The sequence below is a fragment of the Thunnus thynnus genome, chromosome 20, assembly GCF_963924715.1.
Source record: "Thunnus thynnus chromosome 20, fThuThy2.1, whole genome shotgun sequence".
Classification (NCBI taxonomy): Eukaryota; Metazoa; Chordata; class Actinopteri; order Scombriformes; family Scombridae; genus Thunnus; species Thunnus thynnus.
In genome coordinates this window covers 16,345,763-16,416,978 of record NC_089536.1, presented here as the reverse complement: position 1 = coordinate 16,416,978, position 71,216 = coordinate 16,345,763, and the positions used below count along the sequence as shown (strand labels likewise).

Sequence of the window (71,216 nt, the reverse complement as noted above, 5' to 3'; positions counted from 1 at the left end):
AACAGCCTCTGTGGAGTCAACACTTTCACGAGCAAATTCTCCCCCAAATTTTATGTCTATCTAATTATTGTCATGGGAACAAATAATACATGGTTCCCTAAAATGACATGTTGAAAAGAACAAGGTGCTTGATAGTGAGCAAAGTAAAATAAGAATCTATTAATGATAAATGCAGCCTTAAATATAACGTCATCCTTTTCACTCTCAATTTTTAAAGTGACTGCTTGAAGGAGAAAAAACTGAATAAGAGCATTAAATATGAACATCAACATAAGCACTTAAATTCCCTTGTTTGGAGGTGACCTATCAACATCATAGCAATAGGGGTGGGTCATGACTCAGTTGCCATGCGTGTTGTCATGGTGACCAGCCCCTGTACCCCTTCCCCCCTCCTCTGGTTGGTCCAGCTTTTGTTGTGGTTTCACAACCATGGACCTCAGCTGACAGAGGCAGCACCCCCCTGCCCCACCCCCTGTACCTGCTCCAATCAGGCGAGCCGTGTCATCTGTACAAGGAAGACTTTAGATGAAGTCCCAGACAGTATTTCAGAGAACACAAGATACCTCAATCTACAAGAGAACTCAATTCAGGTAAATATGGTTTAATCTAAAAACAGACCATACATTCAGATGAATGAATATACTTTGACAGCAGTAATTCTAATGTTGCTACAACATGCCTCCGTGTTTTTGTTTCCTCACCAGGTGATCAAGTCTGACACCTTTAAGCATCTGCGGCATTTGGAAATCCTCCAGCTCTCCAAGAACCACATCCGGCAGATTGAGGTGGGAGCTTTCAATGGCCTTCCTAACCTCAACACGCTGGAGCTTTTTGACAACCGTCTCACAGTGGTACCGTCACAAGCCTTTGAGTACCTCAGCAAGCTAAGGGAACTATGGCTACGAAACAACCCCATCGAGACGCTGCCGGCATTTGCCTTTCACCGTGTTCCCTCTTTACGCCGTCTCGATCTAGGGGAACTCAGGAAACTGGATTTCATCTCAGAGGCTGCCTTTGAAGGTCTGGTCAACTTGCGCTTCTTGAATCTTGGCATGTGTGGCTTGAAGGACATCCCTAACCTCACCCCACTTGTACGACTAGAGGAGTTGGAGCTGTCAGGGAACCAGCTGGGGATAGTCAGACCTGGATCCTTTCAGGGCCTAGTGTCGCTTCGCAAGCTGTGGCTAATGCACTCCAGAGTGTCAGTCATTGAACGCAATGCTTTTGATGACCTCAAAAACTTAGAGGAGCTCAACCTCTCCCACAATTCCCTGCATTCCCTGCCTCATGACCTCTTCACCCCTTTGCACCAGTTGGAGAGGGTACATCTCAACCACAACCCTTGGGTTTGCAACTGTGATGTTCTGTGGCTCAGCTGGTGGCTGAAAGAAACAGTTCCCAGCAACACCACATGTTGTGCTCGCTGCCATGCGCCCCCAGGTCTAAAGGGCAAGTACATTGGGGAACTAGATCAGAGCCACTTTACCTGCTATGCCCCAGTGATTGTTGAGCCACCCACTGACCTTAATGTCACTGAGGGCATGGCTGCTGAGCTGAAATGTCGTACTGGAACCTCGATGACCTCTGTGAATTGGTTCACTCCAAATGGCACTCTGATGACCCATGGATCATACCGAGTTAGGATCTCAGTGCTTCATGACGGAACACTGAACTTCACAAATGTGACCGTGCAAGACACTGGGCAGTATACTTGCATGGTAACCAACTCCGCCGGAAACACCACTGCAACCGCCGTGCTCAATGTGTCTGCTTCAGATCCCAGCAACAGCTACAGCTATTTCACCACTGTTACTGTGGAAACAGTAGATACAGTAGGAGGAGGAGGAGATGATAAGAACTCAGCAAGACAGTATATTAACGAGACCTTCATAGAGTTCCCTAATCCTACGGTTCAAAGAGGGGTGTCAGATGGTCAACCTGGCATCACTATATCTCCTTCTCTCTCTTCTCTTTCATCACTGTCCCCACGAGCTAACAAAGTGGCTGAAAATGCAGTGACTGTGTCCATAATTGATGTAACTAACATTCCAGGCCTAGATGATGTAATGAAAACAACTAAGATCATTATTGGTTGCTTTGTGGCCATTACTTTTATGGCAGCTGTAATGTTGGTGGTCTTCTATAAACTCCGGAAGCAGCACCAGCTACACAAGCACCACGGCCCTGCCAGAGCCATTGAAATTGTCAATGTAGAAGATGAGATTGGAGCCGGGGCCGGCAGTGGCATCTCAGGTGGTTCAACCATGAATTCTGGCGGTGGTGGAGAAGGAACCCTACGGATACATCATCCAGAAATAGTCAACCTACCCAACATTGGACGTTCAGATACTCTGAACCATTACTACAAGACCCATCATTTCAACAACAACGTGATGGGTCTTAGTATTGGCACCGAAGGGATGGGACCAGGAGGGATCCTCAATAACAAGCAAGGCCAGGATATTCCCATCTCCTGTACCTCAGCCCCAATCTCTACATCCAATTTGCTCACCACATCAGGCAATGGCATCAACACCAACCCCAGTTCTATGTCCCCACCTCTGCCAATGTCCCTCCCCATGCCTACAATGGGCTTACATGGATCGATCAAAGGTTTCATGGGCCAAAACCAGAATCCCCAAATGGAGCCTCTTCTCTTCAAGGGGAGCTCGAAGGAAAATGTCCAAGAGACTCAGATCTAAAAACAAAGCGAGAGTATAGAGAGAGAGTGAGCAAGAGTCGAAGACAGAGAGGGGATTGATGTTGGGTTTATGCGCGGAATGATTAGACACTAGAGTGCATTGACATTACACCAGGAGAGAGGATAGACTGACACGGCAATACACAAACACATAGACTTATCCGTGACAGTGTACTGAGCCAAGGATTACCACAATGGGCCACTTGTGTTTGTAGTAACGATCATGGCCATGGAGATCAAGGAATGGACATTGCTACAATGTAAATCTGTGCCAAAGCAAATGTTTTTTGCAGTTTCTACAAGCTGTGCTCTCATAGGGAAAAACTAGCCTTTCAGAGTAATCAGTCCCCAAATCGTTGTTGGCCAGCAGAGATGAAAGACATGCACAGCACTTACCACACTGAAGATCTGCGATATTACCGAACAAAATCCAAGAGACATTTTCTTCCACACAAAACACAAGCCACACTCTCTCTCAAGTGACTCAATTGACTCCCTCAAGGTGACAATTATGTAGGCATAAATAGATGGACAAAAAGGTACAGTGCAGTACAAACTACTGTGAAAAATCCACAAATTATATAAATATATTTTCATTTAAATATGTATCATTGCAGACTCCGATGCAGAGATATTTTGGGGTGGATGTATAAGCTGGTATAGTTTGTTTCTTTGTGAATAATCAGGGGCGGTGATAGGGGAGGTTGGTTATGATACATGTTTTAAGTTTGGCTACTTCTCAGAAACATAAGGGCTCAATTGCAACACTCATTGTGAATCTTTGAATTGGCTTTGTGACATGAAGTCCATTTAGGTTGTAGAACAGTAAATGCAGATCTCTGTTTGACAAACTTTTGTCTGTTGCTTCAGTAATAATCATTACAAACTTTTGTGTTCTGAGAGTGTATTATGTATTTTGTAAAAGCCAGCTACTTGGTATTTGAATTGACAATTCTGATACTTAAATGCCAGCATCAAATAATGGTAAAATGATGTTCCACAAACAAGGAAAGGTAATCCAATGCAAAGACCTGTATGGGTAAAATAAAGTGTTGACAATGTGTTATTTGAACCAGATCAGTAGCCAGATATTTGCTTTTAGACAGGAATTTGATATGACCTCCTTGTTCATGGTTACCATAATCATGCCATAAAATGCTGTCATAAGGATGATTAGACATCTATCTGCAGCAGCATTCAAGAAATGATTAAACATCCATCTTAAGATGATTGGAATGAATGGAAATGTACAGTATATTAATAATAACAATGTCTGGTTGTATGACAATTGTAAGATCCACATTTTTACAGTGTAACTTTCATATGTTAAATGCCATTTACGCTTCTTGCGTTTCAACTATGTATTTCTTTATTTTTGTTAGTTTGATATAATGTGTACAGTTGTCTAGCCATGTATCATTACGTGTGAAATAAATCAATCATATATTGGGCTGTGGCGGGTCAATATGGCAACCACATAAGTAAAGAGCGAGACATTATGCAGGCCTCTGTGCTAAACCGGGATGGAATGTATGGTTTGTGGTTTAGCCATTAGTCATTCTGGTAATGATAGGTGCCATCTGCTCTATTAACATGTTCAGACAGGCTTTTAGTCACTCCTATAGATGTTCTACAGACGCTACTGGTTTTGCAAAATGAGTGTTTTCAACCGAACTAGATGATCTTATTCTTAATGAAGGCACTTTTGTCTGAAATTAGCCGTCAGTATGCTTCTCCCATGGTGATGCTTTAAAGCTAGTTTGGAAATGTTTTCAAATGGGAAGATGGAAATTATACTTTTTAACAGACTGTATTTATAAAGCAGGAACTTAAATGTTTGTTGCAATTGAGCACACTGGACATGCGACCAGTTATTCCAGAGAAATGTACCTGAGATAGTGCTATCAACAAAATCATATCAACAAGGTTTTCGACTGTAATGCAGCTCTGTATGTGATTTTGCTTTTTTTTTTGTTGAACCCCTCCCTCAGACCTGCATATATATAGGAGCTGTTTTATGTGAGTGATGATGGTTTTTCTTATCAACAATGAGCCCACATTGATTTGGGGAAAAGGAACATAGAGGAATAGTAATAATAATGATGATAATTTGCTTGACAATATCAGACAAAACCAACCTAGATAGTACTGTCACAGAGGTTAATGTCGCTTCATTAAAGGAACATCTTCTACATCAATGCACACTATCTCATCCTGTGTAATGCTAAACATCTAAGACATCTTTTACGATACGTCTGGTTAAACCTACAGTACAATACCACATGTAAACTGATCAAGTAACTCAGGTTGTCTAAATTGCAGCCATGCATTTTCTCAGATTGGTGTCTCCTTCAAAGCCGTTATAGTATAGTAAATGTAAATGTGTTGCAACCCAACAGACATATCTAGTGGGCAGGGTTCCACTGTAGCCCCACAGAGACACAAATAGAATATAAATGAAGGCTAAAGACACAACATATGGCCGTTCCCTTGATGTGCTACATTTGGTGGCTCTGTCGTCAGATTTCAAAGAGCATACTAGATACCTCCTTGTGTGCTGTGTGTGAGGGTGCATTTCTGCATGTTAACCATGGAACGAATTTTCTTACCTGAATGCTACTGTAGCAGTGTTTTATGATGCTGGTGACTCATGTTATCTTCACAGATATGTTCCTTTCATACCTGTGGACATCTATTACATCCGCATTTATCATCATTATTATTAACATTTGGAGGAAATGCAGAAGGGCTTTGTTGCATCTTAGTATAGTGGCTGCCATTGTACATATAGAACTTGATGCTGTTTAAAAGGAGGCTCATTCTATTAATGTTATCAAACGTATGACCCCTTTTAATGAAGATCATATGCTTGAGACTGGAATTTGAATATGTGCATATTTGGCAACTGTACCTCACTGTATATTATGGTGGTGAATTGATGCAGTTTGGCTTCAGATGGAGTACTGGCATATGTGTATCCTCTGCACCACCCGTCGCTTACAATGGATGCTTCAGCCCAGATGACATTTCTTGGTTTGTCGGAAGCAAAACTCCTTAATGAAATGGATTATCGTACGAGACACCAAATTGCAAGACAAGAAAATGGACTGACCTTTTGGTCCTTTAAAGGTAAGCTGTTCAGTTTGATAAAACAATATGAAAAGAACCTGGGTGTGTTTTGACCGCTTTTTAAAAAGAAAGAGAACAGTGTTCAGCTCTAGAAAAATTTAGATTTCTTTAATATAAAACAATAATAAAAAAAATGTCATTTTGTGTTTTTTTTCCTTTTTTATTTTCCAGTTGTTGGTTGTATCTTGGTATGTGATATTATCAATTTGGGTCTTTATGTATTGTCATTAAATGTCATTTTTTCCACGCATTCATCCAGGTACACAGTGTGGCAGAAGAGTGTATTTCTTCAATTATAGCAAAATCAACATGTGCTGTACTTGCACTTCAATGACTGTCATACAATGACTGAGAGGTAAATTATTTCACTGTTTGCTATACTTCTGTGACTTCAATTTTTTGCCCGCTGTAAGGAGTTATTCTGCTATTAGAAACATATGCCATCTTCATTTTTTTTGTTGTGATTCCATCTTGCAGAGCACCGCAACTAACTAAAAGAGAAATGAGTTAACAAGTTCAAAATGATGATGTTTCAAATAAGTTATTGCGTGAAATTTTATAAAACAAAATGAAAAGAAGTCTGAACAATAATTGTGTTTACACTGTATTTTGTTTTTTGATTTTATTTATCCTCACACTTGTTTAGTTAATCAGAAAACAGGAAACACACTTTCAAAATAAGGTTATGGTTGGACACAATGGCCCCTTGTACTCCTGATATGTGCACAAATATATTGTAATAGCTGGTTGCTTGAGATATATAAATCCATGCAAATGTTATGGTATTACAGCAAATGTTGATATACAGAAGGTGCCAGCTGGTTAACAAACAGTGAAACAGTCAAATAATTATGCAGTTGTAAATACATTAAACTGATTTTCTCATTTTTTGACCTGTAAATATCTGTAATCATGAAAAATGATCAATTTATTGTATTGAAAAACAACACAAACTTGTAGCAAAAGTGTATTTTAACGCTAGATGTGAGTTAATAGTTTTCCAGGAATAAAAACAAGGTAATCTGGGTAGTCTTAGCTGATTGAAACCCTAATAACAAATTAGTCAACTAATTGATTAAGAGGGGCAGCTGTAGAAGTACAGTCATATTAATCTAACAAATTCAACACTATTATGTCCTGTAATCACTACAGCATGGCAACCGCCTTAATAAATCAAATAGTCTGTCATTTAACATTAGCGTAATTGTACATTAACCTGCACTGCCATGTTTTATTAGAAGCGTATGTTGTGTATTTGCAAATTTGACAAATAGATGAAAGGAAAACAAACAGTCAGTTCATTTTAATGAATAGTTAGGCATTTTTCTGATTGGCCACAAGAACTGACAACTTTTTATATACTGGATAAGAATGTACAAGACATTGGGGCCTCATAAATACTTCACCAGTTCTTATCTTGAAGGGTTGACAAAATAGAATTTGATCTATTTTGCCTTACTGTGTTGTATCCTGTTCTTCAGTTCATCTGCATGTTGCAGATTTGATATTTTTAAATGTATTTTTAACCCTGAGGTGAGGTGAAATCGTATAGACTATCCCAGATGTCCACTGAGCACTACAAGTCCAACCCACATTATGAAACAACAATCTCAAGGGATTCATGTAATAACAAACACATCAGCCGTGAGCCATAACGGTGAATTTCAATAATATGTTTAGATAAAATGTTTGGGCCTTACAGCAGGGAGATTGTATTTGAAATGTCTTATGGGGCACTATGTCGAATACTTTTCTTGAATGTAATTGTGCTTTGCTTGTACTTTGGTCTCCAGAGATCTCAGTCCCCCATGAGAGTTTTTAGATATAACATTAAAGGGGCTTGCATGCTGAAATAGCAATAGAGAAGACAGCTACAGAATTTTATGGCTACATCTTTGTATGTTCTGAAAACATCACCCAGAGCAAAAGAGAGAAATCAAACCTAGGTGACTTAATTTTCAAGCAGATTATTAATATCTGTGTTGTACAGCTTTTTTTTGCTGTTTCTCAGCTTGGGTTAATTATAAGCAAACATATAGTGAATGCTCAGAAAACCTTTGAATTTGCCCCCCCCCCCCCTTCTTTTCTTACAGAAGGCACAGAAAAGGGTAATGCTCATATGGAGGGGGGGGGGGGTGAAGTGAGCAAAGAGTGTGAATACAGCAGAAAAGAATAACATTAATATGCACTAAAGATGAAAGCGGAATGCTCAAACGCAAATACATTTAGAGCATTCTGTGATCTTGGCATGAATATAATGTTATGGAGTAGGGTAATTTTAAATTAGAAAAGGTGGGATTTAAAAAATGCCAGTTTCAATCCTTGCAGCAAGAAGCAGCCATATCCACAGGAGGCATGTTTATCGACATAAATTCCCCCGTGTAATTTCAAACTATGTTCAGCATTAAAAAGAAGAGGACACTCTGATTTCTGTTTGCCAAATGTAGCTTTTCCTCTCTACATTGCTTGCTTATGCTACAGTCATCTTCTAGAAATTCACTGTGCCTGCACTGTCCTCTCCCTTTCCCTATGCTGTCTTTTTCCTTCAAATTCAATAACCTCCTAGCTGTGTGTTTCTCCAGGGAATCCCCCAGTTCCCTTGGCCCACAGACAGACTGCAGAGTCTGTGGGGAACCTGACACAACATAAACTCCACTGTGAAGCAGAGGTGTCAGAGTCTGTGGGCTGCTTCTCCGCTGATCGAGGAACCATGAAAATGTGAAAGCTTTTTATTCCTTCACACTTTAGAAGTGGCAGAAGAAAAAAACACGTTTTTAACATGAGAGTAGTGTGTTCGCTATGGCCGTGTGGGCTGCAGTCATAGCAACATAAAAAAAAAAAAAAAACTAAAAAAAAAAAACTCCTGTGGCCTATTTAGGCATTGTTTATATGAGGGTAGACAACACAGCACAGTTAGCAGGCTTAGCTTGGACTCAGAATCCAAATTCTTATGGAAAGTATGAGGAAAAGATGATACTGACCTAGTTGGATTTAATTTGTGGATAAAAGAAAACCAGAAGCCTTTTGATTTAAAGTCTAGTCTTTGTTTAAAGATTCCTTTTTTGACTGTTATTACACAAAACTATGTTGGTGGATTCTGAGCTTACTACTGCTGCTCTCAGAGGGGTTTCTCATACTGTACTGAGCATACTTTGCTTTTGTTTCGGTCTATATTTAGATTCCCCCTCGCTTCCTAGTATCATTAAGAGCCACGCAGCAGATCTTTTGACTTGGGAATATTATTTCGTTCCTCGCCCCCCAAAGATCTCAATTAATAATCCAGAGAGAGTAGCTACACAAACATACTATAAGGGAAGTTATTCTGGTAGACATGCGTAGCATCCAGTGTACCTTGCAAGCACTCAGGAGACCTTGTAACCCCAGACAGTTTTTCACCTCTTCTGGGGATAAAACACTCAACCTGACCAACAAGGCATGTCACCCGGAAAAAAAAAAACTGTTTGTTTCTCTTTCCACTAAATGCCGCTGAAGTGGCTGTGGAGCAGAGTTGCTGTGTGTGTTGTAGGTTACATTTGTGATGCACTGAATCAGGTTTCTATGTGTTATTCTTTTGTTCTCATGTGCAAGAGTTAATAGCTTTATTTATTCATTTATGTGTTCACATTATGTGTCCATGCAGTATGTTAATATGACACAAAAGAATCACGTTTTCGCCCTTGAAGTTAATTCTAAATGTTAAAAGTGCTGCAAATTGAGTTGAAATGAGTCTAATGATCTCACACTCTAAGTTGACGTAATTTGTCCATGTCAAAAATATCCCTCCAAATGAAAATCAGAAATACCGGTAAAACCAAAGTTCACCAATGCGTAATGGGCTACTGTGCAATGCTTTCTAATCATATTACATGTTACCAGAAATAGCAAAAAAGAAAGGTGTTTGTCCATAAAAATGCTGGTTAATGTACTCTGTAGGCTTTTAGTGGAGGATGAGGTTTGAAGTGATTTTGTTTCCAGCATACATTACAAACAGACACCTTCTGTGTAATTACTGGAGGAAGGTATGTAGCAAATTGTTCCCCGGTGCATGCACACCCACACATAAACAACTTTTCAGGCTGATGTTATTATTAGATCATTACACTTACTTGATTATTGATTTACCATAATTGCTGATAGGGGAAATGCTTTTACTTGCGTGGTTAATTTTGTGGCTTTTACTTACCCTGTTGCTTCAGGAGTGTACGCATTTTCTGCTTAGGCACTAATAGCTGAAGGAATAGTTTGGCATTAAGGGAATTTTGCTTATTTAGTTTCTTGATTAGAGTTAGATGAGAAGATCAATACAACTTTTATGTCTGTACGGTAAATATGAAGCAGATCTTGTTACCTTTGGACTAGCTGTTCCCCTGTGTTTCCAATCTTTGTGCTAAGCTAAGCTAACCGGCTGCTGGCTGTAGCTTCATATTTAGTGTCAAACTATTCTTTTAAGTCGCTCTAGATACTGGATAAAAAATCAGCTTAATGCTTGAATTATAAATATCCGCTCTTGTGACACTAAAATACAATTCATTTGATATTAATCTAGTGTGAAATCAGCCATTCAGAGGACAAATTGAGGCCAAAAGCAAAAAGAGTCTGTCAGTCAACATCACAGGCAGGTATTTCAATGGAAAGACGTGGAGATTTCTTACGTGGATAACACAATGACATATAAGAGCAGTACTAAACTCATCTTTCTATTTTTCACATCCCTTTCCTCACATCTTGCTTATTCTCCTTTTGTCCTAAAAAGAAGGACATTTTTGTCCCATGGGGGATAACAATATTGACGTCAAGAGATGAGTTATTGATTGAGAGGACAGCGAGACAGTTGACATGCAGCAGACTACTTCAGGTACCAAACTGCAGAAGCATTCATACATGTATGCGGCATGTGTGAAGAAATATTCACTTCAGTGTGAGGTGATACATATCTATTGAGTTTTTAACACATGTCGAACAGACATACACATGTTTTGAGGAAAGAGGAAGGATGTTTGTGCTCATCTCGCCTCTGCAGGCCACAAGAGCTTTGCTGCTCACTACACATCTTTACATGTTGGGGAAATTGATGCAACACTGCTTTGTTCTAACGCCCTGCGATATATATGAAGAGATAATGAGAGTGCGTTCTGTCCTGATTGAATGGGATGATGACATCGATATGAAATAGCTCCGGCCTTCCCATGGCTTCTATGTGTGTGTATTCCACATAGATACATCTTCTTGTCTAGCGGGTCATTTGACCTGCTTTGTGCTGATTGAAACACTGGAAAATAAACACACAGCAGTTCAACCCCAAACTGCACCACTGATGTTCAAGAAACGACTGAAATTGGATGCAAGTTCTGCAGAGCTGGTCAATGTCACAGAGAAAGAGAGAGAGAGAGAGAAAAGAGTCAAATGGCTGAGCGGAGACAGTTCTCATGTATCATTTTGTGGAACATATCAATGACCATAGCAACATACAGAGCAAATAGATCCCCACTGGTAATTATGCAAATGTGGATGTGACATGTGAATCTGCGCCCAGCATGATGCGACGAGAGGGGAATTCACCAACATTTGGCTGCTCTGCCTCTGCTACCATTAGCTTCCACACCCCTCCACCACCCCCCCACCCCCCCCTTCTCTCTCTCTCTCTACCCCCCATCACCACGTTTCCATCCCCTCCTCCTCCTCCTCCTCCTCCTCCTCCCTGCCTGCCTGCCTGCGTCCATCTCTTTCCTGTTCTCGCTGCGGTGTTGCTATAGCAACGGAGAAATGTGGGAATACCTCCGTCCTTCAGAGAGAGGGGAGGGAGGGAGAGAGAGAGAGAGAGAGAGAGAGAGAGAGAGAGAGAGAGAGAGAGAGAGGCAGAAAGGAAGAGGATGGGAGACAGACAGAGAGGGAAGGGGTAGACAGAAGAAGAGACAAGAGAGGAGAGAAGAGAAGGGAAGGAAGTGTGGAAAAGACTGTTAATGAAAAGACAGAGAGCGAGTGACTGTGACTCACTGCCTGAATGGACACCATCGCCCTGTCACTTAGCCCCCTGACTCCAAGCGTTTGTCCCCCATCCTCGGCCAAAAGCTACCCTCCCATTGATATTCAGTCTCTGTGAAGAAGACGCCACTGTTATCTCAGTGGAGGGGTGGGTGCCAGTGGGGGTAGGTTCGACTTAGATGGCACGGTGTCGCACAGCCATGGCGTAGCTTCACGCTGGGCCCTACGCACGCCATTTGTTTGACGATCCATGTGTTCTGGATGTCTCCATTTGTAGTGAGGCTGCAGTTTCCATGACAACGTCCGGACTAAAATAGCACCGCGCTTTCCTCTCTCTCTCTCTCTCTCTCTCTTTCTCTCTTTCTTTCTCTCTTTCTCTCCTCCGCTCACAATACACTCATAACTGTTCATTCGGGCCTCGTTCTATCAGGCTGAGATGTCCCATACTGCTCATCTCCATTCATCATATGGATTGAAGCACATGTAACCCCCCCCTACATCCACCCACCCATCACAATTTCTCTTCATACACACATACACACACACACACACACACACACACACACATACACACACAAACACATACACAGGCATTCACACGCACAAGCATTCACACACGCACACGGACGCGCGCATCACATCTCCTCCCACCTCTTATCTCCCATTTTCAGTCTCTCGGTCGCCCTGCAACAGATTCTGTCAACATGCATCAACCTCTGCGTTGTCATGACGACGGTCTTGAAAATCACTGCAATTATTTCAACAAAGACAAAAACACTACAGCCACTTGGGGGAGAGGGAGGAAAAAGGATGGAGTGTGTGTGTGTGTGTGTGTGTGTGTGCGTGCGTGCGCGTCTGTTTATGTTTATGTTTATATTTATGTTTTCTGTTTATTTGAGTGACATAGAGAGAGAAAGAGATGCAGTGTTGTGAATCGGTGCATGCGGGTTTAGTGACCCTTCAGTGAACTGGTGTGTATCAATATGGCGTTTTCCACAGCAAATGTGCATATGTTAGTGTGTGTGAGCGTATTTCATGTGTATGTACAGTATGATGTGTGTGTGTGTGTGTGTCTCTCTCAGTCCCATATGGTGAAACTGCTTTCTTTTCCTTCACTTAGACCCTCGAGTAAGTATATGTTGTACTGTAAATCAGTGCAGGTGGACTCACTGACCCATTTGTACAGGTGTATGGTTTTTCAAAGCCAACCTGTATCAGCTACCACACGTGTGTATGTGTGTGTCTGTGATTACTGTACACTGCTGTGAGATAGAAAGAGTAAAACAGATGGGCAGAGACAAATCTGCTCAGTGGTGGTCTCAGAGTCTATTTTATGCTACTTTTTTCATCAAAGTACTTTTGATACTTACTGTAAGTACGACATTCTATATTATGAAAAAATCCTATGACCAAAATTAAAAAAAAAAAAAAAAATCCTTAAAATTGTTTTCATTGCTTTCATCAATTATTTTGAATGCTAGTGAGTATTTATCTCACCAGGACGTGTGTATGGGGTTGACTCAAAATAAACTAATATGCCTGTGTTCATGATAATAAAAGAAAATATCACTAAATGCAAAAAGTGTGGCTTATTTGTGTGTTTTTAATATTTTAAAAATCTGTGGAGATCTGTGGTAAAGAGTAATTCAGGCTTTGTTTTTGTTGACAATAAGAAACATGTAGAATATCACCAGACTTATCTGTTAATTAAATTAAATTTGTTCTCTTTTGTTCATTAAATTAAGGTCTGTAGAGTATTAATTTAATCTTGAGAACAGTTATGTTACACTGACAGGCCTCTTCTGTGAACACTGTATATTACTTAGTACAACAGATCATATCTTACACTTATCAAATATGATGTCAGCGCTGTATAGCTCTAAATCTTCACACTCACTAATCCCATTGTATCCCATAAAGCTGCTTTGATACTAACGGATACTTACATGTGTGCAGAGTCAGGGAAAACAACTCCAGGCCCTGTAATTTTGGGGCCAAACCCACAGCAGATGACAGCATGTTATAATGAGGCCCTGGGCCAGTGTGCATGTGTGTGTATGTGTGTGTTTATTCACGTAGGAGGACAGTCTGAGACGCCAGGTGGGTGCGTCAACACTTAACCTATTTTCTTTGTCAAGCTATGAGTGTCCTTAAGAATATATGACAGTGGCTTTAAAGTGGAGTTATCCACACTGAGGGGCCAAACGTACATCCTTAAGATCAAAGGTCAGGTAGTGGAGCTATAAAAGCATCGTCTTCTTTACTGGAACATACACTTAATGTCAGTCTGACCGAAGATTTGGGATGCTTCTGTCTGTAACTCATTTGACTAAAAGAGGATAATGTGTGAACAAGTACTAAGGTAATTGCATGTATTCATTTGATCTTTTATGTCTTTGAATCTTTTTGGATGTGACATTTAGTTGAGCATGTAATCTAATGTATATGACATTTCATTCACATGTTTTTCATGAATGATTAAATCAAGATGACATAAAATCTGGGCAGAGCGCTACAATATTTTGCAAATGATGACACAACATACATATTTAATATGTTGTTTAATTGATCTGAAAGACACATTTTTGCACAATCTTCACAAGCTCCACTAAAATTTAAAAGTATTCATAAAATTCAGTTCCTCATAGCCTTTAACAATTAAAATTTCTTGCCATTTTTTTCCCCTTCACGTCAGCAGGGGAACTCTTTAAAGGAGGAAGAGACTGACAAGTCAAAAAGATGTTGAAATTCCAGGAAAGTTTGGGCTGTGTGTTTCTTCTCTGTTGCATCTGCTTGACTGAGTGTCGGGAGCTGAAATTCGTCGTAGCTGTAAGTTTTTCCTTTTATTTTTTTTCTATGCTCATAATTAAAAAAGTTAACAATTGTACATAGTATTGCAGTTTCATATTAAGCTGTCTCGTGAAAGATACACACATGCAAGATGTTTGTATAATATTACTGACAACATTTATTTGTTGAATGCTAGATTTTTAATATCTGGAAGCCACTTCAGATCACATGAGAGTGATATCATTGCATGTCGCTGCTGATTACACTGTATTTTTCTGCTCAGTGAGTCTTATTATATTTACACACTGTATGTGGCAAAGGATTACTTTGAGCCTAAACTCCAACAGTGTCAAGCATATCTCTCCCAGACACTACAGCGTTGTTCATAAACCTCTTTGCATATCTTTCTCTTGCACTGTAGTTCAATATAGAGTGAACAAATGTTTATGGAACTTATTTATTTAGGTCGTCTTCTTTAAAGCACCTTATCTGGTATCTCAAATGTTATGCTTGTGTGTTTGTCACAGACTACAATTTAATCTGTAGCCTTACAGTAACCATTTATCAAGAGTTTGGGTTAGGTTTACTACTTGCTATAGTGGAATTTTACTCATTGCAGCCTTATCAGCATGTTTTTGTGTGTGTTTGTGTAATAAAATTATATTAAGTTGAAAAAAATACAGTTTTATTACATTTTATTACATTTTATCTGATCTTTTTTTATTTTAGTTGATTCAAGTTAAGTTTGCATCAGTTCAGTGATAAATCTTAGTTCTAGGCAGTCTCAGGAAAGTGTTTTGCATCAATTATCAATGACCTTTAAAGGCAAACCATGACTTTGTTGACTTGTATGTGTGGTCTGCTTTTATTTGAGGTTTTACACCCAAATGAGTTTAAATCAGTGCGGTGCTAACAGGAAAACAGTGAATCATGTGTCCATAAACCAGCCTAATCGACCTGTGTGTTACGTCACAACCCAGAACGTGAGTCCTCAAGTTAATAATAACGGAGCAGCTTCACAGTATTTGTGTCTTGGTGACGTCACCAAAATGACTCCTCTGTGTCTCAAATCCAGAGTGAACTGTCCAAGATCACAGGTTTCTATATCTGACTTCTGTCTCAGGGTGGATTACTTTTCCCTAAGTACACAGTGTAATGGCTGGCACAGCACGGTGGCATCTCAATCCATGTGACATAATCTGTTATGACTTTTAAGGTGTTCCGACATGGTGATCGATCGCCTATTGAGTCGTATCCCAGGGATCCTCATGGGGAAGGAGTGTGGGCTCAGGGCTTCGGACAGCTGACTGAGGTGCTGCCTGTTATTCTGTGTGTGTGTAGGGAAAGCAAACATGATAGAAATATATGTGTATTATTATTATTATAAATGTCTATATGATTTATACCTCTTTTGTATTTCTTCACAGGCCTATGTGTACAGTAGCTTTAGATGTGGTGTCATAAATTACAGTATATTTCACTTTCAGTCTCTAATAGACTTAAGTCTTAAGACGGAGGAAAAGCTTGCTTTATAGAGATTTAATTAAATTCCTTCCTACTGTGACATTGTTCTACTCTCAGGCAATTAGCCAGTTTACAATGTATAAACTTATTATTTCCGGCTTTTGTAGACCTTGTAGAAGGGCTGAAATTTGTTATGTTATGTAAATAAATTCCATCTGACCTTAAATCTGCCAAATTTTCAGCAGAAGGTCAGATTTTACAAAAAAATAACCATGCTGGCAATTTTCCTTTCAGCTGGGCATTAAACAACAGTTTGAGCTGGGTAGGTTTCTGAAGAAGCGTTACGGAAACTTTCTCAGTACAGACTACAACAACAAAGAAGTAAGTGTATTTCTGTGTGTGTTAAATTTAGCTTTCTTTCAGCTGAAGGCCCTTACATGTATGTCTTTCCATTCAGTGTCACCTAATCCTGCTGTCATGTGTTCTTCCACTCCAACATGGGAAATTAAGTTTGTGTCTTGCTAGCCACTGTCTGTAATGGATGTAACCATATACACTAAGTTAATGAGCATGACTCATGTTGGTGATATGACTTGTAATATGCTGTAACATGTGGGGAAATATTGCCCCTGGGCTCCATGTACAGTACAGTTGGCAGCACGCATGTTGGTTCAGGGTGCCCCCAGGGTTGCATGCTCAGCATACTGTCATTATGGAGACATGATTTCCGCTTTCTTTTCCTGTCCTTGTTTTTTTCACACTATGTGTCTTCCTTTATTTTCTCCTGCTTTCTCTTACCCTACCCTCTCCCCCTCTCCATCCTTGCATTCAGTCTTCTTGTCCCTCTCTTAAATAATATGCAATTACCACAAAAATAACAACTCTTCTCAGTATCATTAGTGTTTCGTTGCCCAAGTCTCAGTCAACTCATACCGTACCTTCCCCTGCGCTGCCATGTCTGTTTTAATTTGACAAAAGGGAGGGAAAAAAAGAAGCATTCTCAGCATCACAGGAACATCCAACCTTATCAGTGTGATTTACTGTGTGCAAAAACCTGACACAGGGTGACAGAGAGATATAGACGAGCGAAGGCTGATGTCAGAAAAGATCACAGAAAGACGGATCTTTCCCCCCCTCCCTTGCTCATCCATTTGGATCTCTTCTGACTCCCATCCTCTTTTAAGGGAATACCTCAGTTGACTTGGAATAAATACAGCTCACTCATGATACACTGCTGCTTAGCTGGGTGCATTTATTTTGCATCTTTATTAAATAAAAATAGAAAGTGAATTATGTGCGTTTCCACTTTGCAAATGCAAATGTAGTCCTTTTGAGTTTCAAAGTGCATTTCCACTTTCTATAAAAAGCAAACTAAGCCTGAGTGTCCCATTTGGAAGAACACAGTTGACAGTGGTATCTGTGACAAGTATAGTACCAACATATGCATGTATTTACCATGTTCCCCCCATGTCTCCAACAGTTATATGTGCGTAGCACTGACTACGACCGCACTCTCATGAGTGCCCAGGCCTGCCTCGCTGGGATGTTCCCCCCAACCAGACGCCCACCTCCAATCATGCCCCAGTTACTGTGGCGGCCTATTCCAGTGCACACTATCCCCAGGGCCCAGGACAAGGTGGGCTGCTGAGCCACATAAATATTTCCTTTCACACAGCAGCCATACACAGCTCAATAGAAACCTGCTCTAGATGGAGTTATTTGAGTCTCTCTCTGTAACTCCGTGTTACTGTCTGTGTTCACTTAAAGCTGTGAACCTGGCGCTCTGAAATTCCCAACTGTTTTAAAGTGTGAAATGAACATATAATTGTGCCCAGAAGACTTGCAATACCTGCAGTAATGTGCATTATTTCCACTGATGTTGTGCTGTTGTTTTCGATTTCTCAAGCTGTTGAAGTCTCCAGGCAAAGACTGTCCAAAGTTCAGAGCGCTGATGACGGAGACGTTTGAGAGTGAGACCTACCAGAGGTTCCTCAGGGCTCACCAGGTGATACAAACAGTCCTCACTGTACTGTAACTCATCCTCAGCATCTGTTCAATGACGTGAACGTTCTACTCGCAGCATCACTTTACAATGAGTCATGTGCCTGCATGTCGACCACGGAAAACTTGCTTGTAACTCTGTTGTTTTATATCATCACCCTCAGATTTGCCATGAAGAATACTTTTCCTGTCTAACAGCTGCTCTCTCTCTACTTACCCATGCCTTGATTTGTAAATGAACTGACGCCGTGAAATGCACATTTCTGTTTAACAGTGAAATATATACTTCACAGTTGTCGGTGCCAACGTTATCAGCACCTCCAGTGGACGTGTTAGGTATGCTGTAGACATCATGTCCTCTCAGTAATTTTCTCAGGCACGGTGACTCCAGTGCCTACAAAAAGCTGCACAGTGCAAGTTCTCTCACATTCTCAGACACGCTAATTAACGGTTTGGATTTAATTAGATTAAGAATTACAATGAAAAGGTTTTAATTAAACTGAGTCCCATGTGCTGCCTATTAAGGTGGTGTCTGAGATCAGGAGCGGGAGCCTTCTGCATTGGATTTTAACACCCTCTGCTGGAGGCAAGTTACATGCAAGAACCAAAATGGTGCAATTTTTCACTATGTTGTCCAACCAAAGCTTAAAATAACAACATTCACTACATCAGTGAACATTATGAATCCATAAAAATCAACCAACTACTGCTACTGTGTGCACTTTTAAACTACAATCAGCAAGAGCCATTGTACGAGCACCTGCAAAAACAACCACAAAGAAGTTTTATATTACCGTATGAAAATGGCAAGTAAAGCATTTAAAAGAGTTGAATGTAATGTTCCTCTTTCTCTTCTTTTTTTGCAGAACTTTGTGGAGGGGCTTTCCAACCACACCGGTTATCCAATCTCCAAACTGGTTGGCAAAAAAATATGGAGGGTCTATGACACGCTTACCTGTCAGGTATACTCAATGATTCACAGCAAGAACTCAAACATACAGTAGAGACATGCACATAAACAAGCTTGTATACTACCTGTATTATGCAGTTTACAAATGTGTCTATCACTGATACAAACACCAGCTGCAGAGCAGAGAGAGAGAGAGTCAAACAGAAAGAGAAGATCTGCTTTCTTTCAACACATCTGCAGAGACGGGGAGGGGGGCTGGAGCGTAGGGAAATCATTTTTATACATACAGTAAGACATGAATAGGACAACATATTGAAATGATAATTAAAGCATTATGAGATGGGTGGATTCTAGGCCAGGTTGAATGCGCTCATTCACACTTGCAAAATGAGCATCTGTTATCTTCAGACCAGCGCTAAAAATAGCTGGGATAATAGAAACGATGAAATACAGCCATTTAAACCCCCCTTTGTTGTGATCCATGTGTTGTGTAATCTGATTATTAGCGTGATGCGGGGTAATGAATGTTATTTTCTCGCTCAGAGGATCCATAACTTGACTCTCCCACGCTGGGCCACCCAAGATGTTCTGGACACCCTAAAGAAAATAGCATCCTTTGAGGTCATGTACAGCATCCTCAGTCACAAGAGGAAAGAGAAGGCAAGGCTCTCGGGAGGTGAGGATTCACATTAGAGCAAATTAATTGAAAGCGCTGTTCTGAGAAAAATGGCATTAGAATACAAATGCTCTGTGTGTATCTACTGTTGTGACTTCTGGCCGACGCTTTGTTTATCCCTCTGCCAGTGTAAAGCCTGGGTCAGGGTCAGGTTTCCCAAAAGCATATTAGCACATATGAGCTAATGGGACAAAAATGATCACGGCGCAAAGACAAGATGCTTAATAAGGTCAAAGGGATCGTGTTGGTGTCTGGGAAAAATTTCATTTGCACTGCTGACACTGTGTTAATTTACCAGGCGTCCTGCTGAATGCAATCCTGAGGAATTTCTCCAAGGCTGTAGAGCAGGGGAGCACGCTCAAATTCATTATGTACTCAGCTGTAAGTTTAGCATTTGGGCACGTACACAACACAAATAACACATCGTAATCTATCTCACATGCTGTATCTCCTCACCTCCTTACTGCGTGTGATGTTTGTGTCTCATTCCAGCATGACTCTACACTCATAACCCTCCAGGCTGCTCTGGACGTGTACAACGGCCTTCTTCCTCCTTACGCTGCCTGTCAGCTCTTCGAGTTCTACCAGGAGTATGATGGGTAATGACTTTCCCCCAGCCTTACTCTGTGCACTTTTCTCTTTGCATATTTAATCACACTATGTAGGTCAGATGGCTAAAATACACCACATTTTGAGTGATTGCATTTCACCGTTTAGCAGCACCAAACCATTCTGTTTTCCTTTTCAATTAGATGGAAATATGGCAGCCATCCAGCGCCGCAATGGCCAAATTATCACATGATACAAAGCTATTTACATAACACTTACAACAAATGTGTGTCATCTCATTGTGTTCATCCTAATAATTCCCCAGATCCTATTCTCTGGAGCTGTATTACCGCAATGACTCCTGGCACGACCCTTACCTAAACCCTGTGCCAGGATGCAACGGGTTGAGCCCCTGCCCTTTGTCTATGTTCACTGAGCTGGTGCGGGATGTGGTAGCAGAGAACAGGGAGGCTGAATGTGGGCTTAGGATAAGGTTGTCAAACACAGGTGAAGAAAAAGTAGATTTTTTTTATATTCTCATGCTTGCACTGGCTTCTATGTGCTTCTATTTCAAAACATACTTTGGCATTGCTAAGCTAAGGTTTCACTGCATTATGTTTATTCCTGTATTCAAACCACCGGAGAGTGGTTTTTCAGCACAGAATGTCTGATTTAAAAATATCAGGGCTTTTCGGAAATGTTCCACCATCACTTGTACTGGAACCGGATTGTTGTCTCCCACAGGTGTCATAACAGCTCTTGCAGTGGCTGTGGGTCTCCTTGCAGTGGCGCTGTTGTTCAGCATAGGAGTGGCAATCCACAGGAGACGAGCACACTATTCCAGAGAGGTGTAGTGCACACGACTGTCACACATGTGCCAAAAATAAAGGAAGGTGCTTCTCAGATGTGGAGACAGCTCTAATAATAATGTGCCATGTATTTTGTATTCTATAACCTGATTATGTGTGTGTGTGTGTGTGTGTGTGTGTGTGTGTGTATGTGTATGTGTGTGTGTGTGTGTGTGTGTGTGTGTGTGTGTGTGTGTGTTTGTGTGGTTCCTTACTTCTAAAATTTCCATGATGTATATTTGCATGACTAAAAGAATATGTAGCATGTACACAATAGTTATGAAAAGTATATTAACAGAGAAATAAGAGACATTCAAAATAAACAATCAATTATCGCAGGCATCTCTAAATTTTATTTGATTCACTCATAACAGTGTGAGGTCTACATGCTGATGTTCACTGTTCATTCAGTGTTTGGTTCATATCATTTCACATTCGTTGCTGTTCGGTTTCTCACTTATCCACCTTGTCTGGGTCTTTGGGAACTGTGGAATAACAGAACAGATGAGGAGTGTTAGTTTTGATCGAAATAAGCCCTAAATGTAATATCATGCATGTATAGGATTGTATTGTATTCACATTTAAATAATTAAAATTGCTGCCATGGTGTGCACATTCAGCTTTTAGTGTAACCAACTACCTACGCATTGTTTGAAATCAGCATAACAAAAGAGAGACACTATAGGTTGCTCTCATTTAGTAGTACTCCTCTTCCACCCCTGCCACCCACTTCCTCTCCTCCTCCCCTCCATTCTTACTTCGGACGTCCAGCTTGCACTCCACTTCGTCCGTGCCAAGCTCGTTGACAGCCATGCAGGAGTATCTGCCTCCATCAAAGGTGCTTGGCTTGCGAATGTTGAGGGTCAGCACTCCCTGGTTGTTTTGCATCAAGAACTTGGGATCCTCACCAATGATCATCTTGTTCTTCATCCAGGTGATTTTAGGCTAAGATGTGAAAAAGTCAGATGAATAAATAACCCGGTGGAATAAAACTTACTAACTTTACTAACTAAACTTTCTTTTTCTAATCTTTTGATACTACTTTTTTGTCTTTATCTTGCAGCTATAAGCATAACATTTGATAAGAAACGAACTTCAGACTTTACTTTGCTCATGACAAGTGGCACTGTCAGCCTTCTCCTGTGAATCACGCTCCACAGACTATTTATTTTACCTTGGGGTAGCCTCTGACGGCGCAGGAGATGGCAGTGCTGTAACCGGCCACTACAGATCTGTCAACCAAGGGCTTGGTAAACTTGGGCGAACAGTTCATGTCTTTCTCCTTGAATGGGGTTGGTTTGTAATCCAGGCCTATATGGAGAAGGGTGTGAGAACATGCAAACTCATTTAGTCAACCCCATAAATCAGAGACACCTCATACATACTGTATGTACAGACACATGCACATACTGTCACACCTGTCTTTTCAATGGTAGCCGTGTTCTTGCTGAAGCAAGGCTCGTCACTCAGGCCACAGAGGTTTTCACTGTAGACACGGAAGTTGTACTCATTGCCCATGATCAGATCTGAAGCTGTGCAGTGTGTCCGTCTGTTGTGCTCATAAACGGTGTACCATTCCTGAAGAAAGATGATATTTTATTATATTCTCAAACATTTATTTCAGTTTAACATAAAAGCACAAGTTAAAGGAGAGGTTCACGATTTTTCAAGTCTGTCCTAAAACAATAGTCAGGTGCCCAGATGGACATGCTTTTCTTGCTGTAATCATTCCTCCTGTTCATACTGGCCATTAGAGGATCCCTTCATAGCGTACATCTGATTATTGTTTTAAGACAGACTTGAAAATCTGTGAACCTATCCTTTAAGCATACAAAATAAACCAAGAGCCACATCAAGCAGTGGTGATGGCTAGTATTGTTGTTGAGCCACAGGCCCCAACTAGACATTTAAGCAGGTTTGTAGTGCTTGAGGTTTGACATCCTCCCCCTCCTTCCCTGTCTCTGACCTTGGTCTTCAAGTCTGCCTTCTGGATGGTGTATCCAGTAATCTCACAGTTGCCATCATCCTTGGGGGCGTCCCACTCCAGTGCAGCATTGAAGCCCCAGACGTCTGTCACCTTCACATGCAAAGGAGGCCCAGGCTTTTCTGATTGGGTTAAATGTCAATGTCATATGTTCAGTACATATCAGTTGTTACGCTGTGATGATTTTCAAATTGTTTCTTTTTTTTAATGAATGGTAACAACGTATTAAATTTGTTGGACATTTTATTGTATATAACAGAATCAGTAGCTCACACATTTCACAAGTCCTGATCAACTTACCAACAATCCTGATTTCAATGGTGGCCCTGTCCTCCATGTTCTCAATCTGTACAACCAGCTCATATTTTCCTGAGTGTGCTCTCTCTGCAGAGCGGATAAAGAGGATGCTGTCCACGTTGCTGTTACGGACATGGACCAACTTGGGGTCAATAGGTTGACCATCCTTGTACCAGGTTGCAACGGGGCGTGGTTTACCCTGTGAGACACAAACATTGTTAAGTATACCAGAGATTTGGTGCACTTTTTTCATTTACCTTTCCAAAATGATTGATGGCACAGAAAACAAGGAAAATCTGTTTTGTTTTTAAGTGGTAGATGATAGCTTCTAATATCTTAGCTGGCAAAATATTTACCAGACAAGACTCTAAATTATAACAGCTACAAATGTGTAACTGTTCCTTCCTAAGAAATTGCTTTGAAATGGCTATATAATCTGGTAGTATACTGGAAATGTGCTCATTATAGAGTTTTTAAGAAACAACCTCATATGCTAATATGTACAGTAGTTTGACACACAAAACTACACACTGAAAACTAGTGAAGAAGTATTTTCTGTCAGTTAAACAATAGGGGTCTAATTTAATAAGAATTTTTGCAAATGAACAACTACGTATGAACCCAAATATAATGAATTGGCATTTCGGCACAACTAAACCAACTTAACACTTTTTTCAGTTTTTTCTTATAATTTGTACCAAATTGCACCTCCCTGTGTAAAATGTCCTGAAAATAACCCTTAAATACCTGCAAATTACTGCAAATTTCCAGGAAGTTAGTATAAAAGTAAAGGACCTAAAAATCACTATAAAGTAAAATATTACCAAATAGGTTATAAGATATTGATATAAATGGCAGAATTTACTTAACTCACACTTAAGTGAGAGAGTTAGGGGCTGGAGAAAAACTCTGTAAAATATAATATAAGAAGTTTGGGTTAATTAAGACTTCATATAACATCAACAGAATCTGACAGAAAATGGAACTAATTTGAACTTATTTGGCTTATTTATCATAAAAATTTAAAATTTATTTTGTTATAGTGCCCCCAAATCCTCCAAATTTCCCTCAAGCTAATTGTTGATGTTTTGAAATTTAACATAATGTCACAATCTGCTCCTTAGTGCCTCTCTGCAGCCACACTTTCTCTGGGTACGTCTCAAGTCTCTTATTTTGCTTGGAGGAGCAAGGAGCGAGGAGCGAGGAGCGAGGAGGGATCTCTGAGGAGCGAGGAAACATGAGAGCAGCCTTCATTGAAGTCTTTTACTAGCCGACATGCACCCTTATTGGATATCAGTTATTGATTGGACGCTGCACCTGATCTGACTGATCTGATACATCACTGCAGTTTCATACCGAAGTGGAGACAGATTATAGATTCAATTTAAATGTATCACTCCCAAGTTTTATACTTTACTTGTTTTCTGATTCATCATATAGTTAAAATCTATTAATTGTCGACCTGATCAACAAAAGAACCATTAACAACTTTCTTCATATATTAGAAAGATTTTTCTTTTCATGATCTATTATTTCCTCCATTAAACTGTTTCTTGCTGACAGACAGACTCTTCCTGACTTTAATTTTATCCATAATAACAGTTAAACACATTTATATTTTACATCATTTATCGTCATTTCCATTCAGTCACATGTGAGGCTGAAAATTCCTGAGCGTCGGGTTTGATATGAGTTACATAATTTCCATTTTCCCTGAAACATTTAGCCAAATACATATTTTCCAGTGTTCAGAAGAAATGATCATATTCTTAGTTATTGAATAATGAATTCACTATCAGGATTATCAAAAAATACAGATACAAATAATCAATAAATAGTATAAATGCATTCTGTGAGTAGAAATGGTTCCTGTGCCTCTGAGCAGGACACAGTATAAACGCAGAATGCAGGTTTTTATTTAGGTGTTTGTTAAACAGGTAACAGGCTGCAGAATGGAAACAGCTGCTCTAGCGGTGATAACTGTGAACCTTTATTAGTATTAGCACAGTGCACATGTGTGAAGACACAAACTCCATCAGAAGTTTCTACAGCTGTTAAAGCCGACTGACAGCTGATCCAGCTGTAATCAGCTGTCATCGTCATCAGAAACGGATGTCGCTTCACATGACACTTCAGAGGAGAGGACGTCTCATGTCTCTTAAAATAAATTTCCTTGTTTCCTCTCTCTCCTCGTTTGGTTTCCTTGTGTCTCTCCTTGCAGGCTCTCCCAGGCCATGAACTTTCCTACACTTCCCCACACCTGCCATCCTCAAGCTGTCCACCAGATGCCCTTGGACTTTCCCTCCTTTCCCCATCTACACACCTGTTCGCACTTCTCATCAGTCCTGCAGTTACCTGGTCTACTCCGCCCGCTCCTCACCTGCAACTCATTTCTTCGTTAGCCACTCACTTCATATACCAGCACAGATTGTTGTAATTGTCATGTTGCTTTTTGTCAGTGCTTTTGAGCTGTATCCTGTTACCAGGACATGTAGCAAATCTGTATCTACCTGCCCACCTGCCTGTCTGGACTTTTACCTGTCTTATCTCCGCAACTCTGTGGATTTAATTCAACTGCTGTTTTGGTCTGTTTGGACTTGCCACATATGTGTGTGACCTTTTGGTATCTTCTCTTTTGACAATATACTCACTGAACTGTGTGTTTCAAAACCATTCACAATAAACAAATGCCTTGAACATATTGGTGCCACCTGACACAATCTTTGTCCCTGCAGTTTCCCATTGATGTTTAAATATTTTACTATGAGGTAGCTCAATGTAGAACTAAAATACACAATGACCCAGGTGTGTTGAGGTGTGTTTCTAACCTGGAAGGGGATGGTCAGGTTGATCTTTTCTCCTACTTTCTTGGTGTACCTTGTTCTCAGATCGCGAGGAAGGCGGATCTTAGGATATTCTAAAGAAGTTAAAGACATTTCAATTAAATATGAAGAATGCAATTTAAAGACACACTATAGTGTAGTGTGACTTGTACACTGATACTATTCCTTCATATTATCAGTGTACAGGTCACACTACACTGAAAAGAGTAATACTAGAAGTCAGCACGACAAATCCTTCCTCATTAAAGTCAGCTCAAAATGTTAATGCTATTGCTGAATAAAATAATAATAACCCATAAAACATGATTGCATGTACTCTTTTATTGTGTCTGTTCACAACTGACTCACCCACGATCTCACGGATGGTGACGGGCTGTGCCATTGTAGCAGGAGGACTGCGTCCAGCGATGTTTACTGCCACCACCCTGAAGTTTATCTTCTCTCCCACGGGGAGGTTACGCACCACATATCCCTGCCTCTCACAAAGTTCCTTGTTTGCCACCACCCACTCAGTGTCTAAAACAAAAAAAAAATTCATGGGATTTATAATGAATAGTTGAATGAATAATGAATCATTTATAATGAACTAATGTTTTTATTCTCTTATATCCATTGATTATGATGGTATACAGTACCTGTTTAGTATATTTATTCTGGCTTTGTGTCTATATTATATATTATACATTTAAGAATATTAGAGAGTGTCTGTGAATGTTCATAATAATATATCATTATATCACAATTTTGCTCTTATCACCTCCTTCCTTGCAGTATTCAATAACGTAGCCATCCAGGCCTCCGGCTCCAACTTTTTCTGGGGCGAGCCACCTCAGGCTGCATGTGCTGTCCGTCACATCGTGCACCGTCAGACGCAATGGCTCGCTAGTTGCGGCTGAAGTTGACAGAGAGAAACACTTGAGAGATTCACTGGGTTGGCTGGAGAAATGTGATGCACAAAGAGAGAAGCACAGAGGAGCTGAGAAAGATGTTACCTGTGAGAAGAACAAGGATGGCTGTGATACGTACCAATAGGCATGAAGGGTTTGGAGTTGAGACTTGGCTGAGACAGGCCAATGCTGTTGACAGCAAACACCCTCATCTCATACAGAACACCTTCAATCATCCTCTTAGCCTCGTATGTAGTCGATTCATATACATCAAAGTTAAGCTTTGTCCATCTGGAAGAGCCTTTCTTCTTCCTCTCCATGAGATAACCTGATGGATTAAAAACAAGGTGAGCAAAAACATGTGCAGAATAATACTCAGACAGAGACAGAATATACACAGAAACTCTGTCTCAGAAATCAAATCAATACCCAATATGCCCAGCCCATTGAACATGAAGAGTTTGAGATAAAATTCACTCTTTACCTTTGATTGCTGCACCGCCATCAAATGTAGGAGGCTGCCAGGTAATAGTGGCACAATCCTCTCCCACTGATACGCATTTGACAGACTCAGGGGGGTCGGGCACATCTGAAATAAGATTATAGTTTTAGAATACATCAGCAAAGTTTAAAAAGCAGTAGGATAAATACTTCAATACTAATTCTGAATATTTAATCTCAGGTATTGTACTGTAAACCATATCACAGCACATCAGTTAGTTAGCTAACAGCAGCCCTGCTGACATTTAGTCCTCACTTACCCACGATCTTCACAAACAGCATAGCCTTGTCCTCTCCAGCAGGGTTGGTCACACAGATGTTGTACTTGCCCTCATCCTCCCTCTCGGCCCCCTCTATGATGAAGCAGCTCAAGTCTTTCCTGGACTCCACCCTTACACGCCCCTCAGTGTCTTTGATCTCCTAAAAAACAGGAAATTGTTGCGTCTAAACCATGGATGTATAATAAGAATAATTCTAAATTCCATGAAATTTCACTCTGAACAAGTACTGCCAACTGGCACATTACCTTTGACCTTACAGCTGGCCCTGACTAAATGGGTTGCTGCGTAAAAACATTAATTTTAACAATATTTGTGTGGCATTAAACATGGCACTAACACTGCCAGGATGTCCTCCATACAATAAATGTACATACTACAGTTGGTTTTTGTACCCAAGAGTTTGCACAGCCACTCTAAGGGGAACGGGTGAAAATGACAAAGGGGCACCTCTACCATGTGCAAGGTTAGAGACAAGATTCATGTTCACCCTAATGCTACCCCAGAGCGGCACTCTGGCTAACCATAGAAGCTTTGGGGCCAATCAGAGGGCCACTTGGGTAAATCAAAAGGGCATTTATGAGCCATTTGCGTTGACCAGAGAGAGACTTTGGCAGCACTTGGGCTCACCAGTGGTCGCTAGGGCCACTAAAGCACCATACTAATGCGACATTTGGGCTAAATAAGAAGCATGTAGCTGTCCGACGAGGGCACAGCCATATCACGCTTCCAAAACAGGGTACTCTGTGTGCTTTACTGCCTGTAGGCACACACATTCCCATTGGTTGGGTCAAATCTCAACAGAGCAGCAGTTTTTTTCAGGTGAGGTAGCATTTAACTCGAGCCCAGCAAAAGAGACAAAAGAGGGAGAGGAGTGATCCTGTCTTGTCCTTCCAATGGAAGCCATGGTAATGTATACGTGACAAAAAAGATCATTTATAAATAAACATTTTGATTTGAAGATTAGAATGATTTTTTTTACATAAGTTCTGTGCCAACCTTGGGACTTTGACCCATTAAGGTTTGTCTTAACCAATGCGATTTGTTCTGTTTACAGAGCAGTTTTGTCTCAGATAATGTATGCATGACTTTTAGAAGTTCAGCAATCCAAATCCTTTACGTGGTATTGCCTTGTAAAACCTGCACATGATTTTTTACTAAGCACTGTAGTGACCTTTTATTTGTCACATCCTTACGTGATCTCCTTTGGACCAAACAACTGTGGGTGCTGGCTCTCCTGTGATCTCCACATCCAGTCGGAGCTTGTTGCCTGCCACCACAATGATGGTGTTTTGGGAGACCATGTTTCCAGTGGTGTCCAGGTGGATCTTTGGAGGATCTTGTTAAGGTAGAATGTTCAACATGAAGAGTGAGTGTGGGAATATATCTTTTTTAAGATATGAACTATACACAAAATTAAATAATTTTTTAAGGCTACCTACCTTGTCTGGGCACATAGTCGATCTTAATTTCTGTTTTGAGAGCAAAAAAATAGTTGACAATATTATTCAGGCTGCTGATAATTAATGCTTCCACAACAGCACCTCCGTAATCATTCTGTCTTTCTCACCCAAGAAGTTAAGTTTGGCAGAAAGCGACAGAGCGTATCCATCAGGAACAAATGTGTAGTCACCAGCATCCTCTGGTTTCACTTCATCAATAATCAGCCGATGAAACCTGAAACAAGCAACAGAGAAGATCTAATGTAAGGAAAGTAACGTGTTTACATCATATCTGCCTCATTAAAAGGAAGGTAAACACAGAATTTATGGAATGTTTAATATACTATAAATTGTTTTCGCCCTCATCTTTCTACCTTCCAACATGAGTCATTCTGATGCGCTCGTTTGGCAAGACCTCCACTCCATCTTTGAACCACTTTCCTGTGACCTTGTCATCAGACACCTCACACTTGAACATGGCCTGTTCTGCTGCCTTGACCGTTAGATCAGCAATGTCCTGCAGCACCTCCAGTTCCTTTTCTGCATAAGACATTGGAAACCACAAGAAAACAGTTCAGGCAAGAGAGAGAGAGTGTGAGAAGGTATAGGCGAGAGGGGGGATGAGGTTCATGATTGTAACATCTTGACATCCACTGCCATGAGTTGTTTGTTTATAAAGAGCCCTTGGGCCACCAGTGAAATTCAGCTGCATCCTTTGCACTCAGAGGCAAAGATTTAAAAGACAGAAAACCTTGAACCTTAAATGTCATAAAGTCATAAAGTCTATACACTGGTGTAGCATCTTTAACTAGTATTTTCTTTTGAGCAAATTTTGAATAAATTTTAAATTTCTTAATGTTTTATAAACTCTACAATCACTCCAAAAGTGAAATTAAAACTGTTGTGTATATAACATTTTCCAGTGGTACCTTCCACCTCCAGCTCTCCCTTGGTATGTCCGCCGTTTGTCCAAGCATGGTACATTCCAATGTCATCGAGCGTAGCCTCCTGGATGATCAGCATGTGCTTCTTGCCATCCTTCTTGAAGCGATACTTATGGGTATCTTTGTCTCTGTGAAGCTCTACATCTTCAAAGAACCTGTAAATAAATATGAAATAAGCACATCTCTCTTTGAGATGTGTCACTGCTAAATGTTTAATACACTATAGTAACAGTGAGCCTACAGTACGGTGAGACTGATGTAAATCTTCAGGCTATAGAGTAATATTTCCGCTATTCAGTTATTACTAAAAAAATATTGCATTTATCAACTGGAAAATGTAAAAATAAAGTCTGTGCTGGATACACTATACTGTATAAATGATACTATATACTAATGGACACTAATAGATGTTTATCCATTTGTTAAAATTCATCATCTTACAGTACATTGTTTTTCTGAATTTTTCATCCCTAACTGTGATTTATTTACTTATTTGCTTTCTCAACCTTTTTAGATATTTGCAAAAGTATACTGAGAGAAAGCAATCTTTTTTTACAACAAAGGCAAAAAAAAGGAAGAAAAAAAATCAAGAGGTCTTTGAAATTACTTCAGGAGGATGGATCAGAAAGCATACTTTCTAAACTCTGTGTTCACTGTAGAAATCAGTATTTGAAGCAAGTCGGCAGAATGAGATTGATAAGTTCCAGATCTTCTTGTGACAAGTGAAGAAACAACAAATAAAATAGAGGTCTATCTAGTTGAGCCTGACAAATAAACAAAAGCCAGTAACATTCATATTTTGATGTGTACTACTAGAGTACACATCAGTTATGCACATTATAGCAGAATCGAAGGATTTAGAGATGAATTTATTGTGATGTAAGACTGAGTGAAAGAGAGAAAAGTTGTAATTCCACAATCCACTATGGAAACATGTTTTACTAATATATATTTCTCTATAAGATATTCAGCTTTTAAAAGTAACTAAAGGATCAAAATTCACAGAGGTGATGCTCGATTCAAGCTTGATTGAGGCTATACTGCAAAATTACTGCAACATATACTAACCACATGACATGGGCGCCCTCCTCCGAAACCTCAATCTCAAACTCCACTCTTTCTCCCACGACCACGTGGTAGTCATCCATCAGCTTGGTGATGGTCACAGGGGGCTCTGGATGGAGCAGAGAGAGATGTTGAAATTTATTCTCATGCCATAAGGGCTACAAAATAACATTGATTATAACTTTTCTTTGTCATGTCAGACTGAGGAAGCACTGCTGCTAAATGGATAAAAAAAAAAGAAGAGATGGTGTACCTTTGACAAACACCTCTGTGAAACTCTTGTCCTCGCCAACCACACATTCATATGCAGCATCATCAGCCAGGTTTGACTTCATGATGGTAAGCGTTCTGACGTTCCCATTTGCCTCCATGATATACCTTGAAAAATATCAGACAGATTACAGGTCAAACCATGACTGTTTTTTGTATAAATGTCTTTCAAATAATCTATCTATATATCTAAGAAAAAAATGATTAAAGAAAAAATTTAAATTTTGTTTAACAGACCCAGTTTATGCATTTCAGTTTTCACCATTTTTATCACATTAAGGCCTTTAAATGTAGAAAATAGAGGTCTTTGTCCTGGGGGTGTATCTGTATTGCTCTACATGAGGCATAAGATGTCTTGGCAGTACGACTTGCTTAGCCCTCTGGGAGGCTCCTTATGACAGCCTAAAAATAAAACGTGTTGATGGCAGCTTCGTTCCAAAGTATGACTTTGTGGCACAGATAATTTTAGCTGGATATTTTTAAAACACTGCCCATCAAGTCCATCTGAGCTTGATGATTAATATGATACAGTCTAATTCTTCTGTCTAATTGCATGAAGCTTAGCGCGGTGAAAAAGGACACTAAAAAAGGTCTGTGTAAACCATTAATAATGCTGTGTGTGTATGTGTATTTGCTTTTATGTGTGTACTTGGCTGAGGGTTTGATCTCCTGGCCGTTCTTCAACCATTTGACCGGGACCATGGGATCAACCACCTCACACGACAGAACAATCTTCTTGCCCTTGTCCACTGAGTAGCAAGAATCGAGCTTCTTCAGGAAAGCTGGTGTTGCAGACAGTAAGGGAAAGATTCAGAATGAATCGATCATGAGATCAGTTTCATGTTGTCCATCTCCTCGCTTGTTTCTCATCACTGGCACTGCTGTCCTTATTCATTTCCTTCATACTTCAAATGCGCATTTACTTCTTCTCCTCCCTTCACATCTCGCTTGACCCAACTTACCCTCGGTATGCTTGGGCTCGACAGTCTTCATCTTTTTCAGACGTTTCAGCATGCCCCTCAGGTCAGTGATGCCATACTCAAAGGCGATTTTCTCATACTCGCTCGGATGGGCAGACTTAAGCAATTCCCATACATCTATCTTTTCTTCCTCTTTTACAGGCTTCTTCTTCCTGTCAATCATGGAAAGGGGATATGTATGCAATCGGGACTCGAAAGCCAAAAAGGGGTCTTTAAAAAGAAAAAAATACAGTGTAATTGAGTGCTTGACAATTTTGCAAACCAAATAACACTCAGCTTCTCACTTCTTAGTGGCTTTCAGCAGAGCGCTGAAATCCAGCTCTCCCTCGTCCTCTCCAGCATCCCTGTGTGTGTGGAAACATAAATATACAAAGTATACAGTAACCAAGAACTGGCATATCTTTTTTCTCTTCTGTCATGTGCTGAAGGACACATTCACACACACACAAAAACACTGCACTGGAAAACGTTATATATAGTATCCGTATACATTTTCCCCCTTGTGTATTTGAACACTTGCGCGCACATTACTGAAATGCAAACCCCAATGCACTCACGCTCGCTTGAAGGCAGACAAAATATCTGTCTGCTCCTCCTGGTGTGCAGCTGAAATGAGAGAAGTTGCAGAGAACGCATATTAGGGCTGGGTCAGATCAAAACATCAGCGCATGTGGCAGCCTCGGTATAGGCTAGTGTCCATTTTCACTCACCTTCAACAGCGATCTCAAAGGTGGAGCTGTCACACTTGTCTTTGGAAGTCACCTCGCATCTGTAGCCCCCAGCATCTCCAGGGACCACTTTGATGATCTTCATCTCATAAGTATAGACCTTGGGGTGGGGATAATAATTATTAATCACTTCTTAGTTATCTCTAGTTATGAACAGTTGTGGATCAGATCACACAGTACATACATTTGATGCCTCTGTCTTACACACACCTTAGTATTCCTGTCATATGTTTCTTTGAACTGCATATGTTTCCCAGCCTTGCTGCCAAGGTCCAGCCACTTTCCCTTCAGCCATTTCATGACAGGTTTCCTCACCAGTTTGCTTGAGTCAACCTTGGCTGTGAAAGTGATATCCGTTCCTGCCGTTCACAAACAACAATCAGTATGTTTGTACCATTAACCACAGACCCAAAACATACTGTATGTTTAATCATGCTACGCTGTTTGGATTGCAACAGTTTCCTTTCTGCCTTGAAAATGATTCATCTATGCATCCATTTGTGTGTCTAACCTGCGACAGCGACTATACTATCTGGTGGCTTCTCCACAAAGAGCCCGGTGAGCTCAGTGGACAGCACCTCTGAAAAGGAGGAGAAAGAAGTTAGTGTACTAGTTTACACAACACCACCACTGAAAAATGAAAAAAAGACATACAAGAGCCCATAAATGGCAACATCCAGTGTGCAACATACCAAAGTGCAAAGGACAAAGTGAAATGCTTGGACATTTTTATAAACAACACCAAAAATACTGGAATCACACCTGCATACACATGTAACAATTCAACCATGAAACTATAAACCAACAACATTTGATTCAAAGGACTAAAAAAAAAAAAAAAATCACAAGTTAACAATTCTGCAAACGTGTACAACATATTGACAAAAAAGCAATTTTGCAGCTCTAGCATTAACTTGTCATAAAAAGTGTTGAATTAAATCTCGTAACCATGTAAAATGAGCATTTTTCAAAAGCTACAGTATATCAGTACTGCATATCAAGTCACAGTACTGCTATTGGCAACAGGACACTTACTGTGCTGTACTTTATGATGTTGACAATAATGTGTTAGATTGGCCAGAAATATTATTTTCTCTTATTCCGTATTCTTATTTGTCAGTAATGCAGCAATGGTCTTTGTCCCAGTCATAACAGATAAAATACCTCGTTTCCATGTTAGATTATTAATTGATTTAATAATGCAGTAGCTTCAGAAAGGCTAAATAACAACAACATAAGGCTACTGTTTCAAAAATCAAAGAATACATTTATTAATAAGAGCACTTAAATAAGAATGCAGCACTAGCAGAGCACTCAGTATTTCTTTAATTTATGAATGATTGTCTCTCTCTCCCTCTCTCGTTGACTGTCCCTTCACTTCCCTGTCGTTTCCCTTCTCTATGTGGTTTGCAACAATGGGTGAAAAATGGAATTGAGGCCGAAAGTTCATGTCCATGGTTCTGAAACAATGGCTAAGCAAGAGTCACATGTATCTCGGCCAATAATTTTGTTGTTTTTGCTTTTTTTCTATAGATACATAAACTTAAACAGAGGGTGCAAAAAATACAACTGACCCCTTGTGGCATCAGGTCCAGTATAACAATACAACAACAAAAAACGAAGTCATCTGAACAGTGAAGCACTCCATGCGCTCAAAACACATACAAGGACAAGAGAGTGTTTAATGTATTCAGGCAAAAGGTCCAGTGATATATAATCACTTCAGCAAAGTATCAGTCCCAATTAGAAAGTGGTGCTCCAGAATGTGCTAATGACTGTGCTAAGTATAAAATTTCTACTGTAGTAAGAGCACCTGTTGACCTCCATACATCCGCACTGTCTACCCATATCAAAGATTTAGCGCCAGAGGTACAAATCTATAAACAATGCACATTTGGAATCAGTTTTATATATTTAAATTAATTAATTAATTGATTAAATTTCGATCTCACTAACGCACAGCCTTAAAGCATATACCAACCAATCAGAAATATAACATATTCAATGATCATGATATTTAACAACACATGGGATGCATACATTGACATTTCATAACATCAAATATGCATGCAGTGGAAAGTCACAGTCCTGCACTGGGCCTTCAGCTCGCTCTTACCCTCCTCTTCAGGGTGTTCAGCTGAGAAAAACAAACATCCCCGTTTAACATATGGAAGTATAACAATTTGCTGTTATACTTAACCATAAGTTAGCGTAAACTCGTGAGGTAAAACAAGACCAGTGAACAACAATTACAGAATTATTATTATTAATACACAACACAGTGAAGTGCAATCAAAAGAGAATTTGTACTCATGGAGGTAAGATCATGGCTGTTATCAATCAAAACACAAAGTAATCAAATGTGTTGATTACTGCTCTTTTAATCACCAATCTTGAGATAAATTATTATTTGAAATGACCTTGATTACTTATTTTGGACTGATTTTGCAAAGCTGCTTGTCACATAAGAGGCAATTACTTTAGAGATACCAGAGTTTATCCACCCCACGCCGTCCAAACAAAACATTGAAGTTTGACTTAAAAGACAATTTGTTTATCATCTTTTTGTTCCAAGCATTGACGTGCTGTGTATATAATATTTTGTACCAAAGTTTGTTGCATTTCTCTCTCAAGATACACTAAGACAAATACAACTCTGGGCAAACTGTACTCGCTTATCTGCTCACTTTGCTCTTAGAACATCCAAAGGGTTTCCAAATTTTTAAAAAATTGGCATTAACTTCCTTCATCATTAGCCATACTGGTGAAAACAGTCTACAATTGGCCAAGTGATGATAATCCCCCCCTACACAGACTATGCCCCCATGGGCAAGGCTTTAAACAGGCTTAGTATGATAAGTACTTCCCACATTCCACTCTAATAGACACACTGACGGCTAACTCAGTGTGGTGCAATACTCTCTCTGGAGTCAGGACTGGGGATCAAACAAAAGGTAAACATGGAAATTAAAAATAAAACCAGTGTACCAGCTACTGTGAGCAAAGGAGCAGTTCCCTTCTACACAGTGTGCATATGATTCTTTATAATTAAAGTGATAAGTGTTTGGATAGTATCTCCTAAGTAGCAACTTAAATTCACAAACTACCACCAGAACTCAACTTTTGAATCCTCAAAATGTTTTTTTAATTCTGTGCATTTGCAGGTGCTGCATACACAGTTAAGTTTCTGAAACAAAATTTTTTGTCTGATCCTAGCCTCTTTTCCAAGTCTGAGGAACTGATAATGCCATTGAGCCTGACATACCATATTTTATTTTGTTTTGTAGCTACAGTACTTAAAGTCTCAAAGCTCTATCCTCTCCAATAGCATTACTGAAAAACACCATTCACTAAAACTGAGGTAAATGGCAGGTGCTTAGTCTTTGCATGAGCCTGTCCACATGGCTATAATTGGATATGAATGGCCTGGCCTCTAAACTAGGCCTCAGCTGTTTACGATTGAGCCTAATTTGCTAACCATGCTACCAACAAACCAAATGTCAGAACTTTTACTAGCTTGCTTGTGGACAGAAAATGGTGGACAACTGCAAGGTGTCTCTCACAAATAAATGTGGAGAAATTGCACTTGCTGATCCTGATTTCTTCTTTCTTCTTCCAGTGTCCATCTAGTCATGCTCTGCCACTGTGCACATCGTCTGAAACATCTGCAGTATATCTATATTGCCTCCCTTTTGGCAACCGTTGCCACAGCAGGAGGAGCTTGCTGCGTCCCACATTCAACGATGGGCATTCATAAAAGGCAAGAAGGAGGATGATATACATTCACAAATACTAAGAAGAGATGATCTGAGGGGCAGAAACTTTCGTAGAATCTGCTGCACAGGACTCGTTCCAGCACGACTTTATGAGGGGGATATCCTGGGCAGTAAACCAAACTTAACATTTAATGACCTTACCCTGGCTGTTTCACCCCTCTCATCCCTCAGCAGGTCATATATTTTATGGCGAGTTACAGATCTGCAGCCAACCTCCCCAAGATAGCAGTCTTGTTGTGGGGACACAAAGCAATATGTCATCCCCTCAAGCCTATCATCTATGCCTTGCCACACTAGCCCAAAAAGGAAGCAGCCAGGACGGACACTTTGGCTATCTTCCTGGCCTACCAGGCCGTGTGTTAGTCACCATTGACCTATTAAGAGCTGAAGAAAGCTACAGACGTCCGCGTAATGTGCACTGCACAGAAGATTCTGAACATCTCAGTTGCTATTACCGCCTCTGATTAACCTCACCCCAATGTCCACGTGAGAAAAAGAAAAGCTTTTTAAAGTCTGCGCTTCCCCCTTAGGCACAGCAAGTACAGGACATTTTCCCATACATCTGAAGGACAGTACAAGGAATTAGCAGCTTTCAGCTCCCTGGAGCACTATCATAACCTTTCTCCACCCAATCTACTCCTAATCAGTCCAGATACAGCAAACACTGAACTCATCACTCTGAGAGTGGTGCCCCTGAAAGACCATGGCAGACAGGACAGCTTTGCAACAGCTCTAGAGTTTCACTTGTAAAACTTGAGCAGTAGTGCAACCCCAAAATTTTTAGATAGTTAACTTATGAATCACACTACACAACGATAGTTCAGTTAGAAGAACATCTCTAGGCCTTTGGGCTTCACATAACGGATGAGATGCAGATTTGTAATTTAGAGGCATCGAGTTTGATGACTTCTTGGATTGCTTAAGCCGCAGTTTCCTAATACAGCATAATATTAAGTTTAGGAGCAACTATTAAAGTTTCATCATGTTAGATGACACTTTGCATGTTAGCAGCAGCTGCCATTGTTCAACGATTGACTTTTAAACATGAACCACAGCTGTGTTTCTACTCTCATTGTTTAAATTGCCAGGGGGACAGAAGCAAACAAGAGCTGGTATCATAGTTTGCAGACGTGATGGGCAGAACTCCTCACATGGAGAAACAAAATCTTCGCCAAAAGAGCATAAACAGCATAATTTGTCAGTGAGGTGTCTGGCAGCACCAATGCTTGCCAGTGGTGAATGACACAACAGGTGAACGAGACAAGGACAACATCACAAACTAAATGGCAAATGAGTCAGCTCTTTTTTTTTCTCTTCGACACAGCCAATGATGTGGTGAGTTGAAGGCCTTATTCTGAGGGCAGCTACTACCGAGTTGCAAGAAGCTGCAAGCTCTGAGAGGGATTTTCATGGGATCTGTAAGATATAAGTGCGGCAAGCAGAGGCTCCCTGCACACTTATATTACATTTTGGATCTTACCAGTAGCTCTGTGGCATATTCCCACAGCAGAGGGGAGACTTTTTTAGTTTTTTAGTTGAGCTTCACTGTGCAAAATGATATATGTGCAGAGTTTGATACTTGAAGGCTGTTTTGAAGGTGGAAAGTTTCTCTGTGCTCTCCGAAAATCTGAGTATAAGGGGTGTACCTACAAGCATGACTTGTGACATCACAACTAGTTTGGAGGCCAATCAGGGTCCAATAGGAAACTTTCCCAGTGTGATGTGTAAATTTGAAGCCTCCAGTACATATACACTGAGAATGGACTTTTCAGTGAAGTAGGAGACATGTTGAGTCCAGTAGTTAAACTTCTGAAATTAAAAAATATTTGCATATTGATAGATTCTGGATTTTTTTAATGAGAGAGAAGGAGTAGATGCCATTTTAAGGATTTAACATGGTAATTCTACCATATCAGACACACATTATTATTCCAAGGAGGGATCTTTAAACATGGTAGCAAATGGGATTTTGGTCTAGCAGCATGATGAACTAAAACTTTAAAACCTTTTGATAAGTGTTACTTTGTCTTTGGTGCAAAAAAGTGTCTCACTAAAGAAGTCCTGCATACAGCTATTAAGTTAGGTTAACTTCCAATTCAAGAAAATTGTCAAAAGCCATTTGAACAATTCCAATTTTTGATACCTCATCGTCAGTCCAAATTGAAGTAGTCAAAAATGATTTCAAATGATAAATAGATCCAGGTTCCACTTAACACTTCATATATTATGTGACATCTTGACCAGCACATAATACCCAACCTATACACAACATGTTGTTACAAACACTCAAACAATACTTTTGGAGGGACAAAAGTAAATAGTGTACAGACACGTCAATATAAACGTCGCTCTTCTCTTACCATCCCCATCATCGTCTGAATCTGTTGCAGACAAGGAAGCAAACTTAACTGAAAGAAAGCAGCTTGGAAGCAAATGCTTGATGTTGCATGACTTGACGTACAGTCACGACAGACACCAGTACACAAATAAAAAAACATAAGTATCATGCGTCGTCACATTTCATAACAATCCAATCTACCTGGCATTCAAAAAAATGACATGTGTAGCGCTACTGCATGCTGAAAATGAACAAATACAGTAAGCACATAAAAAGAACATATAAAAATACATACAGTTTCACAGGAGCCAGAACTTAGCATACAGTATATTTAGGTATACAAAAGTAAATCACAAAACAGACCATGTGGCACATATTGTAAAATCAAACCAAGAGTTCACACATAACATATACTGTACAGAAAATGCCATCAGTTTATTGTCGAAGAAAAACCATAAGGCATTCGAACATGAAATCTGTAATCCTGTTATACATGTCAAAGCAGTCACAGACTAAAGCATTAACATATTATTCAGCATTAATTTGAATAGAGGACATTCATTTTGCATATTAAATAATTTTCATACCCATCAAAAACATGTATTCCAGGGGTTTAACAAAAATACATAAACAAACATTACAGACATCACCTGAGATATATATGACAATTAATACTTAAACATACAAGACTCATGCAGACATTGTCATTTTTCACACAGTGTAGCACATGTATGCACTTGTAGGTGAATACATTTGAGCGATTACATAGACAGACGTATCAAACCAGTACATCCAGTGTACCTCATTCTGCCTTACCTCCTTCTGGGTGTGGTGCATCTACAGAAAATTAATGAAAATTAGCTTGAGTCTCAGTAAATTCTGTAATTATTCACTATTTTTAGCCATAATTGAAGAAGCTGAGAGGGAAGTCAGTAAAAGTAGTGTGTATTATTCCCTGACAATAAGAGGTGCCTACCAAATTCCGCTGGGTGGGGTTCGGCTGAGAAAATAAAAAAAAAATCATGGATAAGTGATTGAAAACAAAGATATGATGAGACCTAGACAACATTACACTTGGAATATAACAAAGACAAAACATCTCCGGATAAACTCAACCATAAAACATCAACAAAGAACACTTGCAAATATTCTTGCACATTTCACATGCCCGCATAGAAATGTAACCCCAAGTCATTGTGAGAAAATGTGCTCACAGATGTGGAAAATGCATCTAGTTGCAGTCAGTCAGTGTACATTAAAAATCCACACAGATGCCTCATCTTATCTGGTTCACACAGATCATTTCTGGACAGTCCATAAGTATACATGCTAAAAACTCAAAATCAACGTAATATCCCTTCAACAACAACAACAGAGAAGAAACAAGAACATTCATTCCCATTAACAACAAAACAAAAACTGATTCACATGATGCTGTCATATACAGAGAGTTTCACTTCACTGATTTATGCCATTAGATCGTCCCAATACAATGAGGCAATAAAGTCACTCGAGTTGTAGTTTCAGCTAATATAAGTGATGCATGCTGTAGGCTAAGAAATGCAAACACGCTGAATCAAAGTGGCATAGTAATTGCATTATCCCCCTCAGCAGCGTCATGTTGTCTCATATGAAGCGATTGATTCTTCTTGACTCTGCAATTGCTCAACTTATTATCTATACCAAAACCACTTGTTCTGTATTATTCAGATAATTACCCTGAGTGATTAGTTCAAATGCATTTTTTCAGTTCAACTCAAACCCATTCAATCTCACATATTAACACCTTGTGAGGGATCAAGCAATCCAAATCAGTCAAAGTCACAAAAAAAAAACAAGAAAAGAAAAATGTCATTGTCCCTCACCATCTTCAGAAGGCTCCTCTGGGGCTAAGATTAGTGGATTTTCGTTAGACATAGCCAATAAAAAGCAATACCATAGTAGCCCAAATGGGAAATATATATTAAAGAACTGAAAATGAAAATGTCATAGTCCCTCACCCTCTTCAGTTGGCTCCTCTGGGGCTAAAATTAGTGGATTTTTGTTAGACACAGCCAATGAAAAGCAAAATCATAGTAGCCTCAATGGGAAACATACATTAAAGACGCTTCATCAGCTTAGAAAATACATTGCATTAGTGTGTAACACTAAAAACCCAGTCCAGTATTACATGACCACAGTCACATATGGCTTGACAACATTTCTTTCATCGCACTGTCTGTCTGCTGTTACATACTGTAATTTGAGGGTAATTGAGCTTCAGTAATCTGATAATTCACAGTATAATATATTCTGAGTGAAAAGGCCCGGGGGTAAAATATAGAACATATACAGTAGCATGCTGCTATATTATGAATAAAATAAAGATGATACAAAATCAGGATAGTTAATGAAGACTTGGTATGTGCAGATAACTCCCTCAGAGGCCAGAGCCTGCGTCTGCTTGACACAGGCAGTTGACAGGATATGCGAGCAAAAGTGAAAATGTGAGAGCTATAATCAAGACACTGTGTGATAATGTGAGGCACACAAAAAGGTCAGTAGGCAAATGCTGTGGTGCAGCTGACTTACCCTCCCCCTTTGGTTTCTCTGAGAAATAGAAAGAGAACAGAAAGACAATTAGAAACATGCATCACATGCAGTATTTGACAGAACTGTAAAAGGAATTTGGGGTCCCTTTTAATGATTTCAACAGATGTTGGATCTTGAACCATATTTTCTTTTTTGATTGCATGCGTTATGGCATTTAAGTGAATGTTTATCTGAAACTGATTGCTTTATATAAAATGGTCATTTCAGGAATGTGGAAAGTATATCTGATTTCATGGGGAAGCCGGTAATCCCGGCCGTAAATCTGAAATATTACCTTTCAGGTAAGAGGATCCATTATATAAAATGGCTGCCTTTGAAATTTCTAGGAAGCTGCATAACATTTGGCACAAATCCTTGAAACTGATATCTTGACCCACACTTAAGTGACTTGAGGATTATTTTGTCACCTGCTTATTTATAAATTTACCATCTTTACTGATTGTAAAGAAAGGCATGTTTTGGTCCAGTTGGAGCTTTAGAGGATGACAGACAGTTAGAGTGTGGAGCACTGTGGGTGTAGTGTAGGCCTAAATCTGGTAAAAGAAAATTTGCAACTGAAATAGAGACATACACCCAACTCCCAGAGTGTCTATCTGGGGGTCACTGCAGTAGCTGGTAAAGGTCAGGGACGGTGTCTTATATCCTCCCTGAAGCCCCTGCCACGTTCTCTTAAGTTGCACACAGTTTCCTTGAATAGTCAGATCAACCTGACCATGCATGCTTCACTGCTCACTTAGGTCCTGTTATTAATTTTTTGCTAGAATAGATGTCATGCAATTGGATTTATTTGGCTGTGACAAAAAAGGATTATCCAAATCTTCATATCTTTTATTTCTTATGTGCATTAGTCTCAAATTGTTTTACTGTTTACATTTTTTATTTGTTATTATCAGCTCGTCAGTCTTCGAATTTGACTTACCTGTACAAAACGTGGTATACAAATAAAATTTGATTGTATGTATTTAATTTCTTTATCTGTTCAGATACAGATACAGATACAGATACAGATACGGAAACCAGACTGGGTTCATCTGGATCCTCATGCAAACAGTTAATATAACAATAGCATTGTGTTTAATGTTATAGCTGCATTTATCCCACCTGGCTTCTTACATAACAGTTAGAATATGTCTCTCAGCTCTAAGTAGTAAAAGCCTCAGAGTTACAAACCTTCTCAGGGCAAAATGAGAAAGTTTGCAGACTTTACAAAGCCGAATGCTACTTACTACACAAACTAAGACTCTGATATAAGTACCTCGTACACCCTGTGCGAGGATTTAACACCTGCATTGAGCATAAATCTACATCAGCATCTGCTAAGTCAATACACTTGGGGTGAGAGTCTTGATCATCTTCAACAAGTTTGTGATAAAGCAGGGTAATGAACTTCTGAACAGCTGTTCCTCACAGTTTAAATGTTCCCCGCAGAGACTGTCAGTGGTTTCACATTTGGGCAATGTTATCAGAGCTGCAGTAGAGGTATAATTAGTGTGATTTTACAAGGTATGCTTGTTGGGTGTAATTGTATAAATAAAAAGAATAGTTATTCAGAAATGTTCTTTTTCTTTTCTTTTCTTCCTTATGTTTGCTTCTTTTATTTCCCTCCTCGTTTAGTTATGTAAGTAGTAATACACACTGTGCAACTTTGTCCTCACTTACCTTAAGTTTATCTCTGGAAGTCTAAAGTTTTGAGTATATGTTGTTGTTTGTACTGTGTTGGTCATGGTCAATTTAGGTACTGCAGGTTCTCACCTCACTGTTTACCTCTCCATGTTTACCACTGACAGCTTGATTTATTGTGTGTGTGTGTGTGTAATGACCCAGACATTAAGACAGTTGAGTGACCTGACCTTTTCAAACATCTGATGATCTCTGGGTGACCCTAGACAACATCAAACAAAGTTTATGACGATATCTCAGCAACACATATTTTAATGCATGTTGGTTTGGATGTGCTTTATGCACGTATATAAATGTCACTTATATACTTCTATCAGGTTACACATAGTTGTTTGCAGGTTTTTATCACTGCGTGCAACACAGGACAAAACAAAGCAAGTTGAGGGTGTAAAATTTTTTGAAATGATAATTGACTGGATGGATATAGAAACTTCTCAAGGGACAAATTATGTTAGCTTACAGGAGCTAAAACAGCCCATTTCAGACAGAGGCTGAACTGAGGGGCTGCATTAAGAGCCAGTATAAGATAAATAAGGAGGGTTTTTTTTACCTGTAAAGCCCCAGATTCAATATATAGACCTGTAAATGTGCATATGTCCCATTTAAAGGTTTAATGTTTACTTGCTGGTATAAATTGATGAGATTTTCAGAGATATTAATTAAAACATAATATTTATAGGCAATATTGTCTCTGTTTTTAATAAAGACAATATTATGCTCACTTGTGGGCTATTTCTTGCCTGGAACAAAGTACAGCTCTAACACAGTAATTTGGTTAAGGCTACATCCTTGTAAAATGTGTAATATCTCAGAAAATAATGCTTATTTAAAATTATCATCTTAACCATCTTAAAATCTATTTAATGACAACAGAAAGCTGCAGAGAAGCTCATATTTAGTGCAGCATGTAAGATGAGAAAACAGAACACTTTGTCTTTATGTATTTATATCATTTAAATTATATGATTTTTTAAATCTCATTAAATTAAAGTATGTTCACACACATAGTTAATAGGTAAGAGTTCCAGGTAGAAAACTAACATTTTATGTGTTTCTTACTCAATCTTGATCCAAAAAGATTATTATTATTAAAATTATTATTATTTAAAAAGCATTAAAAGACCTGTCAATCATTTTGGGAGTGACAGCAGGTTCCTATGCTGTGTTGCTGTTATTCCATTGTGCTTTTCTGTATTCAATTTGATCACAGATTGCACCTTTAAAAGTTCATGTGATTAAGAAGATACTGTTGATCCTCCAATAGAAGATCAATCATTTCGATATTTCATGTCATGGTTTTTTAGTATACTGACGAAGATAAACAGCAAGGGGGACTGGCAGAACTTCACAGAGCAGTTTCAGTTAGACTTCCCCTTATAGTGTTTCATCAAGTCACAAAGATGAAAGGAATTATGATCGTGAATCATACCATCGCTTCCAACCACTGACTACTAAACTGTCATGCAATTGATTGAATACATATGAGCTACATCACATTCAGGAGGGAGCGTCAGGCCTGCTGACCAAGAGGGAACTTTCTGGATGAAAGTGACAGATTGCATAATGATTTATCTCAGTTGGGGCTGCAATAGAGGTTACAGCAAAACCTGATACGCCAGGGTGTGTGAAACTCTATGAACTTATGAGGAGGAAAAAAACAAAGTGGAAAAGGTCAAGGAGTATTTTTAGCTGTTTGCTGGGGGCAGGAGCTGGCCGCTAAGTGAAGCACCAGAGAAAATGTTTCAGCCAGTGGTGGAAAGTAACTAAGTACATTTACTCAAGTACTGTGCTTAAGTACAATTTTGAGGTACTTGTATTTTACTGGAGTATTTAAATTATATGCTACTTTATACTTCCACTCCACTACATTTCAGAGAGAAATATTGTACTTTCTACTCCACTACATTTATTTGACAGCTTTAGTTACCTTTCAGATGAAGATTTGACACAATGGATAATATAACAAGCTTTTAACATACAACACATTGTTAAAGATGAAACCAGTGGTTTCAAACTTTCTGGCTTTTGATGTCTTACAAAAAGCAATGTGTAGTTGGGGTCACATTTCAGATGTCTATGAGTTGTTAACAGCTCCACCAAATAGTGATTTTTCCCTCTAAACTTCTCACATGGTTTCATTTCAATTAATGTTCAAATGATCCAATATTTCACCAAAAATCAAAGATTAGAGAAAAAGTCCAAAAACTGAAAACAGATTTGTGTATCAGAACTTTGTTTTTTCTTCTTTCCTCTCCCATCAATCATCTCATGACCCCTCAGATTTATCTGTTGACCTTTTAAGCTAGCTAACTGTATATCAAGTTGTTCAAACTAGCTCCACCTCCAGCAGCTACAACAGTAACACACTGCTTACACACTGACGCTTCAGTATTAATAATCTAATGATGTCATGTATAATAATATATCAGTCAGAGGGACCAAACCACTACTTTTACTACCATACTTTAACTACATCAAGCTGATAATACTTGTGTACTTTTACTTAAGTAGGATTTTTCATGCAGGACTTTTATTTGTAATGGAGTATTTTTACATTGCTATATTGATACTTTTACTTAAGTAAAGGATCTGAGTAATTCTTCCACCACTGACTGGTTTCAGCTCATCTTGCATGTAAAAACTGAATTGCATAAGCGGTGTTATAGTATAAGTCAGGGGCTGAAACATAGTCCTCTCTCACAGTATTGCATAGGACATATTAGTCATTCAGCTGTTCAGATTTTTTGTATTCGAATATCACAATTAGTATTTCTATGAAAAATCTTAAGGTATAAATTAAACAGCAGTTGGATATTTGATCCCCAAAACTTTGAAGCTGAGTTTGACTTTGATTGACAGAGCAGTGGTGGGTGTTGCAGACATACTGTAAGCAAAGTGGAATTGTATCCACTTTGCATGGATAAATTCTGTTGCTGTATATGGTGAATAAAAATAGAGCCTGGTTGTGTTGCTGGGCTAAAAATAAAAAGGGCTTAGATCAAGATAGGCAGGTACAGATAAAAATAATTAAAATAGGAGAAATGTGCTAACAAGTCCAGCAAATCCCATTACATTCACTATCACTGCCCAGTGTAGAAATTACATAGAGGTCCGAAGGTCCGAAAGGCTCAACACTCTTCCCACAATCTTGGCCAATAAAACTCAAGTCCTCTAACAGACTCATCCTCTGTGACAGTCTCTTATCTTAGCTTTCTGTCAGTTCAGTGATTTAGAACCACATCAGGTCAAAGTGGAGGACAGATGGCTCACCAGAGGTGAAGGACAGAAGACAAGTATTTATGAGAGGGTGGCATTCATCTGAAGATGCCAAGTATAACATTTTATAGGTGGAAAATGTATTTTAAAGACTACCGTTTTTGTCTTAAAAAGGAAAATACAAACATCTTTAAATTTACAAAAAATACTATGAAGCTTCTCCCAGTGTTTTCTGTTTTATTACCAATATAGTGAATTCTACATTTCTATTAGAATACAGATTTAATTGTTTTTGATATTTGATTGATAGATTGTAATTGTTTACATTCAGAAGGACACTTTCATGTGGAAAATTCAGGAAAAATAAAGAATGTGAATGATTTAAACCAAAATAACACAATAAAACATTAAAAGTGACTACGCTATTCTTTTTTTAAACTACTGTAAAGAACAGGAAGTCAGTTAGTTACAGTAGTGAGCATGAAACAGAAGCCGGCCTTCCATACAGCACACACCTATAGTATAGTACACATATAGCCGACAGCATGATTTACCTACGAATCTGCTGTAGTTACTTTGCTGCAACTGTTTCTGAACGCTTCCCAGTTGAGTCAATAAGATGACACTCTCTGGGCTGATGTCATTAACATACTGACCCCAGATGAGGTCATAGCAGCTGGCTATGTGCTTATTTACGGCCTTTCAAATCATCTTTATGGACAGATAACAGTGGGGAGGCAAAGAAGAAAAAAGCTTGTCTTCATGAGATGCCAAATCTGGTTAGCAACTGTAATTTCAGCAACAATTATGAGTCAGTATGAGCATGGGCCAAGAATGAACAGCCTTATCAGAAATATGTGTTAACATTTATTGGGATCATGTTTTAAAGTATTTATTCTTATTAAAGATTCTGATAATGGTTATTTTTATACCAACAGTGGTAAAAAAAAAAAAAAATTATATCACTGCATTATTGCATTTTGTATGTTGTATGTTCCAACTTTTTTAACACTGTAACTATAAATATTATTTCTGCTCCTTAATGAGGAAGAAGTGAAGCTGTCATCAGAATAAAACTGAACACATGCATTTCAGTTACAGGGATCGATGAAGTCACCTGATAAATTTTGTAGTCCTCAGTTGAAAACACCTTTGCAGTTAACAACTACTGTGGGTCACACGGGGTTTATCTTGTGACTCTGACTCATTACTGCTCTCCAAGACTGAACATTAAACCAATCCACTTTCATATCTGCCAGATTTTATCATCTGTTTTGTATCTTATGCCATAACAGCAGGCATCACACAATTTCCCATCTCATCTCCTCTTCAAAACCATATTTAATTATAATTGTAATTAAACCATTTCTTAAATCATCAGTCTTTCCTTATCATATATTACATAACAAATTAATCTTAGTCATATACCAAAATATAATAATCACCCACAAAATCAGGCTACCCAAATTCAAGCATCAACATTGCCACTGAAACTCCAGACTAATTTCAATGAATTATTCTTTCACAGAAAAGTATATGCATACCTGCAGGGACTGGCTCAGGCATGGTTATTCCTGTTTCTTCTCTTTGCTGCTGGAAGACTGAGGGCTCGTGGTGCTTATTCCTTTTATTTCTCCCCCTCTCTCTGTTATTCAAAGCTCTCCTGGCACTCAAGTCACCCACACCCTCCAGTGAGCGAGGAGCACAGGAGAGACTGACGACACCCTTGAGGAGTTCAAGAAGAGAGGCACCAAGAGTGAGAGCGTGATAAGGTGGAGAGACAAGAGGGTGATGTGGTGAGATTTATGATGAGATTAATGGACTGACTAAACCTGTTGAGCTCTACTGCTTGGTGGAGAAATACAGAATACACTGAGAGGACCAACAACTGTCCTGATTGTTGACACTGTATCCAGCTCAAACTAATCTTTTGCTCATCACCTCCAACACTCACGTTAAGAGCAGGATCAACAAGTATTTGCACATAGCATACTGCACATGCATATAACTTTTGTGGTTTCTTTTAGTAAACTTCACTTGATACAACAGATACACTATGGTGACTGTAGAGGTGAATCCTAGAAATGAAGACACAAACAACAAAATATTTAAAGTTCATTTTCTGTTGTTAATATTTGAACACATCTGACATCATGTGATCTGCTTTATCTGTTTATTAGACAGAAACAAACATTTCATATTATTTGCATCCATTATTTTACTGAGGAATCTGTTAAACTGATGGCGCATAGCATGATGTAACTAAGCATGATTCCATACAATGTTACATTTATTCAAAGAGTACAGATGATGATGATACTTATTGGCAGTGGTGCATTTGTCAATACAAGAGTGTAAAAATCCTGCATTCAAAATGTTATTTAAGTAAATGTACAGAAGTATTATCAGCAAAATGTATTTAAAATACCAAACGTAAGTGTATTTGTTAGGTGGACATTCTGTACAGTATGGCCCTTGTGATTGTTATGTTGTTATATATTATACTATTGCATTATGTTATTGATCCATTCATGTTGAAGTAGCATTTTACTGTTGTAGCTGGTCAAGCAGAAACTAATTTTGACCACATTATATACTTTTTGGGTAGTTGAATCTGTTACAATGTCTCCTATTTTATAAGCTGATCATGTGTTTTGCATGTAAATTGTTAATCAGCAAAGGAACTAGATGTCAAGCAGCTGTAGTGAAGTAACAAAAAGAAAGCTCTCAAGTGAAATGTATTTAGTTACATTCCACCACTGCTGCTTCGTTTCCCCAAATGGTCCCCTTGATGAACTTGAACTTGAAGCTTCTAAGTTCCTATTTGTAGCATAAAGACGTCGAGAGCCAGACTTAGCTGGCCACAGCCAGTAACAGTGAGCTTTTATAATCTTTCCCCATGCAGCAGTTCTTGCCGCCCATTCGCTGGCATGTCACGGTCAAGATTCAAGTCCTAGGCATGTCTTCATTACTTGTCGTCATCTCAGCCTTCATTCATCAGAAATGCATGCATCTACTGCCAGAGCCACTGTGGAGACAAGTCTCCTGCTGCTGGGGTCAAAGTGTAAATCTGTGAAAGGTGCCAAACATGCCAGTCTACAGAGACCACCAGTTGGTTGTATCTATAGTCGAAGTGGTTGGAATGTCGCTAAGAAGAAGGATGTTGACTTATTATAATCATGCAGTAGGAACATCACAGGTCATTTCACACCTTCAGGCCAGCCATTAGTAGTCTACTATGCTAGTGCCATAGACACAAGAATATATTGTAAAACACCAAAGAACTAGTTGCCTTTTTTGGAAATTACTCTTATTTACTTACTTGCTGAGAATGAGAAAGTTGATATCACACCATGATGGAGCAAGAGGCAAGCAGTGATTAGCTTAGCTTAGCATAAATGCTCACAGACAGAAACGTAAAAATGACAAGGACATATACAGCGTGTTAATTAGTAAGCTTCAGAAGTGTTGTAAGCATATTTTTGAACATTGGACACAGCAAGGCTATCTGTTTCCCCTTGCCTTCAGTCTGTATGCTAAGCTAAGCTAATTGCCTCCTGGCTAGGGAGCCTTGGCATAGCAAGGTGTGACGTCCCCCATTGGTTTGCATTTCAGACAGTTTAAAACCCAGAGTTGCAGCATATGACTGGTGTCATCTTTTCAGTTTGGAGCCAGGACCTTCCAAATAAGGAATGCGGCGTGTTGCCTTTGGCACTCTGGAAACACGCCCCGCTACCGCGAACTGGAGCGAACATTAGCTTACTGGGAATACCAAGCAGCGCACACTTGGGCTAACATACTAAGTTAGGTACTTGAACTAAATTGTGTTAACAGAGTAGGTATCGCAATCAAGTAACATTAAATTTACCGAAATATTGCGCCAATAATCCCAGAGCCACGGAGAGCAGCAGTCGAGCAAACTGTTAATCATAGCTGTCAATCAATGCCCACATGGCAGACACTAAAGCCTATAAGTCTTCAAATCTTATCAATGAAGAAATACTTTCCAAAACAACCACCACTTACGAAAGGATTATTGAATGGAAGTCAATTGGAGCCAGGGATTTTTTGAAGCCAACATCTAGCAGCCATCTATGGCATTGCACTTTAAAGTACTTTCACATTGCCTTCAGCCTCAAGCCATGGTTGTTCCCACTTGATACAGTGAAAAGAATGTTACTGATCGCCTTTTCTCACTCTCAGCAAGAAGGCAAATAAAAGTATTTCCCAAAATGTCGAACAGTTCCTTTCATGCGTTGCTGTCCATGACAAAGTTTTTCCCAGATCTAGAATAAAACCTTCTGAAACAGTACTGCAGTTATAGTTGAGTGCACAGTGAAAGGGACAATGCAGTGAAGTGATAAACAATAAAATATATAAATCACATGTAGACAGACACAAATTTAATGCCTCTGGTTCAGAAAATGGAATCACTTGAAGGTTTAGAGCATGGTAAAGAGAGGAAGTGTGTGTGTGCATGCATGCACGGCATGATGTGTGTGTAGGCATAGAAAGAGAGACAGATGGGGAAGGGCAGAGTGAATATTAAGTTTCTCAGCGAATACTTTGAGTAGTTTAGCTGCAGAAAAAAATATTTTAAATGGTTGTGAAATGAAGATTCATTGGCAACATGAAAATAACTCTTCCCCAGTCAGCATCCTGTGTATCTAATGTGATTAGTCAGTGATTAGTCCAGAATGTGGGAAGACACGGTTTAATGGAGTATACGCTTGTACACATTTAAATTGAATTTAACTTAAAATGTTCTTTGCATGGAAGGGAATCTAACTGTAGTATTTTCAAAAGGAATGCTAAAATGACCATTTTAGGCCTGTATAATCTTTATTTATAGAGCACTTTTCAAAATCCATGTTATAAAGCGCTTCACAAAGTCAGCAACATAAAACAGACAAGTCATAAAACCATCCGATTTTAAAAAGAACATAAAAACAACTTGGTGTATAAAAAACAATTTAGTGTATGAAAAAGCAAGAATAGAAAAACATTTTTTAAAGGAAATAAAAGACAGTTCAAAGAAAATTAAATCTCAAGGAAAATCAGGAAAGGCTCTCCAATAAAAGTGTGTTTTAAGAAGGGACTTACAATAAAAGAGATCACTGACTCAGCAGACCTGATTTCCTCAGGCAGATTGTTCCAGAGCCTCAGGGCCCTGACTGCAAACGCTCTGTCCCCTTTAGTTTTTTGTTTTCTGGAACAGACAAAAGACCTCTGCCCATGGATCTCAAAGTACGTACTGGCGCGTACAGTACTAAGAGCCTTGAAAGTAATCAGTAAGATCTTAAAGTCTAAAATATACTTGGAGCCAGTGTAAAGAGGTTTAAACAAGAGTGATGTGATCACATCTCTCAGTTCTGGTTAAAAGCCTGGCAGCTGAGTTCGTGGCAGTCTGGAGTCAATCAATAGATTTATGGTTCAGGCAAGTAAAAAGGCTGTTGCAACAATTCAAGTGTGATGAGATGAAGGCTTGTAAAATGGTATTTGTGTCTTTAAAAGTTAAAATAGATCATAATTTTGAAATATGATAAACGCATGATTGCACAAGCTTTGTGGTGTGCTGCTCAAAACTTAAATTACTTACAAACCAGATGCCAAGATTCCTTGCAACAGGCTTAATATGATCTAATAGGGATCCAGCAGATGGCAGACTTTGTTTTGACATGTGCTGGGACCCAATGACAAGGATCTCTGTTTTGTTTGAGTTCAGCTGAAGGAAACTCTTTGACATCCAGTTTTTGATATCACAAAGGCAGTCGTTAAGTGAACTCAGCACTCCAGGGTCTGTGGATCTAACGGGCAGGTACATCTGCATATCATCAGCATAACAATGAAAAGAGACACTATCTCTATGAATAATGTGCCCAAGGGGAAACATGTATAAGGAAAATAAAACTGGTCCCAAAACTGACCCCTGAGGCACACCATACTCAACAGAATAAGATGAATATAATAATATTAAATTATATAAATAGTTGTTCACAGAGACAAAGAACCTCCTATTCGACAGGTAAGATGAAAACCATTTTAAAGCTGTACCAGATATCCTCACCCAGTGCCTCAGTCTGTCTAACAGGATGCTGTGATCAATCATGTCAAAGGCTGCACTAAGGTCCAGGAGCACAAGGACTGAACACATGCCATCATCAGCAGCCATTAAAAGGTTGTTGGTAACCTTGAGCAGGGCAGTCTCAGTGCTGTGACACTTCCAGAAACCAGATTGAAACTAAAATTTTTGACATAAAAAGGTAACTTTGAAATTGGTCTATAGTTTTGAAGGGAGGGAGGGATCCAGCCCAGTTTTTTTCCCCGACAGTGGGTGCAGACAGTTGGAAGCAGTTTTAAAATAATCAGGGACACAACCATTAGAGAAGGAAAGGAAAAGGAGAAGGTGGCAAATATACAGTACACATACTGCATTGGGATATTGGTGATGCTTCACTTACATTGCTTCTCATTAGTCTTGTTAAGTTTTCTTCACTTTCTTACCATAAATCTTTCCTTTCACATTTTTTTGAGTTTGATCAAGACACTGTAGGCTGTTTTGTGGATGTTTTAAGTGACAGATGTTGGAGCTCTGGGTCACTCTTTTCATCTGCTCTCTGCTGGGTTGTATATAATTCCCCACTCCTTTACCATCCATATTCATGGCTGCTGTAGCCAATATTAAGACAGACATTTTATCAAGTTTGCAGATGATCTTGAATTTTCATATTCTCTTCCAGAAGGAGACTTGGCCATGGTTTTTGTGACTTTGTGTCATGGTGCAATAAATTTTACAGCCTGCTTCCAAATCCACTCTACAGTCTGATAAGGGAATTGAATTGGAGGGCAACTATAAATATGTGGGGACTTTTGCTAAAACTTCAGAGACAGTCACAGTGTAGTAGTTTCTGCTTTCCCAACAGAAAATAAAATCTTTTAACATCTGCTAAAACTTTGACCTTGTTTTACCAGATTTTATTGCCTTAGCTGTGCATATTGCACTTGTCGTAGGGAGCTTTGTGAGCAACCCAAGTATGATTACTGCTCACACACAAATAACTGAAATCTGTAAGGGTCATGTGTTGAAAGACGAACATCTTTTTGACTTACGGAGGAACTGATACTCTCTGGATAAGCTTCAGGGCTGAAGGACCAGTATCAATTATTCCTTCTGCAATTAGAAGGCTTAATTTAAATATAAAATTTAGCAGCAGTGTTTGTCCATCTACTGCAACAGCTTGTCACTTTGCATTAAAGACCGACCAATTATTTCACTGTCTGGTGAGCAATATAGGTATATCAGGTTGATTTGTATATTAATGTCTATTGCTTTTATAATGTTCTTTTTCTGTGCTTCAAGTCTGGTTTTATTTTTTGTTTTATTGTGTGGTGTCACTTAAATGCTTTAGAGAGAAATTCCACCTCATTAATTTAAGATTTTCTAATTGCACTTTTGTGTTTATAATTGATACAGATATCTTTACAACATCAGACCAGTCAGTCAGTCATCTGGAGCATGTGAGTGTTATAAAGATTTAAAATAGCACTCAATTTTTTATCTTCATTTAAATGTAATTCCAGTTTTCAATTAACTTACCATTTTTTGTCAAGCCTGTGCATCAAGATTTCAATAAAGACAATTATTTGTATATTTTTTTAAGATGAGAAAAAATAAAAATTTTAAAGAAGTGTAATTGTGATCAATTTTGTTCTGATGTGCCATGTATTCTAATATCAAAGAAAATACTACAATCAATTCCATTATTCACACATAATGTCAAAGAAATTCAAGGTTGAAATAAGCAAGCAAAGTTACTGCAGTCCCCAAGTCATCCTTACCTAATATATGATGCCATGGCACCATCTTGTGGAAATATAGCATTATTAAGTTCCATTTAACTTGAGGAAAATGCAAACACAAATATACTAAATATCAGACAAAAATGGTTATATATATATTCACATAATTATTAGTGACAGTTTGTTGATCTACAGGAGGATTTAGTTTACACTACAATCCACACAAGAACAGACAAAGTTTCACTTCAATAGCACATTATGTAAATTTCCTTGGCAACACTTTCCAATTCTGAAACTATAACACTAATTTTAGATGTGTTCAGAGGTTCAGAAGCCAAGTCAGACAGCTCATCTAAAGAAATAATGTGCCAATTTAACAACAAAGTCACCAAATTCAGATTTGTGCTTTTCCATTGTGGCATGACCACACAACATTCAAAGAACACTTTAGACAATCAGTTTATGTTCTCATCAAAAAGAAATAATGCACATATAGTATCACAAACTTACACATATTTCTTATGTATCTTTTTAGCATACAAAAGTACTACAAGTATTTAATGGACTCCGATACATGAACACAACAGTACCTCAATACTGAAAAGGTTGAATTCTAAAACCATTCACTTAAATAAAAGTTTATCTTCACATCAAAAAGTATTGATGCATGTATCACATACATGACTTACACATTCTCATCCATATGCTTGGAATACAGAAATACCTTGCACGGGCTATAGTATTCTAGTTACATAATGAAGCTAATCACTGATTATACAGCACATCATAAAAACAAAACAAGAACGAATAAATTTTCACAAACAATTAGCAGATTTTCTGCACAGGTTCATTTACAAATTGCACACAACAGGTGACTAAACAACCAATAATTGATAACTGGAGACATTCCAAATTATTCAAAGCCTGGTTATACTCTGTCCCTGCAACTCTGTTTACAGCAGCAACAACACAACAGCTTCAGTGTGCAGGCAAACATCTCACAGTGCAAAATATGACCTCCGTAACATCAACAACTACGAGGGCCAAGCGAGAAGTTGCATACACACAGAAAACATGCGGACACATAATATATCATATCATAATGTCCCACTGCGCTTGTTGCATACTTATTCTGTTAGCACACAGAACTCATCTCATCACTCCACCACTGCTACATAACTGACTACTCTCACAAAAACACAGTAAACATTGAATAATAATAATAATAATAATAATAATAATAATAATAATAATAATATCAGCTCATCTAAATGATGTAGCTAACTTTCAATTATTTATTGTGGCCAGAGTGTGATAGGCTTCACTCCAGAGTTTCTTTTTCCAGAGACCTGTCCATTCTTAGATTTGTAGACTAATAACAGTGACCACATAAAGTGCATTCAGGAAGTATTCAGACCCCTTTTTCACAGATTGTTATGTTGCAGCCTTATGCTAAAATCATTTAAATTCATTTTTCCCTCATCAATCTACACTCAATACCCCATAATGACAAAGCAAAAACAATTTTAGAATTTTTTGCAAATTAATTGAAAAGAAAAAACTGAAATATTACATTGAAATAAGTATCCAGACCCTTTGCTATGACACTTGAAATTTAGCTCAAGTGCCTTTTCTCTGGATCATCTTTGAGATGTTTCTACACCTTGATTGGATTCCACCTGTCATAAATTCAAGTTTTTGGGCATGATTTGGAAATGAACACACCTGTCTATATAGAGTCTCACAGCTGACAATGCATATCAGAACAAAAATCAAGCCATGAGGTCAAAAGAACTTCCTGCAGAGCTCATAGACAGGATTGTGTCAAGGCACAGATCTGAGGGAGGCTACAAAAAATTCTCATTGAAGGTTCCCAGTGGCCTCCATAATTCTTAAATGGAAGAAGTTTGGAACAACCAGGGCTCTCCCCAGTGCTGGCCACCTGGCCAAGCTGAGCAATTGGGGGAGAAGGGCATTGGTAAGCCAGAGTGACCAAGAACCCGATGGTCACTCTGGCTCAGCTCCAGAGATCCTGTGTGGAGATGGGAGAAACTTCCAGAAGGACAGCCATCACTGCAACACTCCACCAATCTGGGCTTTATGGCAGAGTATCCAGACGGTAGTCTCCTCTCAGTGAAAGACACAGGAAAACTTGCTTGAAGTTTGTATAAAAGCACCTAAAGGACTCTCAGACTGTGAGAAACAAGATTCTCGGATCTGATGAAACCAAGATTGAACTGTTTGGCTGCAATTCTAAGTGTCATGTCCGGAGGAAACCAGGCACCGCTCATCACCTGCCCAATACCATCATCTGATCCCAACAGTGAAGCATGGTGGTGACAGCATCATTCTGTGGGGGACTGGGGGACTGATCAGGGTTGAGGGAAAGCTGAACAGAGCTTGATGAAAACTTGGCCCAGAGTGCTCAGGACCTCAGGCTGGGCCAAAGGTTGACCTTCCAACAGGACAGTGACCCTAAGCACACAGCCAAGACAATGGAGGAGTGGTTTAGGGATATCTCTGAATGTCCTTGAGCAGCCCAGCCAGAGCCCTGACTTGAACCCAATCAAACATCTTTGGAGAGACCTGAAAATGGCTGTCCACTGACCTCCCCATCCACCCTGACAGAGCTTAAGAGGATCTGCAGAGATAGGAGAAACTTCCAGAGACCTGTCCACTCAGATTTGCAGGTGGGGCAGAAAATCCCCAAATCCGGGTTTGCAAAGCTTGTCGCATCATACCCAAGAAGACTCAAGGCTGTAATCGCTGCCAAAGGTGCTTCAACTAAGTACTGAGTAAAGGGTCTGAATACTTATATCAATGTGATATCAGTTTTTCCTTTTTAATAAATTTGCAAAAATGTATAAAATCCTGTTTTCACTTTGTCGTTATGGGGTATTGAGTCTGGAAAAAAATGAATTCAAATGATTTTAGCATAAGGCTGCAACATAACACAATGTGAAAAAAATGAAGGCGTCTGAATACTTTCCGAATGCACTGCATTTATTTCATTTTTGACCACTGTCACAAATGCATGTGACAAAGAGGGGACAATTGTTCATTTTATTGGAAAATAAAAACAACATAACTATTTACAAAAGGCACAAGGTGTGGAGAATAATTGCATCAGTAGTGAATGGAATGTGTGGATGAGTGAGGTGTGTGTGCTACTGTTGAATGCAGGAAAAAAAGCCAAAACAAACTCAAAACCAGAGGAGATGTGGAGTCTAGAGGAGAGAGACAATGAGATCAGACTGGTATTTATAGCCTTGGTGGGGCCTACCCAGGTGTCACTGCATTACCTTAACAACCCACCCTGACTGCCAGCTCCTGCAGGAAGTGGCCAAACAACCACTGCAGGCAGAAAAGTAACACCCCCCTCCATAAGAACGGGGTTCTGCTGAGAACCTAGTATTACACAATTGTTATTAACACCAACGTTTTAATTTAGGCAGGATTGTGGTCAGTGAGGACAATCAGTGAAGATACCCCAGAGCCAACAGACATTGAAATGCTGCAGATCCCAAACAAGCGCCAAGGCCTCCTTTTCGATTACTGAGCAATTGTACTGGTGCCTGTTAAATTTTCAGGAGAAGAAACCCACAGGGCAGTCTACCCCCTCTGCATTATCCTGCAACAGCACCAGCACCCACATAGCTGGCATCTATGTGAAGTTTAAAGGGCTGATCTAATCATGGTGCTGCCAACATTGTAGCTGAACACAGCAATGCTTTTACACTGAAATGCATCCTGACAATGTGGATACCAAATATACTTGGCTTTGGCTCTTAGCAGGTCAGTCGGTGCAACCACAGATGACAAGATCTTACAAAAACTGCGGTAGTAGCATACCATTCCTAGGAAACACATCAGCTCTTTCTTGGTTGTGGGTGGAGGGAACTGTTGCGCAGCCATAACTTTGGCCTGCCCTGGGCGAACTTGGCCTTGACCCATCACCTTCCCATAGTAGGTCACAGTGGCAAACTCACATTTGGTGAGATTGATTGTCAAGTGCACTCAGACCAATCTAAAGTAGACACTATGAGTCCCATAGGGGGACCCACCACTAAGCCTAACAGGGGAAGAGGTACTCTTGCTCAGACGGACAACAAAATACCCAGGTAGGGCCCACACAAAGCCCCAGTCAAGTCCAATCAAGTACACAACTTACAAAACAAAAAGGAGAGCAAATACCAAACCTACAACCTAGCTGGCACTAACAGCAACCTGACATTTACCCTCCCAAAATGGTTGGTGAATAACCAAAAAACAGCCCCACTTACGGTTATGTCCAAACAATGAATCAGTCTACACTCCTACCAGACAAATCAAAAAGGTAGCCATCATGTCTGCCACAGGAGGTAGCGACACACCAGCCTAGTCAATTTACCAGTACAGGCTAAATAACGCTCAAGCTAATTTACTCCTAGTATTGGTCAGACGAGCCCCCACTTGTCAGAAACCGGCTCAATGCATGTGACAAAGAAGGGAGACAAGTCAAGTTAAAGTGCCAATTGGTTGTTTTATTAGAAAATAAAACAGCATGACTATTTACAAAAAGACATGAGGTGTGGAGAGTAACTGCATCAGTGGTGAATGGAATGTGTGGATGAGTGAGGTGTGTATGCTACTGTTGGATGCAGGAAAAAAATTGCCAAAAGCAGGAGAGATGGGAAGGGGGAGCGAGAGAGAGCAAGACAATGAGATCAGACTGGTATTTATAGCTTTGGTGGGGCCTACCCAGGTGTCACTGCATTATCTTAACAACCCACCCTGACTGTGGCCAATCAAACCACTACAGGCAGAAAGGGAGGGATCGTAACACCACACAAACAGCCATTACAATACAGAGGGGCACTGTTTAACTCAGTAAAGTCAGTTGAAACTTGGGAAGCCATGGACACAACATCAAAATAAGAAGCATCTGTTATGTGTCAAAGAAGATTATTAAATTTTTTTTATTAAAATGAGTCCTGGCTTGTCTTTGTTCCAGAGAGGAAACTCAGTTTTTAGGGGTTCCAGGTTTGCTGCCAGAGGGAAAACATTGTCATACTGATGACAGTCACTGAGGGGAGACAAAAGCAAAGTTTTCTCACTCAGAGGATGAGTGTAGCTCAGAAAACACTGTTGGAGAAGGGGCTCTCAACTTGCATTCTCAGTCCTGCAACCAGCAATAAGTAAATAGATGACATTTTTTTAAGGAAGTCACATTATGAATCATGGTATTGGGAAAAATATTATTTTCTACTATTTTCTCTGTTTTGTAAAATATGAAAATGCTTTAAAGCTTATGCTTAAACTGAACCTTCCAATCGGTTACATTTTTTTTTCTAAACGCTCAAAAGATGTGATAAAACATCATAAACACTAGTATGATTTTTGAAAAGACATACAGCACAGAAATTGTACTTGAGTACAAGGATGAAAATAAAAATAATTTGTCTGGACAGTTAACTGTCTTCTTCAATCTTCTTTGTGTTGTGTGTCCAAATGTATGCACTGCATGTTTGCTACTCTTAATTACTTTTAATGTGCATTTGATTATATTAATGTATGTAATTGCGGCAGAATGCACCAAGTTTAACTTCACGATGGTTGCCATCATGACACGTTGTAACATCTACAGTCTTGTGTCCTGTGGAAGTGCTTTTGACTAAGACAGCTTACCTGCTCATCCAGTGTGTTGCCCAGTTGTGTTGAATAACAAATGTACTGGAAAATATATATATTCTTGTATGCATATTGCAATTATTATTTACTCTTATTACTTCTGTCTCCTCACCTCAACTGAATCTTTAAGCTTTGTGCCAACTGATCTTTCTCAGCAATCTGATATTAAGAGAAACTTACTCAGTGTCAGTCTTTGTAATTAAGTTATTAAGTTATAAAGTTAGCACTGAGTTTAGTCATGAATCTGCTGGCCTATATTTCTTCAACTCCTCTCCTCCACCCGTGCTCCCTTATTGGCCCCATTGGTGTGCTCACATGCAATCCTGTTTATTGCTTCCCAGGATCTGCTTTCATGTCACCAGCTTAATCCTCTGGCTCCCTTGCTCAGTGTTAACAGGGCAAGGTGAGGAATGAAAGATCCAGAGCAGCTGAAGGTATGGTTGAGTGTGAATGCTTCACTTGACATTGATGGATTAATGTTCCTATGCTGTAAGCTCATATTTATACATCATGACTTATCACCTGGGGATAACACAAAGCAATGCAGCTCTGCAAAAAAAGGTTTGTTTGTCCTCATTTAAATATATTTAGCATGAGAACTAGACTGACTGTTGATCAATAGGAAGCTCTTTCTGCTTCTTTTAAAGCAAATATCTCCTCTTTTCTTAAATACTGTAGCTTCCTAAAGGCCAGATCTAGTATTTAAGACTCTCAGTGTGATGGGTTTTTGATATATTTGGGATGTTGCAACTGCAGTTCCCAATTCTCTCAGCACTGTTGAAAGTTTACAGATGTTGAAGTACCCTGAATTTCAAGGTGCATGTGCTGATTTGCATGCATATTTATCTGTATACAAAAGTGAAATATGAATAAAACTGATTGCAGTTAGGTTCTGACAGGCGTGCAAATAAAATCAGTTTTAATTTTGAAATGATTAATGTATACAACAGAAGTAGTTAGAAATGAATGGTACAGCGCACGGACTCAAAATGATATAACAATGATACATTTAATCTTATATCCTTTATTACTTTATCAACTTTACTGTTAAAGAGAACAATGCAAGACAGTTGACATCTTGTGTGACTAAAGTATTAACTTCTGTTCAACGTCTTCAAATCTTTTTGAACTCATAGTATTCAGTGCAGGGGAGTAAAACTTCAATATGTATTTTATTTTAATGAAGTCACATAAAATCATGTTTTTGATATGAAAAGTGCAGAATATACCTACAATATGGCACTATAATATACACAATACTACAAAAATATATATTTATATATCACACCACTAAACAGTATTTGACATTTTGACACAATGAACACATGTTATGCCTACACACTTACACAAATAGCTGCTTCTTGATAAATATCTGTTTCTATATACATAGTTTTTGCGTAAAAGTACTATGTCATTTTTCTCTTGATTTATCCTCAAATATTTGTATCGTACATGACATTCAAATGGAAATGTAAGAATAATTGAAATGGAAAATGAACATTCTTTACTCCTCTTGCTTAAGTAACACGCATGATGACTTCTGTCCCACCCAGAAACCCGGCATCATTTTCTCCTCGAAGGAGCTCTTAAATTGCTGAAGCAGTCGGATCTTCTTCATGTATTTGCCCCCCTCTTCCTCCTTCACTTCTTCAATTGCATAAAAATTGATGACACCAGCTGGATGGTCAAGATACACTCCAATGGTGGTGTATTGAGGAATATCCCGGATTTCAGTGTTAATACCATTGAACCACAGCTGGTAGTGGGATCCACCCCAACCAAGAGCCCAGGACTGTTCATTTTCTCCCAGCCCGCAGGGTCCGTCGCTTCCCCTTCTTCCTGCCCCTTCATTGGTGACTCCGACGACCACCCATCCTGAATATTTTATTTCCCAGTAAGCTCGGAAGCCCAAAATGCCTTCTTTGCAAAGCACCTTAAAGTGTGAAAGGATACAATCAGCTGAGCATTAGAAATGTATGGTAACATCTAGACTTGTGATTACAGTTCAAAAACATACCTGAGGAACATGCTCATATCTCTCTGGTCTATCCAGGACAGGACACGTGACATCATCAGTCATGCGTGACACCTTGGATCCACCATCTGTGATCCATAGCATCTTATTGGCTGTCTTTTCATCCAGGGAAAGGTTGATCCAGTCTGTTGGATGAGGGGAAATTTACAGGTTATGACACGCAGAAACTGCAGGATTAAAAGACGGGGGGAAAAAGTAAGGCACAATCATAGAAGCCAATCTAGACAATTGTTCTTACATTTCAGAAGATCAGCTCTGCATGTCGGTTCAGGGATGTTGGGTTCGTAGTCTGGGATCTTTTCTGAGTGAGGAGAAAAGTCACATTAAAGTGGGTATATGAGAGTGATTTTAAGGTGATAACAAGCAATAGATGGTAGTTTAGTAAGTTAATAGTTTAAAACAGTGAAAGTATATTTTCTATGGTTTTCAAAACTCACCTGTAGGAGAAGCCACATCTTTGGATTTTTTTCCTGTAAATTTAAAACAAGCATGACTGCTGGTTGTTGGATACTTTTCTTTCTTTTAGATTCAATCAAAGAAACCTTCATACTAACAATAAGCACAATCTGCTCAGACAAAACTGTCAAAATCAACCAATTTGAACTCCTGAATGATGATTTTGTAGTTTCTTAATTATCTGATACTGTGATCTACTGAAGGCTATAAAGGGAATTCACTCACCAGCTCTGCCGTCCGCAAGCATGATTCTTGCACTGGGAGCACTGGTTGGCATCTTTAACGCTTCTGGTTGTACTGAGGTTTCTTGAATGTTGTTGTCTGTCAGCAGCGTACTGCTGCGATGATGCAAACTGCTTCTTTATATACCCCCCGAGAAAGGGTTATTAAAGGTTTTGGGTGGCCCCCTGGGCTTCCTAAGAGAAATTTTGGTAAGGTATGTAGAGATAATGAGCTCACTAATGGGCGTGCCACAGCGCCTGCCAAACCAGGATACTCACGTCAGTGCCAACACCTGAACCGTTGACCCATATTTATCTGAGTAGCTCTGAATTTGCTTTCACAATTACCCTGTCATCTCTTCGAAATCACACATACACACATCTTGGACATTGATATCTGCTAAGGACATCCTGTACAGAACAGAGGCACGAGGTGAGAGTAGATGAGTATAGATTTACTGCACATTGAGACCTTTTAGAGATGGTGATGGAGACAAGAGAGACATGGCTGAGTTTCATTTGGAGTAGAGCTCATCAATATTGTGCTCTCTTAAAGAAGACCACAGATATAATTCTTTAAAGGCAGTTTTTATGACGCAACTGATCTTTATTTGTGGTAGATTTTGAATCCTTTGGGGGATGTCTTTGGAACAGTAAGGGGTTGAAATTTATGATATTTGATATGATGATATTTTTACTTACACTTAAAACTTTTAAATCTGTTTAACCCATCCAGTAAAAAGATATTTCCACCTTAATGCAAGATATTCAGGCCAACAGAAAAAAAAAGGCCATGACCTTGAGTGTCCTCAACAGCTCAGTATTTTGGCAGAGATCACTTGTCTGTCAGCACTGTTATAAAAGCTGGGTGCCTCTGGTTTGTGATCGTTCTATGAGAGGAGAATTAGAGGAGCTCAGATAGGTACACATGCAAACTATGTTATCCACACTTCCCTCTGCTTTATTTTCAATAAAGCCCTTTGGGCAGTCTGGAACAGTTCCAACACTATAGCGTGTACTGTTTAGTATGTCAGTTGCTCTGCAATCAGTGCCCCTGTCAGTCATCTGCTTGGACAGGCAGGAACACAAGAAGGACGAGACAGCCTTGACTAGAGGTTTGGCAGGATGCCGGAACAGTAAACACTTCAGACACGCTGCACCACAATGGTGAGCATATCAGAAGAGAGGGTTTATGATCAGTGAGATGTTTTTTTTTTTACTCAAAGTCATGTGCATTAAAGCATTTGTGATGGTAAATGGTTGATGTGATAATGCAGGTCAAGAGCATGGCTAAGTCTGGCACAATGAACCGAGGAACCCCCCAAATCAGCTGACTCATAGTCAGGTATTTAGGTTATAATGTGCTGTACTGTACTTGGATTTTGTTTGTTGTAGACCTTCAGTGTCTTTTTCAGTGTATTGGTATCCGTGGTTTTTTAATATTATGTATTTAATTTGCTTGCTAAAAGATAAATTGATATAATATTATGATGTTAATGTCCTGTTTGTACCATGCTTTTTTATCACTAAATTGTATGTAAACAAATACGTACTATAAATTATTCTTTTATGTATTTATTTTTAAATGCAAATTAAGGGAATATGTTTAAATTACTCTCTTTTAAAATGTATGTATATGGAGATTGTGATCACTTGAGTAATAAAACAATAATTTAAAAAGTTTTATTTCTTGTTTTTTGATTAATGAAACAAGAAAAATGTTTTTATTGTACCGTGTTTCTATATAATTAAGTTAAACTTCTAATAAAACGTAAATGTATGCACTTAATTTAACTTAATATATTTATACAGTCAATGAAAGGCTGACACAAATCAGGATGTCAGTACATTCGTAAACACATTCTGATTTCCTCAATGTAAGAATAGGAGAGTGAGGTAAATGCAGGCTTTATAAATGTTGCAGCAAGAGAAATATTGACACGTTATCGTATCACATCATTCCTGTAATATAGAGCCTATATGTTTTCTTTTCACACATTTAAACCGTGAATACAGTTACATAGGGTTCATACTTTCTCAATATGTTGTTCATTTGCACCTGTTGGACCTCACACTGCTTGAAGTCTAACACCAGACAATCTCCTGCACAGATTGAAATATTTGCAGCTACAAGCTCAGAATTCATATGCATATGTGTGTGTGTGTTTGCATACACCAACCATCCTATCTATCATCAATGCTGTCAGTGTGCAATGTGATGAGATCAGTGATGTTCTGTAGAGAGGGAGGGCAGGCTTTACTGGGTACTAGGTGGTGTCCTCCAGACATCGGAGCAGTCATCTAACCTTTTTAAGGAAAAACATGCATACACAGCTCCAATCACAAGCCTCTTGCCACCCACCCTTCCTATTGGAAAATTTTATCTCACACACACATCCACGCCACTGGCTATGATTCTTTCACTTCTTCTGTCCTAGTTTAAAGGTATATAAGAGTGGCATTAAGCTGTCACACAGTATAGCCAACAGCAACTGATCACACTCAGAGAGACCAGTGACATCAGGCTAAGGCAGGCTCACTGTATCAAGATGCCCACCACCACCAGAATCATTTCTGATGCCCAGAAGTCAGGTAAAGGTGAACTTAATTTTCCCTATTTTCACACAATTTCAAATTGGTTTAAAGCTTAAATACAGAACATAGAATTTAACACTTTCCTAGATTTATCTAATTTCTAGATCTAGATCTTAAAAATATTGCCGCATTTATTAGTTGTTGCATTTAATACAGAAATCATCATCAACAAAGATTTAAATGCACTGATTTAATAACCTCAGCCTGTGTCTGCAACACTGAGGCTTTTTATTATCCTCTGAGGCGAATCCTGAGTGAATGGGTCAATAGAGTTTATGTCTGTGTCAAAAACGCAATATTTCAGCAACTGATTTCATGCTTGTGGTTATGAGGGGGCGTATAATGGTTTTACAGCCAGCCTGGGAGCAAGGGTCCACAAGTGTCAACATCATCTGCATTAAAAAAGGTTTAACATGCTGTATGTATTTAACATGATATACTGTGTGTATACAGCATAATAACAGTCTTGGAAATGGGTGATATTCAGTAGGATTGTAGCTGGGGTATTCAATCTAATCCAGTCTGAACTCATTGATGTCAGCCTCTACAGACTGTATTATCATGACAACAGCAAGAAGGGAAGACAGCAGGAAAACATAACTTGCAAAGGTCTACACTTGTACAACTACGTTGCTGTTGCTGTTGCTGTTGTTTGAAACAGATTTGCAGAAAAAATGTTGACTTTTTAATGATAGGAATAGAGCATCTTGCCTACGTGAAACAGACGGTAGTATCAATAAAAAAAAATGTATTTCTTTACACACTTGAAGTCAAATCAGATGCAGCGAGGAGTTAATCACCAATAATCAAAAACATTCAGTCAAATCCTGTTACAGCCAGGCTAACAAGCCCCGTTCAGGTTGCCACAGTGTTTTGTATGGTGTCATGTTGTAATGAGGCCAAACAAAGCAGTTATTTTCATCACCTTGTGCTATATCCAGACATGTGGCTTAAAATCCTTGCATGGTCTCTCTCAGCCTCCAGTCAACAGAGAGATAAATATCAGCTCATTTAGACGTGACACGCATACTGCATGGTGTAAAAATAACCATTAAGTTTGAAAAATGTGGATAATGATGACAAGTAGATTTACATGCAGCGAGAGAGAGCAGCCTCACCTTGAACTCTTTGTCTTCACACATGCCATACAGAACCTGTGCTTTAAGTCATTTTCATGAAATTCATGAATTTTACACATTTTTCTGTTTGCCAAGAGTTCATGAATGTTCCGAGATGATTTATATGTGTGAATGAAACGGATAGCTTGTTTCTGGAAGTGTTTCTTGTTGATATAAATAAAACACATTAGTGGAAGCTGACATTTTAATGCTGTGGGGATTAAGTGTCTCCTCTTCTTGATCTCCGTCCTTGACGTCCTTAACAAAAACTCAATGCCTGTTATGTAGCTGTAATTTATTGGTCATTACTTTAAAGAAAGATTGTTACTTATAATGAAGCTTAATTTGAAACCTAATGTCTGGCAGACTTCTAATTATTTTCTATGTGTGTTATAATCAGCTGCCCTACATTATTAATTTATGGATAATCGATGTTTTGCTTGTAAGTTAAGTTTATAAGAGTAAGTTATATATATTACAACTTAATAACTTCACATAAACTCTTTTGCAATACAACTTCTTTTTATTTGAGATCAAAAGTAAAATGCAGTTTGTCACTTTGACTTGACTTTCCCCAACTCTTCTGCTTGAGCATTATTCACATCAATAAACAGATATTGGCTCTACATCCCCCACTTATCTGATTTGTAGAAGCAAATCATGTCCTATCTGATAAAGTCTTTTGAGCTCTCTGCTCGAGTGTGACTGAAGCCAAAGCTGCAGCATATGAGATGTCTTGGTAATTCCAACCGTCTGGCATGAATCAACCTCTGGCTCCAGAAAGCATGCAGTTGCTGATGGGATGATCTGACAGAGGCAGATGGTTTTCTAAGTATACACTGTTTTGTCGCGCCTCACTTCATCACCTGTTGAGACACACCTTACACATACTGTTGCTTATAGTGTTTAGAACAGCCAAATACAGGTTGCTCTGGTGAAAAAACACTTTTGTTTTTTCTGTTCTTTTTTTTTTTGCAGCAAAAAAACTCAAAGCTGGAAACACACCCACAGGTAAGCCGCTCGCCTTATCACAGGCTTGACTGCAGTGTTTGATTTTTAAATGTTTTTTAAATGTGGATATGAAGATCCACCTAAATTATGGCTCTCCTGACCTTTTCTTGATTTGACTGATGTTCTGTCACTTGTGTCCTCAGAGAAGACCCCAGCCTATGACTCAAATATCCCTGAACCCAAATGCAGAGCTGATCTCATCAAATGTAGGAACAATTTTTTTACCTGTTTTTTAATCCTTTCACAAGTTGGTGCAAAAACATTTTAGATTTTTTTGTTTGTTAAATAATAGTTTATTCCTGTTTTTCAGACTGGATCAACCTTTCCCTTGATGACAAAACAGCCAATAAGAGGCTGTGGATAACAGAGAGTGGTAGTAAGGTGGCCCGTATGACTGATGAGCTCACGTGTCCCGTCTTGGATAGACCAGAAAGATATGAGTATTCTCCACAGGTACATATGTCAAATGAATATACAGTATATAAATGGACTTTCTTTTGATTCACTGTGCTCAAGACAGATGTTGAAAAATGAGATGATAGAGCCATAAACTTGTCATCACCATGCCACAGCAAGGGGTTGATATGACTGTAAAACAGAGGCAACACTATGATGGACCAGAGGTCTGTCCCCTGTGTTTATTTAAATCCTAAGCCAAGTGGTTTGGCGTTGCAAGTGGGAGAAAGCGAGGCTGCTCTAAATTCTTCACAGTGGCAGCTGTAATAAATCACAGGTTATGTTCGATTAACTCTAAATTAGCCTGTCATTTCCATCCACGTTCCGCAAGGTTCTTTGCAAGGAAGGCATCCTGGGCTTCCGAGGCTACTGGGAAGTGGAGTTTTCAGGATGGGTCGTGGTCGGAGTCGCATACGAAAGAGCAGGAAGGAGGAACAGAGATGGATCTTGCGGCCTGGGAGAGAATGAGGAATCCTGGGGTCTCGGCTGGAGTGGTTCAAGTTATCATGCCTGGCACAATGGCCAGAGTTTTGAGATCACAGGGATTCCTAAGTCCTCTATAATGGGCATATACCTTGACCAACCGGCCGGTATCCTCAATTTCTATGCTGTGGAGGAGGTGAAGGAGGGAGAGGAGGGCACAGGAGGAAAGGAAGTTAAATGTTTGCAGCAGATTAAGAGTTCGTTTAAAGAGAAAATGATTCCAGGTTTCTGGATGGGGACACAGTCCCACTGTTTGATCCTAAAGAAGGAGGAATAAAGGACTCATATTATAGCTAACATCAGTGATCATGAGCTGAACTCTGTTTTATTAAAGCTACAACTGTAACAGCTTTAAACACAATATGACTGGACAACACAAGCACAGTTATGTTAACATTAGTCTTCCATGTCATATAGTACAGTGTACTTTAGATATATTCCTTAAATGCAGTATATAGTTTAGTGCATTTCAAAGGGAACAAAGTATAGTCAGATATGGATTAATCTTTGACCTTCCAGTTTTTTTGACTCTCTGGTTTGTACTGTTATATTTATATGTATTCTATATTTTTATTAAATGTATATGGTTATGTTTAGTATGAATGTATGCAGAATGTTAAATATGCAAAAGTTTAAAATAATAAAGAACTGAATAAGTGACATTGTGTCCATTGTGTCCTGACTTTTTTATTTTTATTTTATTTATTTATTTGCACAGTAAAACAAAGCAGCAGAAACAGAACAACAACAGAGAAGAAGCAAATTGTGCAGGTGAGATTTAGAAAACCCCTAGAGGCTTATAGAAGGAATCTCACCTCAGTATGCATTATAAGCAAATACCAAAATCATGTAATCCACAAAAATAAGCAAAGACATAAAATAAATAAAATAATGTAATGAGGGGGTGTGTGTTTTGGCGTATGTGTGAATGTGTGTGTATATGTGAGTGTGTGAGCATGCATTGGAGTGTGTGTGCACACATACTGAGGCTCACTTGTGTTAAGTCAACTCCTTACGAAAGAGAGAGAGAGAGAAAGGCCAATTATAGTTTGGTTCATCAGACAGATCCTAAGCTTATATTAGGGTTGTGCCCGAATACACATACATTATTCGGCAAAGCACAAATGGTGGGTTTTTTTTATGAATATTTGTTTAATACAAATATTTTTAAAATTATTTGTTTTCAGGAAGAAAAAAGACCCCCATCAAATACCAGCGTGCAGGTTGGTTACATATTATCTCAGTTTCTCTCCTCTGCTCTGCTGTTATGTCTATCAGCAGGTCTCAACGAGGGTAGTCACATCCATCTGCTACATGACACACATTTCCTTATTCGGACATCACTCCTGGTGTGAGGGCGTTCCCCAAAGATAAAGCTGAGCTACTGACACACGCTAAGATCTCTCAAGGGACTCTCCATAGCCTGTTGTTCCCCTTCTCCTTTCCACAAAGTTAGGTTGTAATAAATAGGCAATAAATGAAAAGTGCAAAGCAAGAATTGCCTTTGAAGTTGTTACACACTGTGCTGTCTTTGTGTTATGGGTGTGTAAATAGGTAGAGGTCTGTCTGCAATGAGGCAATGAGTAAAGTTTTAGCTCAGTAGTCCTCTATGATCTGGGAGACTTCAGTTCGAGACCTGGTGTAGGGACCTCCTTCATAAGGTAGTTTATTCATGAGCACTTATTGTAACACTTTAATTTCTAAAATTAAAAGCATATCAAAAACAAAAACAGCATTTTTAAGTCTCTTTCCAGTTTTATTCAAATACAAATACAAATAATTTTGCTGCCTCAACAAATACAGATACAAATACAAATACTGGGCCCTCTGCACATACCTAGCTTATATTTGAAATTCTTGAGAGACGTAGACTGAAATGCAATTTGAATATAACTGTTCCACAGCGTAGAGCCCCTATATATAATGGAGAATCTGAATATTAGCATAAGAGACTTGCAAAACAATAAATATAGCGGTGCTGCACATTAACTGATTTAATTACTTTAATCAGCTGACTGAAGTCATTGTTAATAGGTTAAACAGGTGTTTGACTTGATGTATAAGCTTTCTCTCTAATTCCCTTAAGGTGGGCTCTTAGCATGACATGCCTTTCATAGTAGGTGCATTATTGTAATTGACAGAAACAAACACACTAAACCCCACTAATGTACTGAATGTGCATATTGGCCCCTCCAAAGGTTACCAGTGTTGTGATGGTGCAATATATGGAATCCTATATATTAGACAATGCAAATATCAGTGCTCTTGATGCAAGACTTGGTAATACTTTCACATCCATGAGGATGGGTGTAAAATTAACGGACCATAAATCATTATCTATTCTATAGTTTAACATCTTATTTTTTGGTTTGACTGAGGTGTCTGAGGTGTTTATGTAGTTCTGCTTCCTCACTTGCGTTGACAACACTGACATGACCACTTTCTGTATCTCACTGTCAGTAGTGTTTAAAACCATCTTCTTCCTTTTCAGAGCAGACTC

General features: G+C 39.1%; 5 protein-coding genes across 14 annotated transcripts in view; 3 read left to right on the top strand and 2 right to left on the bottom strand.

The window, feature by feature from the left end:
• Positions 1-4,150, top strand: part of lrrc4bb (leucine rich repeat containing 4Bb) — an 18,753-nt gene extending 14,603 nt beyond the window's left edge. For all 3 annotated transcript variants that reach the window (XM_067576291.1, XM_067576293.1, XM_067576292.1), the window contains exons 2-3: positions 1-590; positions 705-4,150. The exon at positions 1-590 is cut by the window's left edge and continues 8 nt beyond it. In XM_067576291.1, the coding sequence (XP_067432392.1) occupies positions 348-590; positions 705-2,702 (2,241 nt within the window). In that variant the 5' untranslated portion in view covers positions 1-347 and the 3' untranslated portion in view covers positions 2,703-4,150. The remainder of the gene's footprint in view (positions 591-704) is intronic.
• Positions 4,151-15,632: 11,482 nt separating this feature from the next.
• On the top strand, positions 15,633-21,524 carry LOC137172554 (testicular acid phosphatase homolog). Its single transcript, XM_067577058.1, has 10 exons — positions 15,633-15,914; positions 16,361-16,447; positions 17,547-17,702; positions 17,973-18,071; positions 18,934-19,029; positions 19,521-19,653; positions 19,952-20,034; positions 20,146-20,252; positions 20,528-20,709; positions 20,947-21,524. Exons 1-10 carry the CDS (start codon positions 15,807-15,809, stop codon positions 21,054-21,056), a joined length of 1,161 nt encoding a protein of 386 aa, XP_067433159.1. The 5' UTR covers positions 15,633-15,806; the 3' UTR covers positions 21,057-21,524.
• On the bottom strand, positions 21,381-48,792 carry mybpc2b (myosin binding protein Cb). 8 transcript variants are annotated; one of them, XM_067577057.1, is made up of 33 exons: positions 48,704-48,792; positions 48,398-48,596; positions 41,384-41,407; positions 41,249-41,272; positions 40,360-40,383; positions 40,200-40,220; positions 35,386-35,406; positions 33,781-33,849; positions 33,480-33,628; positions 33,252-33,369; positions 33,099-33,147; positions 32,826-32,885; positions 32,524-32,693; positions 32,211-32,343; positions 31,545-31,669; positions 31,295-31,400; positions 30,212-30,381; positions 29,657-29,822; positions 29,411-29,517; positions 29,283-29,312; positions 29,037-29,179; positions 27,823-27,982; positions 27,546-27,650; positions 27,201-27,389; positions 26,932-27,066; positions 26,523-26,690; positions 26,160-26,248; positions 23,335-23,530; positions 23,017-23,156; positions 22,469-22,628; positions 22,225-22,361; positions 21,809-21,995; positions 21,381-21,535 (listed from the first exon to the last, which is right to left on the bottom strand). In XM_067577057.1, the coding sequence occupies exons 2-33, from the start codon at positions 48,435-48,437 to the stop codon at positions 21,504-21,506; spliced, it is 3,447 nt and encodes a 1,148-aa protein (XP_067433158.1). In that variant the 5' UTR covers positions 48,438-48,596; positions 48,704-48,792; the 3' UTR covers positions 21,381-21,503. The 8 variants fall into 8 exon arrangements, with proteins under 8 accessions (XP_067433158.1, XP_067433150.1, XP_067433151.1 ...); XM_067577049.1 differs by lacking the exons at positions 35,386-35,406; positions 48,704-48,792 and having other exon boundaries at positions 48,398-48,602; XM_067577050.1 differs by lacking the exons at positions 41,249-41,272; positions 41,384-41,407; positions 48,704-48,792 and adding an exon at positions 41,955-41,972 and having other exon boundaries at positions 48,416-48,602.
• Positions 48,793-61,319: 12,527 nt separating this feature from the next.
• Positions 61,320-63,149, bottom strand: LOC137172366 (tripartite motif-containing protein 16-like protein). The gene is made up of 5 exons (XM_067576754.1): positions 63,058-63,149; positions 62,814-62,846; positions 62,615-62,677; positions 62,359-62,501; positions 61,320-62,274 (listed from the first exon to the last, which is right to left on the bottom strand). Exons 1-5 carry the CDS (start codon positions 63,107-63,109, stop codon positions 61,846-61,848), a joined length of 720 nt encoding a protein of 239 aa, XP_067432855.1. The 5' UTR covers positions 63,110-63,149; the 3' UTR covers positions 61,320-61,845.
• A 2,344-nt stretch (positions 63,150-65,493) lies between these two features.
• LOC137172453 (stonustoxin subunit beta-like) lies at positions 65,494-69,341 on the top strand. Its single transcript, XM_067576874.1, has 5 exons — positions 65,494-65,645; positions 67,745-67,777; positions 67,921-67,983; positions 68,088-68,230; positions 68,565-69,341. The coding sequence occupies exons 1-5, from the start codon at positions 65,603-65,605 to the stop codon at positions 68,991-68,993; spliced, it is 711 nt and encodes a 236-aa protein (XP_067432975.1). The 5' UTR covers positions 65,494-65,602; the 3' UTR covers positions 68,994-69,341.
• Positions 69,342-71,216: the final 1,875 nt, after the last annotated feature.

What these genes read in the sequence shown, in the direction of transcription:
- LOC137172554 (XM_067577058.1), top strand. Translation starts at nt 15,807, where the DNA reads ATGACTTTTAAGGTGTTCCGACATGGTGATCGATCGCCTATTGAGTCG. An exon ending in GCTTCGGACAGCTGACTGAG is followed by an intron (nt 15,915 to 16,360) that starts GTGCTGCCTGTT and finishes TTTTCCTTTCAG; the next exon opens with CTGGGCATTAAACAACAGTT. An exon ending in TCCCCAGGGCCCAGGACAAG is followed by an intron (nt 17,703 to 17,972) that starts GTGGGCTGCTGA and finishes CGATTTCTCAAG; the next exon opens with CTGTTGAAGTCTCCAGGCAA.
- mybpc2b (XM_067577057.1), bottom strand. Translation starts at nt 48,437, where the DNA reads ATGCCTGAGCCAGTCCCTGCAGGTATGCATATACTTTTCT. An exon ending in CTTTGAGATCGCTGTTGAAG is followed by an intron (nt 33,148 to 33,251) that starts GTGAGTGAAAAT and finishes CTCTCATTTCAG; the next exon opens with CTGCACACCAGGAGGAGCAG. An exon ending in GCTGTTTGTGAAGATCGTGG is followed by an intron (nt 27,651 to 27,822) that starts GTAAGTGAGGAC and finishes ATCTTATTTCAG; the next exon opens with ATGTGCCCGACCCCCCTGAG.
- LOC137172366 (XM_067576754.1), bottom strand. Translation starts at nt 63,109, where the DNA reads ATGCCAACCAGTGCTCCCAGTGCAAGAATCATGCTTGCGGACGGCAGA. An exon ending in GCTTGCGGACGGCAGAGCTG is followed by an intron (nt 62,847 to 63,057) that starts GTGAGTGAATTC and finishes TTAAATTTACAG; the next exon opens with GAAAAAAATCCAAAGATGTG. An exon ending in GATATGAGCATGTTCCTCAG is followed by an intron (nt 62,275 to 62,358) that starts GTATGTTTTTGA and finishes TCACACTTTAAG; the next exon opens with GTGCTTTGCAAAGAAGGCAT.
- LOC137172453 (XM_067576874.1), top strand. Translation starts at nt 65,603, where the DNA reads ATGCCCACCACCACCAGAATCATTTCTGATGCCCAGAAGTCAG. An exon ending in TTCTGATGCCCAGAAGTCAG is followed by an intron (nt 65,646 to 67,744) that starts GTAAAGGTGAAC and finishes TTTTTTTTGCAG; the next exon opens with CAAAAAAACTCAAAGCTGGA. An exon ending in CAGAGCTGATCTCATCAAAT is followed by an intron (nt 67,984 to 68,087) that starts GTAGGAACAATT and finishes CCTGTTTTTCAG; the next exon opens with ACTGGATCAACCTTTCCCTT.